Source organism: Gordionus sp. m RMFG-2023, chromosome 5, assembly GCF_954871325.1.
Source record: "Gordionus sp. m RMFG-2023 chromosome 5, tfGorSpeb1-WG-v2, whole genome shotgun sequence".
NCBI classification, from domain to species: Eukaryota; Metazoa; Nematomorpha; class Gordioida; order Chordodea; family Parachordodidae; genus Gordionus; species Gordionus sp. m RMFG-2023.
The window spans coordinates 21,439,275-21,501,851 of record NC_088779.1 but is presented as its reverse complement, the minus strand read 5'-3'; the positions used below and the strand labels follow the sequence as shown (position 1 = coordinate 21,501,851).

The 62,577-nt window shown below is 25.7% G+C and overlaps 3 protein-coding genes and 2 long non-coding RNA genes across 7 annotated transcripts in view; 4 read left to right on the top strand and 1 right to left on the bottom strand.

The window, feature by feature from the left end:
- Positions 1 to 1,911: 1,911 nt before the first annotated feature.
- Positions 1,912 to 33,545, bottom strand: LOC135930241 (uncharacterized). The gene is made up of 17 exons (XM_065467024.1): positions 33,462 to 33,545; positions 31,423 to 31,492; positions 31,103 to 31,169; positions 13,334 to 13,692; positions 13,049 to 13,125; positions 12,746 to 12,862; positions 11,522 to 11,610; positions 10,860 to 10,986; positions 8,237 to 8,315; positions 7,925 to 8,130; positions 7,540 to 7,763; positions 6,502 to 6,564; positions 6,336 to 6,383; positions 5,487 to 5,632; positions 4,852 to 5,010; positions 4,014 to 4,311; positions 1,912 to 3,585 (listed from the first exon to the last, which is right to left on the bottom strand). Exons 1-17 carry the CDS (start codon positions 33,543 to 33,545, stop codon positions 2,811 to 2,813), a joined length of 2,988 nt encoding a protein of 995 aa, XP_065323096.1. The 3' UTR covers positions 1,912 to 2,810.
- Positions 33,546 to 33,715: 170 nt separating this feature from the next.
- LOC135930468 (uncharacterized) lies at positions 33,716 to 34,111 on the top strand. Its single transcript, XR_010572774.1, has 3 exons — positions 33,716 to 33,833; positions 33,886 to 33,954; positions 33,995 to 34,111. It is a non-coding gene; the product is annotated as an uncharacterized LOC135930468 (long non-coding RNA).
- A 4,666-nt stretch (positions 34,112 to 38,777) lies between these two features.
- Positions 38,778 to 44,991, top strand: LOC135929868 (G patch domain-containing protein 11-like). The gene is made up of 6 exons (XM_065466601.1): positions 38,778 to 38,886; positions 38,932 to 39,149; positions 39,193 to 39,437; positions 44,353 to 44,517; positions 44,711 to 44,789; positions 44,836 to 44,991. Exons 1-6 carry the CDS (start codon positions 38,840 to 38,842, stop codon positions 44,886 to 44,888), a joined length of 807 nt encoding a protein of 268 aa, XP_065322673.1. The 5' UTR covers positions 38,778 to 38,839; the 3' UTR covers positions 44,889 to 44,991.
- A 6,374-nt stretch (positions 44,992 to 51,365) lies between these two features.
- On the top strand, positions 51,366 to 51,955 carry LOC135929499 (uncharacterized). The gene is made up of 3 exons (XR_010572602.1): positions 51,366 to 51,486; positions 51,526 to 51,777; positions 51,820 to 51,955. It is a non-coding gene; the product is annotated as an uncharacterized LOC135929499 (long non-coding RNA).
- A 4,765-nt stretch (positions 51,956 to 56,720) lies between these two features.
- Positions 56,721 to 62,577, top strand: part of LOC135929498 (leucine-rich repeat-containing protein 70-like) — a 10,937-nt gene continuing 5,080 nt past the window's right edge. For 2 of the 3 annotated variants that reach the window (XM_065466106.1, XM_065466104.1), the window contains exons 1-4: positions 56,721 to 56,971; positions 61,225 to 61,428; positions 61,541 to 61,712; positions 61,845 to 62,092. In XM_065466106.1, the coding sequence (XP_065322178.1) occupies positions 56,758 to 56,971; positions 61,225 to 61,428; positions 61,541 to 61,712; positions 61,845 to 62,092 (838 nt within the window). In that variant the 5' untranslated portion in view covers positions 56,721 to 56,757. The remainder of the gene's footprint in view (positions 56,972 to 61,224; positions 61,429 to 61,540; positions 61,713 to 61,844; positions 62,093 to 62,577) is intronic. The other variant, XM_065466105.1, reaches the window with a different exon arrangement.

Sequence of the window (62,577 nt, the reverse complement as noted above, 5' to 3'; positions counted from 1 at the left end):
AAGCTGCTCGAAGGGACTTTTTACACATAGCCCTTTAAGGGAAGTAACAAATATCTTATTAATCCTTACAATTATCAACTTATTCTTCAGAAAGAAATTGGTTCGTATGAGGTAATTTTCATACAAAGAACCGAAATTGATTAAAAACGTTGACTTTAGTGTTAATAATAATTTATGATTAATATAAAACATAAAATAAAATGATCATTAAATTGAACCAGAAAACATTAGAGAAAGTGGAAACTAAATAATATTTCAAGAATGAATCAAATTAACAGATATAATATAAAGTGAATACTGTCATAAAAATTTTTTTAATTGAATTTGACCGATCAAATAACCAACCCTGTATTAAATACAAGTATTAGCTATTCTATCCAACCCTTGTTTCAAGCCACATTTGCTATTTTCAAGTTGGCGGTATGTAATTTATATTTAAAAACACAATGGCTTTACCGATACATTTTTATTGTTTACATGAAAAATTAATCACCATGGTTTTAGAAAGAAATAAACAATTCCAGTTTTGCACATTAATGCAACAATGATTTACCTAATTAATGATGAAGAAGCCATTATTTCACTAAATTTTATTCTCAATGTATAATAGAGGTTAGCGCGATTCAGTTCGGTATGTTGGGCAGAAAGGTTTTTGGGGTTCACTGAAGTTAAAAGCTGATAATTAGGCAAATTTATGTTGTTTTCCTTCATAAAAAATTACGAACCGGTAAAACTTGGTAGAAATTATTTTAGAGGCCAGAAAACCAAAATAATTGTACATTCTAATTCAAATATCAAGATAAAGGATTGAGAAAGGAAACCTAATTAAATTATACTTAAATATCTCGACAAAATTTCAAAATATGCATTTTATAATTAAGAAATTATTTGGTATTTAAACACTAAATTATGGTTTTTTAAAAAAATACCCTGATAGATCAATGACAATTCTTATAAAATATATATGGCAAAATAGGCATATATATAAGGAGTTGATGAATACACCAAGGCTTCTTCTAAATTGGCGAAAAATTATATTTTTACAAAGACATTCTTTTTTTATTATATAATCGTGCCATTAATCCATTTACAAAATACCTTTAATTTTATAAATGTTAGACTTTGAATAAACCAATACAGGTCGATTCTCCCTTCTCTCTAAGATTTCTAAAAAAAATTCTATTTTAAATGTCATAATTTTTGTCCTTGAACCCTTAGGAAGGCATTCTCTAACTTTTGATTTTTAAAATGGCGTTACCTTTCCAGTTATCTAAAATCTGGCACTTTACGGTGTTTCAGAAGTATATGTGAGAGGAGTAGATGTATGCATTAAAAATTAAAACGATTAGTATACTAATATAAAATCAGATCGACCTCCGAAAAGTGGTATCGATACTTGAATGCAATAGACGAGTATAGCTCGCCTAGGGTTTTTTTTAAATAAGGCCCGTGGCGGGCGGTTTAAAAATATTTTTAAAATAATGGGTGGGCGTGTGCGCTTTCAGGAAAAATGAGCAGAACAGACTTCAATTTAATAAAAATAATTATTTCATAATATTGTATATTATATATGTTTAATTAAAAATATATTTAAAGAGCCAAACTTGGTATTAAAACATTACACGGGCGGGTTAAACAAAATTTATAGATTATTGGGCGGGCAGGTAAATTTTTATAAAAAATCATCTAAAAAAAAATTCAAAAATGAGTGGGCGGAATTTTTGACCTCTAATCGATACACTCCTAATAACTAGGAAAAAATATGCATAGAAAGTTGGGGATAACATTTTAAATTAGATTAAAAATAAACGAGTGGTGCATTTTAAACTTTCATTTTTTTTTATTAAATATATATACTAATAATAAATATAATATATTATTGATATTGTGACATTATAAGCCGATAATTAGATATAATCATTTTTATTAAAAAAGGTATATTTTTAAATTCCAAACAATTTTTAAAAAAAAAATTCATAAATAGAATTTACACAATTTTAATAGCGAAAATATAAAACTGCCTCTTTTATTATGCTAAATTATATATTATTAATTATTATGTTATAAAACTATATATTATTTATAATATTTATATTTTAGGTTTCGGTATTAAAGGACTCCAATCATTAGATACCACTTTTTTTTATAAAAAAATATATTTTTAATGGGTAATATCCAAAATGATTCCTTGATATCAGCAGATTCTAAGCATCTGCTAAATCATTAAATTAGTATGCAAACAAAAATGGGTGCAAAAAACATAGTTTTTGTTATTTAAAAAATGGGAATTATACATTATAAATGTAAAACTATTTGTACGCGATTTCAGTTTTTAAAATTAACGAAATGTTTATAGAAATCTGACTAAAATTATTTTTACCTTTTTTTTTAAATATATATATTTATTTGTAATATATTATTATATAAAAAATTTTAGTCACCGTAGTTTTAAATAATATTATATTATTAATTATTTCTTAAAAAAGAAATAAATCGTGTTAGTCTAATTTTACCGGATAACACGCCGTTTATAAAGCTTCTCAAGAGACCAGATATAAAAAACGATAAAAGCGAAAAAGATTAAAAAATATTTTTTGAATTCAAAACTTTTTGATTTTTTGGATAAAAAAATTTTCTATGAATAGAAGGAAACATCAAATGCGGGGAAAAACCCCCAGACCTAAAAAAAATGTAAATGAAAATTGAAATTTATAAAAAAAAATCTGATAAAACAAATATTTTTTTAAAGAATTGATCCCTATCATACATTTAGTATAAAATTATATCGGAAAAATCCTTTTTAGCCCTAATTATTCGATAACGCAACTAGAATTATATCTGTTGATGTAAGAAAAACAGGAAGGAGGGTTAGTCATAAATTTCGAAAAATCATTAGAGTTCGATTTCTTAAGATCTACTTTGACAGAAGCGGCAGGTTTAAATGTATTAAGGCCGTTGTTAGATCTTTGTAACCTTCGTAGCCTATGCATATTGGCGTAAAATGCGTCTATATTTAGCACCCGAGGTTTCCCGTTGTTAGTTTGCCTTCCAGGGGTGTAATAATTTTTATAACCATTGGTGAGAACTTTCGAAGTGTCTCTACAAATTTTATTTGTCGCGTTATGATTGCCATCGCCTTTGCCATGGTTATGATGCGTTATAAAATCTAAGGACCGCATTGTATCCTTAAGTCTGTCTATTGTTAGGTTCGATTTTCGCCCCCTAAAATAATTATTTTGCGCAGCGAGAGAGGGAATATAGTATAAATTATCGAAATTTCGGTTAAGATGATCGAATTGATGTTCTTCCAGAGTGCTGAGTGAATCCAAAGAGCTAGTCGATTTAGATACATGTTTATCGAGGTTGTCACTTTGGGAGGTAAACAGAATAGAGGCCAGGCCCATAGAATGGTAATTAGCTTTGTAGTTTTTAGAAGGAGGAGCGAGACACATTGATGTTATGGCGGAATGTGAATCGATGGCATCATTGTCGGTGTATTTGTAACTTTTATCATTCTTGAGCGTTAGCAGCGAAGAATTTAAAAATGATTTGCGTGGTCTGGCTAGAGCCTGGAAATTCTTAGAGCTAAAATATTGTTAACAATTTTTATATAAGGTTATTATTAGTGTTGTTAAACTGCTGGATTAGAGCCGATTTTAAAAACGCTGAGCTCAATAAATTTAGAAAAATATAAAGATTTTGCTGATAGATAACACAAAGATTTGGACATCTGTCAGCGATATTTCAAGGCATCGGGATAAAATATTGAGTTAGCCATTTTATAAAATCAGCTCAAAAAGAGCCGTTTAACAACATGTCAAATACTTTAAAAAAACGTAATAAACAACTAAAACATTAAATTCAAAACACTTTTTAAAATGAAATAATCTTTCCCTTCTTTTTTCCCTCTTTCCATCAACAAATTATAAAATTTTATTCCGTTTATATACATATTCGGCCTTTTGTTTTAAATACCCATTTTTATTTAAAAAATTATCATTAAAAAAATTAACTCAAATGTTTGCTTGAGAAAGGCTTCCCTTTCTTCCTTAATATGAGTATTGAGCCAAATATGGGTATAATGTTTTTGTTCAGTCAGGTCGGTGAGGGAAAACGAAGAGTTCAAGGGCAAAGAAACGCGATTCAAAATGCCTTTCTTTAAAGAATCGTCGTGGAAATGGTCATTATTCATGATTTGAAGTTGATTATCTATCCTATTCTTATGCGGTTTATTGTCTTTATGGCCTGGTGGAGTGAGCGGAGTCAAGGAATTGGAGGCCAAGGTTTTCCATTTGGAAAGTGTGATGGATCCTATAACAAAAAATTATGATGTGATCTATATAATAAAGATGGAGGATAAGGTAAATTTATTCAAGCACTCAAATACTTTTTAGAAAAGAGGGAGTTTGTTTTTGTCATTTAGAACGATATATAAATTTTAGAAATAAATGTGTTTCAATTGCCTCAAATATTTTCCTATCAGATAATGTACAATAATAATAAAAATCGATCTGTATATACGCATCACATTTTTTGGGGGAGGGCCTCCTTTGATAGTGAGATTTGATCGTATTTTAGCCCACTTTACGTCAAAATGGACGATATCATTATTCATAAAAATTTATTAATATGAATTTATATGCAAGTATATTATTCAATTTTTGTATTTATTTAATATAACAAATAATTCCAAGTAACTATTTAACAATATTTAAGATATAATCTTAATTTATGGCTATTAAATAAGTCAATCTGAAAATTGGGCGAATTTACGATCAAGGTTAGGCAAATTATTTTTTTAATTAGTATTTTTTTTTTCAAAAAAGGAGTAAAAATACACATACTGTTTACCTTCCAAAGATTTAACTAATTTCAGTTTGCGCAGGTAACTCATTTTTTTTGAGTTTCCAACTAGCTTTTCAACGGGTTTAAGGTGAGCAAATTTATTGTCGTATTCCGAAGCTGATTTTTTGACCATTTTATTGTGCGTGATATAATTATTATCTGCGGCTAATAATTTTTGAATTATGTTATATAAATAAATAGGAAGCTAAAATGTAAAAAAATAAATAAAAATAATGGATATTATAAGTATAGTTTTTAAACATGCTTAAATTTCAAAGACAGCCGCTCATAAATAAATACCAACCAATTTCAGCACACCCTCATATATACTGAATGGGATCATGCCACCTAGTTAAAATTGTAACAATCATATTTTATCACAAATGTATACTTTTGAAGGGAGTTTTTTAAAAATTGTAATAAGGGTTAAAAAACTAAGAATTTGACCAAGGTTGACTTTAATAATCAGGCGATAAACTGAAAAACATCTAGAAATGCAATATTTATAATTATATGGGCTGTCATTAAATGAAATTTGAATTGTTAATACTTAAACATTTTCGAACAAAAATTCCTTGTAAATAAATTTTTATCGATTGTTATAAATAATATATTATAATAAGAGGTAGTAGTTATAAAACATTTATGGTCACAAAAATCTTCAGATGCGTTTGATAAAGCTTGACAAGATATAGAAGAGGAAGACTGTGACAATGTGCTGTCATAAGTAAAATCAAGATACCTAGGGATCACCGGTTGATTGAAATTGTCGGAGTTTGGTAAGAGACTTTGGACATTTCGTTTTGGGAGGCAAAGTGTTTTTTAAAAAACAATTAAGAATTTATAAATATGGAGGTGAATTTTATATATTCAGACCTGCAAGTCCAGAACAAAGTCAACTGGGTATTATAAGAACCAGGCTATAAATATTATAAAAATTATAAGCCCGGGCTTTTACAAAATCCAGGCCAGGACAATTTAAAATTTTTTTATCTCAATTAATCAGTTAGAAAAATATATAAAATGGAATATTTAATAATCATTTACTACTCATACTTACAATTTCCCTTTGAAATAAGTTACAAGATATAGCCAAAATCTTAAAAATTCCAGCATATTAAAAATACTGGGCCGTGTTTGAAACTATTTTTTTTCAAATCCAGCGCTAGGTCTAAATTACTAACCTAGACAAGGATCTCTGGTATTTTATCATATGCCTCATATGTTAAATATATTTGAAAGGATATGAATAGTATTAATATAATTGGCTAGTAGTGTTGTTAAAAACCTCGATGAAATCGGCTAAAGATTTCCGCCAAATAATAAATAAATATCTAAGCTTCATGATTTGGCCAGAATAGAATCAACCCTTCCTCATTAAATTTTAAGGGCTATAGTTAATACCATTTCGGCTAATATCTTGATTTAACCGCTTTTAAAAAAAATAAGCGAAATAGACGTTTTAAACAAAATAATAGTAATTTTTTTACTTATTAAATTTGTAACTTTGACGCAGTGGAATTCTGTTGATGGAAGACCTATCAGAGTTTATTTTTTTAGAGTAATAAGCATGTTAACAATATTACTTTAAATGGAAGACTTTAACAAAAATTTGCAACATTTAAAATATATGTTATATATATATTATAAATTTACTCATATCCACTTTCTGCTATAAAATTGAGCGTTTCTTGATTGGGTGATGATGACTCGAAAGGCCTAAGAACAAATTAAATAAAAAATATACTAGTATATACCTAGACCTGCAGGCCTAGCCCTAAGCCAGGCCTAAAAAATTTTTTAAAAAAAATACCCGAGCCAGGTCGTGTATTTTAAAACCAAATATTTTAAATTTTATTATTAGCTATAAAAATTAAATACATTTTTAAAAAACCGGGCAGGGCCTAAAAATATAAAACCCGAAATTTTAATTTAAAAAAAAATCCGGGTCGGGCTGTGCAAATGGTACCTCTGCAGGTCTCCGATATATATATATATTATATAGGAAACTAATTGATCTAAGTGCAGTAGTTGGAAATGTTAAAATAAAGAAAAGTTACATTTATAAGATTTCAGACTGCTAAAATGCGAGGGGGGGGGGGGGTTAACGAGATTGTTCAAGGCAGTTTATATTCAAAAATTTAAATCTACATGTTATTCATAAATTTTGCTTGGTGCTTCTTTGACCATGAAAAGAGACAGAAAAACAAAGGTTTCAGTTGTCAAGACGCCGTACTTGCCTTGCGCATATCTTAGTTCGAATCACAATCACGCCAATGTTTTTAAAAAAGAAATTGATATTGGATGTGAAGTTCACCATAAACAAAATAAGCTGATAACTGGTCAATTACTTTTTAAAGACGCAGATTTCTGTTTGATTACACCAAAATACAGATATGGGATAGGTTTAGATTTAAATTATAAATAAATGGCTGTTATATTACCGACCTTTTTATATTGACCAAATTAAAATAAAAAACATTTTGACCACTCAAATTTTGGACGTTGTTTAACAAATTGTATTTTTTTCTAAAATCTACCAGATATTTGAGCCTTTACCGGTAAATCTTAAGTATTGGGGTCTCGCCGGTTCTATAAAAAAGACTATAAATTGCGCTCTTTTAATTCTGCTTCAAAGGGTATCCAAGTCATTACCCGAAGTTTCCATTATTTATATAACAATTATTATCGTACATGTTACAATCTACGTGAGTGGATGATGCGTTTCTATCGGCATCGTTGCCAAACATTTCAACTTCATTTTTCGAGGAATTTATCAGTGAGCAATAAAAGCAGCAGGCTTTCGATTGGTCGTTCAATGTATTGGGATCGGTATGTAATGTTTCGTTCCTGGCGTTTTCCTGAATAATGTGTAGCATGGAAGCGGCTTCCTTGTATCGAATCTGCATGTCCAATAACTTTGAATTGTTTTTCAATGAATATTATTATAAAACTATTTAAAATGAAAGCTAAATATATGGTATCACCTTATTTGCAAGTAATTAAAAATAACCATTTTCCTCCACTTTTATGCCTCTCAATTCTCATAAATAAAATAATTTTTTAAAAAAATCTAAACCTGTTTGTTGAGATCTATTTGGTAGTTTTCCGATAATATAAGTTTACACTTGAGTTCTTCCATATTTTTGCTCATAACTTTCTTTTCGTGCTTGGAAATTTCTAAATCTTTGATCAAGGAATCCAATTCTTCCCTTTGCTCTGCCGCGAAATTGTCTTTTGTTTCTAGATCAGCTAATAGCGTTTGAACTTTGGCATTCCATTCGTCTTTTTTTTTTTTAAAAAACTGGTTAAATAAAAAGATATAAATGGAAACACATAATATTTAAAGTAATATATTTTTACAAGAATCTATTTTTAAAAAATGCTTTACTGAATTGCTGGACGAAATCATCGACCAATTCCAACTCTCTATTTTCAAAATCGTTTACCGTACCGCCTAACTTGCGAGTCTGATGGTTAAAAAATAATATGTATACCCCGTAAAATTCATATTTTAACTAGAGTGATGAAACCTGTAAAGTATTCGAGTAACGTTTCTTCAATAGAATTTCAAACCTTTCTGCCATCGGTGGTCAAAATTTACTTTTAGCTAAGATTGAGTCAGCCATTTTTAAAAATAGGCTAAATCGGGCCGTTTAAAAACAAAACTTAAAATAAAGTTATATTTTCTGAGGATATAGATCAATAATCGTATTTTATTAAATAAAATTAAATTTGCTTATTTAGGGTTCATTAAGAGAAAAAAAATGAAATTGTAAGAAATGTGTTCTTTTAAGGTTAATAAATGTTTTAAAAAAAATTTTGAGGGGGGTGGGGAGGGGGTGATAGTTGTTGCAGTGAACTATATCTTGATAACGTGATCATCGTTAAAAAAACTGATGATTAACACACTGATTGGAAAGAAAGTTCTGGCTAAAGGCACGAAGTAACATTATTTTTGAGGGGAATCCTAACTACCATGGAGCCTACCGCCTCCTCATGTATGTACACTTTTAAACGCTTTTTTATGAATGGAAAAACCGACCACATTCATTTAAATAAGACTATATGACATCCAAAAAGATCTAACTAAAGTGCATTGATCAACCAAAGATTAGTATGATGGGCGTATAAACCATAGATATTACTGTTTAGCAAAGAGAGAACACCGAAGCGAATGCCTTATCTCGAAACTTTGGATATAATACTACATAACAAATTGATAATGATTATATAGCACCATAAATTATATAGGGTTACCAAATTTAGAAAGAAAGAAACCCACAGACAAGGCAGAAAAAGATATCATATTACGTAAAGTGAAAATATTAAAAAAATAATGATAAACGTAACCAAGATAGCAAGCAAAATCGAGGAGTTACAAAGATAAAATTGAACAGGTGATAGTATTTTATTTTGGAACGAGAGTATAATCCCTTAAGATATCCAGATATCACGGCTTTTAAATCAATTCGAGACATTATGTATTGGTTTAAAATGAATAATATTGAAAATTTGATTAAGGGGGTCGGATGTCAAACATACCGAAATACCAGTATACTCTATTAAATTTCCGTCATAAATGTTAAGGAGTAGATTTGCTTTTATAAATTTGCCGATGGATTAAAAATGATCGACTAAAAAAGATAACAACAGACACTCCTGTAAAAAAATTAGAACGTTAATTTAACACGTATGAAATCCCACTAGTAATGGACAACGAACTGCAAATTAATCTCAAACAATTTTGCTCTCCTCTGCAGAAACTCAATCATTCAGCCCAAAAATACACCCTCTATCAGAAACAAATTTTTCGAAGAAAAGAGTAGAGATCAGCATGGGCAGACCTAACCCGGGCCGTGAACAATTTTTAAAGTTTTCGGCCAGAGTCGTATTTTTTTTGCTCGGAGAGTAAAATAATTTTGTACAATTTACCCAGCCTTCGGGTCAAAAAAATCAGTATTTCGCAAATGGCTAACAAGATAAAGATGACAGCAGCAACGGGTCGAATATCTAAAAATTATTTTGTCGGCGACTGATAATTTTTTTTTAAAAAAACAATAAATACCAAGCCTTTCATAACTCATACACGTTGTTACAAGCAAAAGTCGGGTATTCACAGATAAATCCACATCGAAAGGATGATACAAAGAAATAGTTGTAAAATAATGGAAAAACAATTGAAAACAGGCTGACCAAGAGAATGAGATAAACACTCCGAAATAGAAGAAGCAATGTTAACTGGAAAGGCTAGGAAATAATTAAACAAGTAACTCTTGGACTAAGTCCAATGTTTAGCAAGCTCTACGCCCGAACGAAGATACACCTATAAGAAGGTGAAATAAGCCCGAGGAAAATAATGAGATGTCGCATAAAATATATTATTATTCTTCTAGTGCATAGTGTTTAGAATGAACAATCGAGTCTGTTATATTATTATTCTTTTAAGTTAACTAATAATCTTGGATTACTATAAAAGTACTATGGCTTCAAATTTTTAAATATAAATATAATTGCAGTTCCTCGTTTTGGGAAAACAATTAACTATTGTATAATTATTTTTCTTTTATAATTTAAAATATTATGTATAAATTTTTGTAAATTTTTTTAATTAGAGATATTTTTATAAAAAATATTTCGTTAGATAATTTCCAAATTTTTTTTTTAAATTTGAAAAGTTTCAAAATTTGCAAATTTTTATGAAATCGTGTGTCAAATTTTTGAAATTTATAAAATTTTCTAGAATTATGTTTTGATGTTAGCTTTATTTATTTTCTAAAATTTCGAAAGTTTGTGAATTTATTTTTTAATATTTTTGACACAGGCTTAATAAAAAAATCATTCTTGTCAATAGTAATCCAGACATAGGAAAAAAAACTTTATTAGTAAAAATGGAACAAAAATTTGACGCTAAAGTAAATAAAGATGATTCATTATAAATTTTTGTCGGTCTATGAGAATGAGATAGTGCCAAGGCCCTACATTATTGACAAAAAATACCAAAAATAATTTACCTCGATTTGTAAATGTTCATTTTCCTTCTCCAATCTAGAGGTTTTTTCCTCCAAGAGTTTTAATGATTTATTGTAACATGGAGAAGCGTAGAGGCTATAATTCCTATCCATATTATTGTCAATCGGACTTTAAAAAATATAAATAGATTATTAGGATTAGGAAATTCATACAATTTTTCTAAAATCGAATATTACAACATATTAGAGGTAGGTGTGCCTCATAACTTGTGCTAAATATTTGAAATGACCGGGCCGGAATTTCGCAAAATTTATTTTAACACTTATAATTAAAGCATATTTGTGTCTTTTACTTTCATAAAAAAAATATTACTAGCAGGACTGGAATTTCGAAACTAGCACCCCCATAATATTTATATTCTTAATATAAATAATTCCGATGGGTTTTTTTAAATCCCTATACAAATAGAAGTGATGACATTGGCTTATTATCATCGGCATTGCCAAAATTTGCTCGCGTTGATTCTCGAAGAATTTTAAGTTTCGTATAACGTCTAACCATTATTTTTACTTTTTTTACAACCATTTAGAATAGTTAGGAGTTCAAAAAGAAGCAAACTATGATATTATTTTATCTACCCTGAAGTCGTCATTTTTAACTAGTGTCAAATCGTAATTTATGAATAAAATATTTGCCAAATTACCTATAAGTGGGTGATTGATCATTGTCGTCGGAAATGTATATCTGTAGCATCTTGTCCTTGCATTTTAGCTCGTATCTCAATTGTGATATCTGTATTATAAAAAGAATTTTTTCAGTATATAAATTTTTTTTTTCTATTATAAGAATTAGTTTATTTTGACGTAGTTATAAATAATATAGTAATTTTGCCTGAGATTTTTGAGTCACCTGTGATCTCATATAAAGAATGGTACTCTTTGACAAACTCAAGCTTATCAAAATTTGGGGAAAGTTTTTGAATTCCGAATAAAAAATTTCTTAATGCTAAAAAATTTAAATAGTTTCCGTTATAATGGTGAAACCTATATCTCCCAAAAATAAAATTACGGCGATGGTGCAGTCGTAAAAGTTAGTATAAAGATACTCATTATTAAAAAATTATCTATTATTATAGAATATATTCTATTAAATAATTTTCTACTAGGTGATAATATTTAAAGTTTTGGTATAATTAAATGCAAGCAAACATGTTTATATTTACAAATTAACAGTTTTAATCTTTCATTTAAAATTTTATATTTATATTTATGTTTAAAATTAAAATATAATATTTTTTTTAAAACAGGTAAGCGTTATCTATGTCAACTTTAACTATAGAATAAATATAATTGTGGTTAATTTTTCAACCCACTAACAAAACATGATTAAAAATGAAGGTATAACTATAAACATAATAATTAAACAATCAATTTTCTTTTGTTTTATACAAATGTGGTTTTTTAAAAAAAAAGAAATTAGTTTTATTTTTGTGCCCATACCCATATAGGGAACAATTTTTTGATTGCATAGGGTATTCCATCTTCCTTAGCAAATAGCCCCGTTTTCGCAAATATAATTTATTAAAAAAAGTATCTATTACCCTACATTCCCCACTCTGTCCATCCACGAAAATAAAAATATCATTAAAAGTAATAATCTTTAGTAAAATAAGGATGAATTAATATTTTTTTATAAAAAATAATGACTAAAATAAATATCTTTATAGAAAAAGGTCTACCGTGGAGTAAAAGTTAAAAAAATATTCATAACCCTTCACTAGGAAAAATTGTAGCAACATCTATGTGCCTTTACCTTAGATTCCAAATATAATGATCACTTGGTCCCTGTAGATCCTTTAAGATGGCATTATTGGACGCTTCAAAATATATATATTTCTAATTTTTGAATATAAAACGCGAAATCAAACCGTTTCATTTGCAATAATCAATTGCTCTTCTAATGTATCGTTTTGATTTTGCAGTTGCCTGATCCGAGCAATTAAAGTTTTGCCAATCTTAGCGGCCAGCTCCAAATCTCGTTCTTTCTGTAAATTTATGATAAATTATGACAAAAAATTATTCGGACAGTTTTCTTTCTTCCTTCCCTTCTTTCTTTATTTCTTTCATTTGAAGAAAATAGGCATTAACATTAATTTCTTTATGGGATGCATTTAATTTAAAAAGGGCGGATTAAAAACTCATTAAAAATATTATCCAAAAAATTAAAAAACTTCTTCGAGCAAATGCGCGACCGCTTCAAAATCGTTGTAAGTTGTCGTCATGCGTACACTTCTTTCGCCACTTAAACCTTACAATTAATTGTTAGGGTATGAAAATTAGCATAGTGATAATTGAATAAAAAATTAACATAAAAGGGTAATTAAAATTCAATTTTATCTTCTTTTTTTAAAAATGATAAATTTATGTTTTGGCCTGCAGGACAAAAAAATATATATTTTCTTTAAAAATAAAATTTAGATCTTATATAATAAATTAGATATTTTGTTTATTTTTACCGAATAAATTGAATGTTTCTTCCAAAAGGGTTGTATCGGAGAGGCCGAATAGTTGTATGTCAGATTCCTCAAAATTTTCCAAAATTTCGCAGTTCCCTTCTAAACTTTCGCAGCGTTGGAAATTCCTTTTTTCTATTCTTCCTCTTCTTCTTCCGCTTCCCGTCCTTTCCCTCGCTCTGAAAGACGAAGGAACGGGTGAGCTATCACGGGTAGAATCGTGAAATTTTTTACCCCTGTTGATGGCAGATGGGTTATTAGTATTGCTATTCGAAAAATCGCGGGTATCAAAGATGGAGTCGAAAGATTTTGTCTCCGAATCGATATCTGTCTCGGACGAATTGCTAAATCTTAGTTTGTATCTGAAATGGGAAAAAATTTGTTTCAAGTGAAAGAAAATCGTTTGAGAATGAATAAAAACAGTATTTTTCAATGAGAATTTAACTATTAATCCTTACAGATGTTAATAAAATATAAATACAAAATAGATATTATTAAGGGTAAGATGGAATATTTTGGTAAGGGCGATGGGTTCTCATGAATGAACTTGGATCAACATTCGAACTGGTAACAAATAAAAAAAATAATGATTATCGATAGTTATTGATTCAATCAATCTTTATAGGTTTTTTTTCCAAATTAAAAACATCTGACAAAATAAATTTTAGAAAAAAAATATATATCAGATATTAGATTTTCGAAATCGAAAATAATAAAATACGATAAAATGTCACATGAATCATATGATATTAATTTAAAGTTCTAACCTTACTGTGAAATAATTAGAAAATTGTACTATTGAATACCTAAAAATTCGAGATTTCAAAAAAAAATTATATATCACGAATTTACAATAAATTTACAATATGCGACATAATGTTATTACCCTTGAATCACGGAGATAAAGTACTTACTCTTTCAAAAAAAATATCAAGATTTGTATTTTTTTAATATAAAAATTTCAATCTACTTACATCAATTATTGTCAAATAGATGAATGTATAATAAAATCAAATATCATAATACTATGCGTATAATGAGGATTAAATTGAAAATTAATTAATTAATTTTTACAAATTTTTTTTTAAAAATATTATAAATTTAAATATTTTAAAATAATTATAATATAAAAAAAACTTATTTATTTATTATTTTCAAATTTTTTTTTTTAGAAATAATTTTCATTTATGACAATTATATTCTTTTTACCTTTTTATACTTATTATCTGTTAGGTAGGTGTCAGAGATAAGGTAATTTATTATGTAAATAAGAATATTTTGTTTATAATAAAAAAAGACATAAAAAAGATAAATTATAACGTTTCTAGGAACGTTTAAAAACGTAAAAAACATTTTTTTAATAAAAAGTAAAAAAAGATTGAAACATGTGGTTATAATATATTTTGTCTGCCAACAAAATAAGAATTATTTTATAGCCTTTTTAGGGATCAGCCAGAGTTTTAAAAAAAAAATCATAAGAAAACATGAAATATTTTTTTAGGAAAAAATCGCAAAAGAATGATGATATAACCGAGTAATGAAAAATGTGGCTTACACAGATAATTATAAAAGATATCTTTTTTATACAAAGAATGATTCGGAATTTTAAGTTAAAATTTGATCAAAGATAAATTGTTTGTGCTAGTGTTGTTAAACGGCGAGATGCCTATTTTAAATTAAGATTTAAGCCAAAATAATATTACGTAAGCCACGAGATTTCGTTAATAGATGTCCAAACTTTTCTGCCACCTATGAGCAAAATCTCCAGATCTGCATAATATTGGATTAACAATTTTAAATGAAGCCGTTTAACAACACCTGTTTGACGAGCCTCCTCAACAAAATGTATGAAGAAGAAAATTTAAAATTCTGGATCCACAGATGTATCCATGTTCAGCAGGTCCAGGGTTTGTAAAAAAAAAATTTCCTGGCCCGGATTTTTAAAATTGATCATAAAAAAGAATAATATTGTTAGCATTTTGTTGAATGGTTTCAAAGGGAAGTAGAAAATAAAATAATGATTAGTGATCTGCATCGGGCCTAATTTTTCAAGCCCGGCACGAAATTTTTTTAAATAGAGAAATTAATTTTTATAATTACTCAAAATAAAAGACATATGTTATATGTCGTTTAGTTTCAATAAATAAAATCAAATATTTTTATTTTACATAGAAAATTCAATATAAAATTGATAAATTTTAAAAAATTTCCAAGGTCCGACCCGACCCGGCCCGAATTTTTTTAAAAAATATTAGGCCCGGCCAGGCCCAAACCTGATTATTTAAAAAAAATAAGGCCCGCCGGACTCGGGCTGGGCCTAACTTTGCAAATCTCTAATAATGATATCATAGCATCGTTGAACTTATTGATTTTTTTTTAAAAAAATCTATTTAAAATATTAGATTGCGTCTAATCCTGAGCCCGCCAGGTTTTGCAGAAACCATATCTTGAATGCGCTGATGAAGTTATAGATTTAATTCTAAATTTTTTTTGGATGGAAACATAAATTTGTATTGATAGGTTACAAAATTTTATGGTCCTCTAGAAAAACCAAAATTTAAAATAAAATAATTTATATGAAGGAAATATAATTATTCTACCTAAATTTTTTTTAAAAATAATATAATAAATAGAAGAAAAAAAGATAGTTTGAGTTGACGAAATAAGTCATTTTAATTGAACAAAACACGAAACAAATTTCACATAAATAAATTTTTTTTTATATAATAAAAAAAACACATTATATATCATATTCGAGCAACGTCAAATTAACGACTTATTAGCAGAACCTACATTGAAAAATAATAATAAAATAAGTTTATTAACCGTTAAAAAACACTGAACAAAAGAGACATTTTTTCCCCCAATGTAATTAGATATTATTATATCAAATAAAGCTAATGATTAACCTTTCCGTTGTTTCAATCAATACATAACACTCTATAATAATTTATTAATATAATAAGTTTTTTTAAAAAAAATTCCACTAGTTTTAAAGGGTAAATGATTAAGTTTCATACAGTGTATATATTACTCACTATAAAGAATTTTATAGAATGCGGAGTAGATGTCGATGGGAATAAATTTTAGCATGAAAAGAATTGGTAAATATAAAATATATTATATTTTATAAATTTTTAGGATTTATAAATATAATTATTTATTTATTATTATATAAAAATCAAAAAAAAATTGAATTTAAAACTATTATAAAAATATCAGCTTCACCTTCCAAAATGTTATTTTATATTATTATTCCGCTTAATTTAATAGGGTTCGAATATCAGATTAAATTCTTCTTGATAAGAAGCCAAAAAATAAATTCAAAACCTGGAAATTATTTACAATTTAATAATTAATTTTAATTTGCATTTTAGGATTATTTTAGGATAATTTTAGTATTGCTAAAAAAAGTATTTTATAAATGCGTTAAATAGAAGGTAAGCGATTCGCCATTCTGTCAAATTTTTTACACAAATTTAGATTTAAAATATTAATTGATTTAAATTACAAAAAAATTAATTGATTTAAATTACAAAAAAATTAATTTCCAATTTATAACAAAAGCAATATTTTTTTCTAATTCCTATTGATTTCGTATCAAATGTATTTTTTATGTATTCGTTTTAAATGAATGAATGTCTAAAATATTCCGAACAAATTTTGAATATCATGTTTAACCTCTTTTCCATAGTTAACACAAATTTGTGGCGAAATTTACAAACGCTGTATTTATTCTCCGCAGCGAATTCGCACTGCGTTGAAACAGGGTGTTAGCTATAAAATCGAGACGAAGTTTATAAAATATGCTGCTTTTGTGTATTTTTACATAGTTCGCCACGAATTCGCGCTAACTGTAAATGCAGGGTATGAATAAAATTATAACATGGTTTCTCATTGGTGGGCGTCACCAATCTAATTTTTCATATTTTTCAACCTTTGAAAGACATCTTTACAAATATAAATCCGTATATTCGAACTCGTTTAAATTTTTCTTATTTTTAACCTCCATATTCACGGAGAGCGCATTAAAGATGAAAAGGAGGTTTCGCTGAATAGAAAACTTTTCCTAAAGTTGAGATCTATTGTAGCGATGTTAAACGGCTAATTCAATATTTTAGCCAAAATAATATTACACAAGAAGCCTAGAGATTTTACTCGTAGATCAAAAGTTAGGACATCCATTAACAAAATTTCTAAGCCTATGTAATATTATTTTGGCTAAAATTTTAATTTAAAAAGGCTATAGAGCCATTTAACAATACTAATCTATAGGGTCTATGGAATAACTATGGTTGGGCTTAATATACAGGCACGAGCCCTAGAAAATTTGCCAGGCATCGAGGCGCGTAATTTATCTATGCTGTTCCAAAGTTGGGCTATATTTAAGAATGACCGTTTTTGCTTAAAAACTAAATTTATCCGTTTTTTAGCCAACTAAGACATCGTGTTAAGCTTCGTTTAAGACTCGTAATTTTCATAATACTTAAACACGCTATGGTTTAGTGATAAATTAAACATCGCTTGAATGGTGTCATAAGGTATTTCGCGGTTATTATAAATGAGACCTTATCAGCATTGAATAGTCAAGTTTTTTTCCCCAGGGATATCCAGGCCAGATATAGAGCTTTAATTTGTAAATTAAAGATAAATTCAGATATCGTTTTTTTAAGGAATTCCTGTGAAATAAAGGAAATAAAGTAAAGATTATTGAATTGGGATTTTTAAAACAAAATATTCTTAAATAGGAATCAATGAAACGATTACTTTTTAAAGTATTATATTATACAAAGGCGTTTCAACATTGTTATAGTTACAATAATAATAATTTTAAAATATTAAGTGATAATTATCGTATTAAAATTAATATTTTTATTATTAACATTAAGACGCAAACTTCAATATAGAAACTTTCAAATGACTGAGAATTCGTATCTCGATTGTTTATAATCATTACTTATGGAAGCGTGATTTAAATTTAATGAAATAGTTGTGATCGATAAAAAAAAATATTTGATTTTTATACTATAATATGGTAGCTTAAGGAATATTTGGTTAAGTTTGTTTTTTTTCTCTATTCAAAAGTTTGAATGGTAAAACTAACATAAAATATAAAAAGGATATAAAAAAAATTTATCGATTTGATTCATGCGAATGTAAATATTAATGATAGTCAATATTCAGGAAGAGTATAAAGTATACTTAGGCATAATAATATGATAAAGAAATTCTCTTGTGTAATAATCGTGATAATCATATCGACGCAACGATACGATTAGTGGTATTAAAGTTACTTTTGAAAAGTAACTTGTAGTTATATTTTAAAATTGCATCAAAAGATAACTTACCGTTACATTTTTTTTCATATTAACTAGTTAAGTCACATTTTTCGTAACTGTCCTTCTCCGTAATTTTATTTTTCACTGAAAGTCTCTTTTTCATATCTTTATATACTAAAAAAATTTTATTAATTGTCATTCAATACTCTCGGTAATATATTAACAATTACAACAATAAATTATAGTATATAAATGTCATATTATTTAAGATAATTTAACGATTATTCCTAAACTGTTTTAAAGGGAACCATGATTGAGCTTGAACATAAATAAAAACAAAGGCATTAGTCGCATTTTGCATTTAAAAATTTATTAAATTATTTCTTTTTTGTATAATCATAACAGTACTATCGATAGTAATTGATTAATTACTTATTGGGGGAAAAACGATTAACCAGATGTGTTATTATATTGGAAAAGAAAGGCTTTATAGCAGCACTTAAACGAATATAAATAATCATTTTTAAATTCAGAAACCGATTAAAAGGGTAAGTAATCTGTATATAAATTTGAAAATGTTTTATGATTTATATTAGAAGGTTAAATTATTGTGTTTTTTAAAAGTTAAATCAATATTTAGAACTGAAACCTCTTTAAAGCAGGGATGTGAACCCGAACCCTGACCCTCGTATTTTGGCTGAACCCGAATCTGAACCCTTTTTAAAAGTGGAGGGTCCAAGGGTTCTAGGTGTCATAAAAATTTCTAAAAATAAAAATATTTTTTTAAAAAATAATATAAATATTTTAAAATTTTATTAACTTTTTTTGTGGAATCATTTATTTTATTTCGCGTTTTTCTTTCAATTTCCTTCCTGGACTTCCATTTTATTTAGAGATTGATATCATTAGTGTAGGTAATAATATTTCATTATGTAAATTTTTTAATAGGCTATGTTATAAAAATACGTTGATTATTTTTAAAGTGAATTGTGTAATAATATTTTAATTTAAATGATAATGCACAACACGTTGGTCCTCAATTTGTATGATGCTAGAACGATTATTAAGTTTGAAAGATTTCTATAATGATTTTATTATAGGAGCATGTGAAGTCATTTTGTCGGAAAATGATTGGTGCCAAATAAATGACCTTAGTAGTGTATTAGTTCCTTTAAAAATAACAAGATTACAATCAGAACAATTATGTTTATTTGATTTTTATGGCAAGATGCCGATTAGATTTACAAAAATTTACAGTCCATTTTATACGAAATATTAGAAAACATGAAAATTCGAGAGCAATAAAATTTGCAAAATAGTGTTGTATACGCTTCTATATATGTAGGCCCTCGATTAGTGATCTGCATCGGGCCTAATTTTTCAAGCCCGGCCCGAAATTTTTTAAAAAAACCGACCCGGCCCGGCCCGAATTTATTTAAATATAGAAATTAATTTTTATAATTAATCAAAATAAAAGGCATATGTTATATGTCGTTTAGTTGCATATTTTTATTTTACATAAAAAATTCAAAATAAATGATAAATTTAGATTTATTTTAAAAAATTTCCAAGGTCCGACCCGACCCGGCTCGATATTTTTAAAAAATATTAGGCCCGGCCCGAACTTGATTATTTTAAATAGAATTAGGTCCGAGCCCGGCCCAAGCCCGTTCGGGCCGGGCCTGACTTTACAGATCTCTACCCTCGATATCAAGTTTTATTGAGTATTGAGCAAAAACAAATGGCTAAAGACCATCTTAAGGATTTATGGCATACGCAAAACTCCATTATTTACAATATATTGGAGGTTACGACATTATCTACTGGTTGTAGTGATAATAATAATAATGTTAGCAACATTGATGGTCTTAAAATTTTACTTTTGAAAAAAATATCAAATTATCAACAGATAGAAAGGAGTATCAAAAAATAGTAAAGTTCTCAGAAGTTAAGAGAATAAATATGATATAAATATTTTAAAATTCTGGGAAGAAAATTCTTCAATATATCCAGAATTATATATCTTATCTAGAATTTTCATGAATGTACTGGCGACATAAATACAATAATTTTATAAAGATAACTATCTATTTAGTAAGAGTAGAACGTGTATTTTCATCTTTGAAAGATATATTGTCTACTTTACGTGGAAATCTCAAGAATGATATTTTAGAAGATATTATGATTGTGCGATTGAATAAAACATTTAAAATACAAATTATTTCATTTTTAAATTTTCCATTTGTAAATTATGAATATGTATATATTGAAGTATTATAATAATAAATGAAAGAAAAAAAATCTTATTTTGAGTCATTATTTTTATGTTCCCCGAACCCTGGACCCGGATCCTTTTCAAATTTATTCCTTACCCGAACCCGGACCCTTTTTTTGTCGAAGGGTTCACATCCCTGCTTTAAAGCCTAGATTTCAAACTCTGCCTAAAACTTATCATATATGTCCATACATTTATCTTCCATTGAGAAATCTCCTCCCAATTAAAGGTTCACTATAATCAGCTGAATTACCATATATAATTTGAATTAAAGCATTCATTTTACCTTTTTACCTTGGGTAAAGGTAATCTGGAATTTTATTTAACTATTTTTTATTTTATTGTGGTATATATATATATATATTAAGCCTAAGATCTGGCGGCTCTTTTAACCCTAATTTAATTCAAAAATTATAAAAAAATTTTTAATAAAATAAGCCCTCTTGCGAGATAAATATTATCGATTTCCTATTATAATTTTTTTTTCTAAATGTTATTATATTAACTGTTATAATAACTTGTTTTTTTTGTATTTAAATAATTATTTTTATAAGTTATAAATTTGAATAAGATTTTATTAGTATACAGTTAAATAATTTGAATATTTATTTTTGTCGAAATCTTGGATTATTATGGTATAGTAATTTAATATTAGTATGTATTTGAATATTTAATTAAATTATTAACTATTAACTTCGAATGTTTTAATTTTTGAATATTGATGCTTTTAAAATTTTTAATAATGTTTTAATTTTTTTTAGAATATGAAAAAAGAAAATATTTTATCATGGTAGATGCTGATTAGAAATGGATAGATTGTCAACAGGTTTCAGGTTTAACGACAAAAGAAGCTTTGACGAAAATAAAAGATTTTGCAGGTAAATATGGATTAATGGAAACTTAGGTATCGGATGGAGGTCCTGCGTTTAAAGGTAAAGTTTTTGACAAATTTTGTGATAGATGGAAGGTTAAACATATATTATCGCCATCACATTACTCGAGGAGTAATGGGCAAGCCGAGAGAATGGTAGCTATTGTTAAAAGCCGGCTAAAGAAAGAAAAATATGGAGGAAAATGGTGGTTATTGTTATTAACTTACAACAACTCTAAGACAGCCAAAGGAAAGTCATCTGCTGATATATTTTTAGGTAGGAAAACAAGAACTGAATTAGATTTTTTGAAGGAAAAAATAAAGAAGCAAGAAAGTCCATATAATAATAAATTTAAAATTGGAAGCTTAGTGTGGTACTTATTTTTGATGGTCCAATAAAATGGGGAAAGGGTGTGGTAAAGAAAAATTTAGGAAGAAATGGAGTAGAGGTAGAAATTGAAGGACAAAGAGGAACCTGGATAAGGCACCTTAAACAAGTAAGACCTAGAAGCATAGGGCTATAAATGGATATTAGATATAATTATATTAGAATTATCAGAAGGAATAAATTGATGATAGACCTAATTATGAGAATCATAATTTCTGATGAAATTAAATTGATGATAGACATAATTATGACATAATTTATAAAGGAATAAATTGATGATAGACCTAATTATGAGAATCATAATTTATAAAGGAATAAATTGATGATAGACATAATTATGAGAATCATAATTGATAAAGGAATATTTTGATGATAGACCTAATTATGAGAATCATAATTTCTGATGGAATGAAATTGATGATAGACATAATTATGAGAATCATAATTTATAAAGGAATAAATTTATGAGAATCATAATTTCTGATGGAATGAAATTGATGATAAACATAATTATGAGAAACATAATTTATAAAGGAATAAAATGATTACGTGAATTATAATTTTGATAGAATAAAATGGATTATAAAAGGTCATAAAGATTCACTAGAAGATTGAGGAATATAAATATATTTACATAGTAATTTTTTTTTATATGGCTTCCTATTTCAAAATAGGAAATAAAATTATAAAGATTGAGATTAGAGAAGTAGATGGGTCGATGGAATCAAACAAATGGGTAGAAACCGCAAGAATAGAAGCACAACAACGATATGGTGAATTGCTCCAGGAAATGCCAGAGACAACGTTATGAACGAAGAACTGATCAGTTTTGTATCAAGAAGGGCAGGTTAGAATGCTGGTCTTGTGGAATGCACAAGCGTCCCACGGCAATTATAATATCTGATAATAATGCAATGTTATCGGTGCAGGAAGAGGGGGAACCAGCTAAAAACGCGGTAGAAAATAAAATTTAAGGGGGATGATGTTGTAATAACTTGTTTTTTTTGTATTTAAATAATTATTTTTATAAGTTATAAATTTGAATAAAATTTTATTTGTACAGTTAAATAATTTGAATATTTATTTTTGTCGAAATCTTGGATTATTATGGTATAGCAATTTAATATTAGTATGTATTTGAATATTTAATTAAATTATTATACTACGAACTTCGAATGTTTTAATTTTTGAATATTGATGCTTTTAAAATTTGTCAGATTAAATAAATTATGAACTTAGAATGTTTTAATTTTTTTTTGAATATTAATCCTTATAATTTTAGAAATTATATAAAGACGAAAAATTTTATAAAAAGATGATCATTTTGTTTTCCCATTTTTTTTGAAATATATACCAATAAAGAAGAAAAATATTAAGGGTAAATTATTATTTTAATTTGTATCTTTATTTTTAGATATTACACTGCAATAACCTCTACAATCTCTCTACTAATTATTATTTTTAATTGTAATTATTATTTAATTGTAACATTAACATTATTAGATTAAATTAAATATAATGATTAATTAATTTGTAATACCTTTTAAATATAACCAGAAATTTATGACTTGTTTATATATAAGAAAAGTAATCATAACGTAATATATAGAAGTATATAAATAATGTATACATTGCAGAAATAAAGTTACACTATATTAGAAACTTGCAGCCTAGGTTAACCTAGGTATTTGATGATAAAATCATATTTCCCTAAAGTCAATTCAAAGCTTAGAAATTAATTAATAACTTACAAAAAATTTTAAAACACAACAAAATATTTTTAAATTGATCATTTTTTAAAAAATATACTCGTAATAAAAAATTTGCTATAAATTATAAATGCAAAAGATAATAATTAAAAAATAAATAATGCCATCTTGCGAAATAAATATTATCGAATTTTCATTATAACTACTTTAAATATAATAACAATCTAATTACATAAAACTATCTATTTACTAGATTAAATGAAACAATTTATTTTCTTTCATTTCTTCACTCTTTTTATTTATTTATTTTAAATTCCTTTTTTTCTGTGACTTTTCCTAATTCTTTCATTTATATATAAAAAAAATTTTAGGCTATTATTTTGTATATTTTTTCCATTTACATTTACGAAATGAATTAGTGAGGGCTATGTTGCACTTATAGGTATTGAGTTATTTTCAAGCATTGCGTTATTTAACTCAGCGTTATTACAGCTAATTCAGTTTTAAAAACTAATTTAAGATAAAACTAAAATAGTATAATTTTTTTTAAATAATATTTAAGAAAAATAAAATATCTTTTTATCGAATTGGCTATTATTTTTATAAATCGTATCGCATATTTTTTATCAACTATTCCAACATATGTTTTACAAATTTTATCATAGCGTTATCATCATAACACTCCATATTTATAAATTTGTATCAATTTATTGGCTTTTTTTTGTAATAACGCTTCGTTAAATAAATAAATGCGGCCTTACGTTTAATAAATCGTTATTATTATTGATAAAATGTTATTATAAATTATATGCAGTGTTGTTAAAGTAGTGCGCTACTTTTTTCAGTAGCGGTACATTTAGCGCCCTATTTTATAAAAAAAATAGCGATAGCGGTAGCTAGATACTAATATATACACATAAAATTTAAAAAAAAATTTCAATTTTATAATTAATTTTAAAATCATAATCTTTTTATTTAATTTAATTTTGAAATTTATATTTAAAAATATGAAATAAATCTAGTTTTCTGAATAATTAAAATTTCGACAATTGAGATTGATATTGTTGAAGATAATACTGCTACAAATCATACCGACAGCATAATTTCTTTGAAAATATGGATAATATAAATTTTCCTTTCCCTAAATTTAGAAAATACTTTAATATTGATAAAAAATAATTAGTACTGCCATTGCTGCAAGATTTGTCATAAGATTTTTGAGAAAACATTTAAATAAAGGTAATCATCCCAATCCTTAATTTCTAAAATAAAATATCAATCAAAGCTGTAACATGGTTAAAATTAACCACTATTTATTTATATGTTCATAAATGTTATCTAAATCACTAAAAACATGCTAAAATACTCATTCCTATATTTTATTTATGTACTATTATTATTCTAACGATTACGTTATAATTTTAGACTATTCACACCTCAAATTTTAGAGAGATTGAAAAATATCTCAAAAGATTTGGGGTAATGGAAGAAGATACATCCACTTCTAAATCAAATTTAATTCAAACAAAATTGATCAATTTGAATTTATCAACACCAGGTGTATTCAAAAATTGGCTGACAAAGTCATAATGAATTTTATAATCGATACTATTCAACCATTATCCTTAATGGATAATGTTTTTTTATCAAAATGATAAACATTTTTTCTCTACGTACCAAGATATTTTGCCGGCAGACATTAATGGCAAGAATTTTGGATAATTTTTTTAAATAAATTTATTTTTAAAATCTTTATTTACCTAAATTAAATTTTGAAATTTAATATTTTATTAAATATTAAATGAATCTAAATCTCGGATAAATCTATTTTACTTCAAAAACGAATTATTTATCAAATTTTGATAAATTTAAAAGGATATTCTTCTTTTCTTATAATTAATATAATCATTTTATATAAATTAGATTTCCAGATCTATATGATGATGATAACGTATTAGTTGCTATAGTTCACCCTAGTTTTAAGTTAAATTGGCTATATATTAATTTGACAAGGGTAACTTGATAGGCTGATGGTAACGTTAAAAAATGTGATACCTATCCGGGATACCATAACAAGATGAAAAACGATTCCTTCTATAAATGATTGTTTTGAAATAAATAATAATAATATTATTGAACTTCTAAATGCGTTTAAATCTAAAAATACTCATACAAATATTTTTGATGATTTTTTTATATAAAAAATGTGTTTATTAAATTTAATACTGCATTGCTCTCAAGTGCTAGTGATGAACGATTATTTAGTATTGGGAATGACGGTATCGAAATGTTATTATTATTAAAGTATAAATAAATTTATGTTTAAAAGAAATTATAGTCATATTTGTATACTAATATTTTTTTTATGGAAATAAAGTTACCTAAAAAATATTTAAACAAAAATTCAAGATTAGCTTAAAAAGTTGTAACTACCTTTTTTTAAAGTAGCTAATAGCGGGCTACTCATTTAAACGGTAGCAGTAGTGATAGCGCTACTTTTAAAAGCAGCTTTTAACAACACTGGTTACTTGTATATTTTATTTTTATATAGTATAATAAATAAATATCTTATACTTTATCGTTTGGCATCAAATTTATATATAATATAAACAAAAAATTGTACATCATTAACATTACCAAACGATTAATCTCTCTCTACATTACCAAACGATTAATTAATTTCTCTCATAAACGTAAGCAAAATAAGATTTCTTAATTTATATAAAAAAATAATAATATTATAAATTAAGCTTTTTTTTAAATTAATAAATAATGTTAAAAATAAAGCTATTTATCTTTTTTAAATGCGAATTTCACTTTTTGATGGACTCATTATTTTCCTTTTCGATCGAACTTTTTCTTAAGCCTTTGATATTTCTCCTATTTTATCGGACCTTTACATTTTCAGATTTTCTTTTTTCGGTAAGGACTCATTTATATAGTAAAGGCGTTATGTTCAGGCGGTGATGGTGAGTTATATATAAAATTAATTCAATAGATGGGTATCATTTATAAATATGAAGCATTCTCATCGTTTCGCTCATTATTTATAAATTATACCTATTTATTGGCTTAATTTTGCAAATAACGGAGCGTTAAATACCACACCGTTTAAACAAAACGCGTCTACTATAAATGAGGCGTAAGAAATTATTTTCTTGTGTCTTTTTTGAAATAGTAAACTATTTAAATTATTTGATTCGTATATTTGGGTAATAAAGTAATTATCATTATCTAAAAGTAGATTTTGAACTTGAGCGCGGGTGGCCTTTCGTTCATTTGGCCAATGTGGCTAGTTTAATACAAATCCTAACTATAAGCTCAATTGTCTCGTCTCTTTTAGTCGAGTGAATGTGAAATGTGTTTTCGATGCCCAAGTTTTTATACCTCCATTATAACGTACAATTTATAAGGAAGATCATGAAGATATTTAATATATTTAGATGTAATCATTATTTAATAATGATATTGATAAAATGTGTTAGTATAAAAAATAACGTTCACAACTGCGAACGGATCAGGAAAAGAACATTAAAATTTTTTTGGTCAGAACAAGAAAGAAAAAGTTTATCAAAATCGGACGTCCTCCCGAGTAGAATCCAAAAGATTTACGTTACATATAAATTAATACATATTGTAATTTAAAATAAATATAATAGTTTAGTAATTAGTGTAGATATCTTTTCTGAGCTATAGAGCTAATCTATACACATTACTGTTTATTATTTTAAACTCCAATTATTCTATCATTTACATTATTTTTCTAAAAAAAATTTTTTACCTCACGAATCATAAATTAAATGAAATTATCTATATTTTTTCTTTTACCTCTTCTGTTATCTTCTTCACATTTATTTAAACTTTAATCTTTATTTTCAACTTTTTTAAGAATTATTTAACCTAAAATACAACTTAATTGTTTAATATATAATATAATAAAAATTAATTATTATTCTCTTATTATTCTTGCACAACTCATTTAAAATTAAATTTGTTAAAATTGTAATAAATTAAAAAATTATTACACACCATATTACAATAGAAGTTCTCACTTTTTCTATTATTTATCTAACCTTATCTATAACACAACTTAAAAATACCCTTTTTTCACCTTTATTTAAAATTAGATACCTTTTACAAATTTCACCTTTATACTTTAAGTTTTGAAAAAAATAACTTTCTCTCTTATTACAATTATTTATTTTAATTTTGTTTTCTCTCTCATAATACTTTCTAAATTATTCGTTTTCCTTTTCCAGTGATCTTGTTTCTTTCTAATATTCAACCTTCTAAAAATAATCACATTTCATAAATATAACTGGTAATGATGCATAGCGTTGTACGTTATTTTATTTTATCTGTTTTTTTTAAATATTAGATAGTGTCGTAATTTTATCCTTATATACAAAAAAAATTGTTGTTTTAGAATAGAGCCTTTAGCCTAGTGGGTGAATTTGGTAGGTGCGTGTATCACTATTTCGATAGTTTTGGGTTCAAATTCAGCAAGGACAAGATTTTCTGAAACTATATAGAATATCGGAGGCGAATGCATGATCAAGAAAAAATCCTGAATCGCGAGGTTATTGACGAAAGAAATCGCAACGCGAATTAGATTTAACCATTTTAATTCCAGAATTCGAAATGCTCTTCAAAATTATAAAATCTTAAAAAATGTTTGATCTCAAGATTTTTTTGAGAATGCTCAAACAGGACTTTTAATTAAATTTTACCTTAAAATTCCACTATTTTTTTGTAAAAAAAACTTGTGATTATAATTCATGATTTGAAAATCACAAAAAAATATTTTTGCTCAAAATCTTGGTTAAAAAAAATCCACAAAAAAAATGTTTGAAAATATTTATCAAACTTTAAAAAATATTTATTGATTCAAATTTGGGGAAGGGGGCAATCAACATTTTGCAGTTGTACCCTCTTCCATGTCATCAGGCGTCCATCAATAGCCACAGAATAAAATCATTTAAACATTATGAGTGTAACATTTAGTAAATACATCTCTATTTTCATAAACTTATTTAGATATAATTCAAAAAATATTAGTTCATCCAAAGAGGGTGATGAGACTAATTCCTATAATTTTGAAATCTAATAAATATAACATGCCTAAGGGAATAATAATTAACATTTCAAGCAACAAAATGATAATAATTCGATAATGTTACTTTTATCAAATTTAATCTCTTTTTATTATTAAAAAATAACGAGTAACCATTATTTGACCCTCTTCCCCTTCAATAAAAAAAAATATCACCTATTTCCTAAAATCTGTTATCAAATAAATCCAAAATCTTTGAAAATTTTATTGAAAAACTAAAAATAAGCTTCTATTAAAAAAAAAATTTAAGAAAACAGGGCCAAATATTTTTTTAAATTATGTAAATTTTTTAAAAGAACGAAAACTTTTAAAAGTTTTGCAACTTTCAAGCAGGGCCTAAAAATTATCCAACCATTATTCTGATCAAATTATACCATAAAAAAATATTTATCTTAAATTTCTTTCACGATATTCCTCTATTGAATTTGATTACCCAAATTATAAGTGCCAGGCGAGTGTTAACGTGCTCTAACATTCTGGGAAAAGAGTATACTGTGTATCACTCTATAAGACTATACTTGCCTCATTTAAATTGTTAATGGACTGAACAATTACTTGAAATTCCAACTAATATTTTCCCATCTAAGTGTAGGTATATGACTTAGCATATTTAAAATAAAATTATTGATATCTGTGATAAAGAGTAACAAGTCTATCATTTTAAGTAAACCAGTAACTAAATATTCAATATATTTTTTAAAAAATGAAATATTAAAAGCCAATTTTTTAATAGAGAGAATAAAAATTAATTAATGGAATAAAAATATCGTATGTAATGGTTGATTAGTATTATCATAAATGATATAAGTACTGCTGTTGGTTAAACAAATATAGAAATGCCATGCTCTTTAAATGGCATAGCATAACAACTTTAAAAAAAACTGTACACTCCTAAATTTGGCAATATAAGGGCAAAAAAATTAGGGTCCAACCAAAAATTAAAGAAAGTTAAAGCTCTCTGGACAGGCCTAAAAAATTCTGTTAAAAACTTTGAGTAATTATATTTTTGTTTAAAAATTTACAATTTTATCAATTAAAACCAGTTGTAAAATCATAAAATGGATCATCTCATTTAAGATCTGTACACTTCCCACGTCTTTAATTTCCTATAAGCCATGCCATTTTACAAAAAAATAAAATCATAATTATTTAAAATAACTAAATTTTAAAAACTTGAGGTAGGTTGTAAAATAGTCAATTATGGATAAAATAAATAGGTCTAAAAATACTCTAAAAAAATGGCCAAAACAAATTATTCTTAAAAATACATTTTTCTTTAATAAATCTATAAGCAATATATATTTATTCCATATGGGTGTGGGCTGTCTTTTTAGGCCTTTCCCTCTTAATTAGCCCACAGACATTTAAATGATAGTCCTCGGACTATTGTGCATACAAGTATGTGCCGCTTGCCCATAAACGTATAAAGGGCTTCTCATATTTTCTTCCCCGATAACTTTAATAATCGAGTTAGATGGAAATGAGAAAAACCTAGCATAGCTCTGTTGTTCCCACAACGTTGAGAGGGCAAATGCACTTTATCATGTATCGGATAATTATTCCATTTCTTATAAACTAAAAAAAACTATTTGATACTAATTTTCAATATAAGATTGACCCTCTCCCCCTATTATTTATAGAAAATAAACCTGTTTGCAAGTTAATTTAAAAATAATAGTTGCAAGAAATACTATTATATTATTAATTATAATCTCATATTCACCAATTTTTTACTCTTATCTAATCTAAATATGTTTAATTTCTAGGATTAAAATTAAATTAGAGACATATAGATAGATTTGAGTTGAACTAAATTTAAATAATTGTAATATAATGTTTAAAATATAAAAATGTACAGAAATATTTATAACTAAGACATATTTTTTTTTATTAAAACATGTTTCATAAACCCAATCAGAATATTTTTATTATGGGAAATAGGGAATGAAAGATAAGGGAAAATTTAAAAAAAACAAATGTAAATCTAGGTTAAATATTAAAAAAAAATAAACAAAATTTTTTCACTTTATTAAAAATAAAAGTTCTTTTTTTAATATAATCATAATTTTTTTGTTAATTTTATTAATTAAATTGAAAATTATATAATACTTAATCATGACATAAATATATATTTTACCTGATAGGAGATTCATTTAACAGTATAATTAAATCTTTGTTAGGCAAATAGGTCCCACTGCATAAATCTAAGGTATAAAGGTAATTTTTTTAGACATAAATTAATACAGATGATTTCAAGATTTCTCTAAAATATGTACTAAAAATAAAGTAGCCTAAAGGGTATTTTTTAAAAAAAAAAATTATAATATCACATATTTTGACACAAATATGGTTTTAATACTTAATACAGATTTTAAATATGACAAGCATTTGTATATAATATTTACAACTCAAATATTTTCATAAAATCAATAAAAAATAGCATGTAAAATAATTAACTTGTAATAGTCGATTTATCTGAAGTTTTTATATGAGAATTAGGTATATTAAGAGTGTCCAGTTTGAAGGGCTCAAATGTATCTCATTTTATAGCCTTCATACAATTCTTCTCCTAAATTTTTTTTTAAAGAACATATGAAGGATAAGTGAAAACTGTAAAAACACATATAAATCTTAAACCTTTGAATATGATAAATATTCAATCATAATTTCTGTAATATTTCACACTTATAAAATAATTTATCTTCATATTAGTATGATTTTTATTAAATATAATATAAGTTTGTTGTATCTTACAACAAGCATTCTAGTTAAATTTTACGCCTAGAGAGTATATTGAGATCATTTGTTGATAAATAAAATATTCAAAATATTTCAAAGGATTTTGAAATATATATGATACAACCAAAGTCTAAAATAGACAGTTTCCCTCATTTACTTGTCGAGGTTAAATTCGCAAAATTGTAACAATATATTCTAAAATTAATTCCAAAGGTTTTTTTTCATATAAATATACTATAGAAGAATCAATATTATTATTATTCAAAACTAACATGATAGAAAAATTACATGAAGGATTTTTGCTACTAACTTATTTGATAAAATCAAGATGTAAGTATCATTAAACAAAGCTATGTATTCATCTTCGTACTAAATTATCCATTTCTTTTTGTGAGAATCATTAAATAAATACAAAATTATGCTAAAAATTAATATGAATCATCAAATTATATGAGAAAGTTACAAATTAATTAATGTTTTTACATACATTTTTATTGTAATTTTTTTTAAAAATTTAAAATACGTGCAGAACAGATCGTTAATGAAATAGCCCAAAATTGACTTTCTAAGGTCCCTAAAAAATAATACTATTTAATTTAGCTTTTATTTATGTTTTTAAAAATTAATCCATTAATTAAACACTACTAACTCAAAAATTTTAAAAAAGTCAAATGAGCAGGGGTTTCACTAGCCTTTACAATTTAAGGGGGCTCAAAAAATATTTAAATTAACTTTTTTTAGCTAACATTATCCAATTTTTAGGTAGCTTTTCTAAATAAAATTTTGAATGGGCTCTTCAAATATTTAGGGGGCTCAAGTTCCTCCCCCTCCTCCTCCGAGTAAAGCTATTACGAATGGGCATTTCACTTCTAGATAATGGCTTCGTAGCTGTGTATCATACTCACGATATAGAAAACAAAACCACCAAGATTATAGAAATATTTGTCACATTGAGGATCGAACCTAGGTTGAAGCATATATGGATATCCTGAATCGCATGCTATATCCATTTCTTTTTATGAGAATCATTAAATAAATACAAAATTATCCTAAAAATTAATATGAATCATCAAATTATGCTAAAAATTAATATGAATCATTAAATTATGCTAAAAATTAATATGAATCATCAAATTATATAAGAAAGTTACAAATTAATTAATGTTTTTACATATATTCTTATCGTAATGTTTTTAAAAAATTTAAAATACTTGCAGAACAGGTCGTTAATGAAATAGCCCAAAATTGACTTTCTAAGGTCCCTAAAAATTAATACTTTTTAATTTAACTTTTATTTATATATTTTTTGAAAATTAATCCATTAAACACTCCTAACTCAAAAATTTTAAAAAGGTCAAATGAGCATGGGTTTCACTAGCCTTTACAATTTATGGGGGTAAAAACATTATCAAAATTAACTTTTTTTAGCTAACATCATCCAATTTTAGCTAACATTTCTAAAATAATTACACTTGGTATATAAAAAATTTAAAATTTTGAATGGGCTCTTCAAATATTTAGGGGGCTCAAGTCCCCCCCCCTCCTAGTAAAGCTATTACAAATGGGCATTTCACTTCTAGATAATAGCTTCATAGTTGTGTATCATACTCACGATATAGAAAACAAAATCACTAAGATTATAGAAAAATTTGTCACATTGAGAATCGAACCTAAGTTGAAGTACATATGGATATCCTGAATCACATGCTAAACCATACATGCTATTCTAAATACCCGATTTTTTATTCTACTAAAACTTTCTTTGGCAGTGGTGATCCAAATTCTAAAGTACAGTTTGTTAAGTCATACCTTTGTCCGGCCTTGGCACAATCTAAAGTCATTTCTAAGCAGAACGTTTCATAACCATTTTTGGGCTAACATTTTTTATTAGCAATTAAATGGCATTTAAAACCAGGAACCGTTTAAAAAATTATGGAGTGAGGGCAAAAGAGAATCTCCCTATATTTAAAAATTTTATATTACAAAATTTTTTCCCAATATAAATTTATATCATAAATATAAGCTCCATCTATTTTAGGTATATAATTTTCAAAAATATGGTGTACGTTCTGACATGGGATCAGTTTGAAAAAAAAGTGGAGGAAATCTTCAATAAGAATCCTAGCAAAGTAATCTATCAATCTTATATATATATCTTATTAAAATATGTTGAAAATAAAGACAAGGTTTACAATAAAGTACATTCATAAGCTTGGTAAAGTTTGGTTTAAAGTTACAGATGATCTTGAAGTATTTTATATTATAATATATTGCATAATATAAATTTTAGTGTTGGCAATATAAGACACGTTACCTACAAGATTTTAAAAAATATGAAAAATTAAACAATAATTTGCTCAGATTAATGTCAAAAGATACAAAATAAATCCTCGTTTTTATATAGATGTAAAATACTTATTTATATCGTTATAAATAAAATTAACATTTTGTTATAGAGTCTAGAATATGACAATTTAAAGTAGGTAAGTAATATATTATTTTATATGATTTTCTTCTTTATACCTACATGTCAAATGAACACAGAGTTTTTAAAACACTAATCTTAAGAAGTTTGTGTTGTATAAATCATTTATATATATAATAAGCATAATATTTTGTTTGAAACTATTTGGTTACATGCTAAAATTGAAGAAGGGTTATAAAAGTTGACAATGAAGAGCTTACAGCATAAATATTTAAATAAAGGCTATGAATTTTTTGGCAGTAAATTATTCAAAATGGGCAATATTTTTATTATCTAAAAGTTAATCTATTTGTCAGTAACTTTATCAAAATAAGCAGTATTTTTATTATCAAAAAAATTAATAATTTGGTTAGTATTTTTAAAATATGGATCAATAAAAAAAAATGTAAAAAAATTTGTTTATTATTTATTTGAAATTTGTTTATGTTCATACAAACAACTTTTTATTGTAAACTATCAAGTAAATCATATTAAAATTATCAAATATAAAAGAAATTAGGGAATTATTAACATATAAAATATCAAATGAGAAACATTATGGAATTGCAGTGTGTCATTGATCAAATCTAATAAATAGAAAATTGAAATAATTGTTATATTCAAAAATATTTACATGTTACTATATAACATTCATTTTAAATATTTATGCTAATATCCTTTTTCTTATAAGTTTTCAAGTATTTTATGGAAATTATCTCGTATGACTAAAATACATTCCATATTATAGAATCACAAATTTAATGATATTAATCAAAGACCTGTAAAGGTACTACCATTTGTTTGGTTCAGCCCAGATTTTTTTAAAAATTTTTCTGGCCTGACCCCAGTATATTTTAAAAAATTAAAATACAGGCCAGACCTGCAGGTCTCGATATTAATGTAGAACCATGTTAAGCTTAGCTAGTTGATTTAGAAAATGTTTTTTAATTTTAAAAAAACTGATAAGTTAATGAAATTTAAAAAAAAATTTATTGCATGACTAAAATATAGATCCTTGTTAATTATTTGCTAACAGAATTATGTTTAGCTCTTTTAAAAAATTTAATTAAAATTTTTATAATAGTGGGCTTTTGTACAAACACTTTTTTTCAATGAAACTTGCACCCCCTATATTATGAAGACCAATATAAAAAATAATAGAATCATATTTAACTCTTAGAGGGGATTCAGAAAATATTAAAAATAATTTTAAAAAATTTTTTAACTATAAACTACACATCCCCTATTTTCAAATTTAAAAAAAGTGTAGTATAAAATCGTGTTTAGCTTATTGGGATAATATAGAAAATGTTATTTTTAGTATTTTAAAAAACTGTTAAATTAGTATAGTATAAATGCACTATTTTTTAAAAAAATTAATATAGAGTTGTATTAAGTTTATTGAGATGAATATAGAAAATGTTATTTTTAATTTTTTGGTGAATTAGTAAAATATAAAAAAAAACACTTCTTGGGTGAATAAAATAGGCATCCCCCAAAAAAGCCATACACATCCTCGATAATTATAAAAATAAATGCAGAATCATATTTAAATGCTTGAGAGGATTCAGAAAATGGTAATCTTCATTTTTTTAATAAAAATTTTAATTATTGAAATTTTTGGGACCAAACTACATATCCCCTATTGAAATGGCTCAAATTTTTAAAAATTAATTCAGAATCGTGTTTGGCTTATTAGGAAGATATAAAAAATGTTATTTTTTAAAAATAAATTATCAAAAAAAAAAACTTTCTGGTGACTAAAATACGCATCTCAGGTAATTATGCTTCTTATTTAAAAAAAAATGAATACAGAATCATCTTTAGCTCTTCGAGGGGATTCAGAAAATGGTAATATTAATTTTAAAAACTTAAAATTATCAAATTTTTTTATGATCAAACTATGCTACCACTCCCCTATTAAAATGGCTCAAATTTATAAAAAATAATATATAATCATGTTTAACTTATTAAGACGATATAGAAAATGTTAATGCTCTTTTCTAAAACAATTTCCTATCTTAGTGGGATGAAACATGTTTTCGCTTACAGTGCGATAATCCGAAAATTTAATTAAAAAATTATTATATTCATGAGCGCATAGGTTTATGCTAGACGGGTATTTTAAATAGGTACCCTCCCTCACTTATGAAAAGTAATGTACTTTTAAAATCAGCTTGTTGATATATGGCTCTCTAAAAAACGGCAAAATTCAAAAATAAACTTCATTTTATTTTAGATTTCTCAAAAGATAATTATGCTAATATCTATTTTAAATTTATTATATAGCTCTATAATAGCCATTTAATATTACATAAAATTTAGTATAGTCAAAATAGCTAATTAAACCTAAAATAGTAAACTGAAAATGGTAATTTAAAAACATTTTTCTTCATAGATATACATTAATTCCTAATATTACCACAAAATCTTAAATTGAGATTAGTACTCGACCAAAATTAGCTCACTTTAAATATGAATCGTATAGCTTAAATCCTATATTACACCTATATAGTAGTTTATTTTTTTAAAGTGGTATGTAAAAAAATAACATTAACTTAAAAAACCAGACTATTTTGCATTTTCAATATTACAAACGCAAAAAAACGTTTACCAAATTCTACTATATTATTTTAAGTCTCACAAGACGTTAATTTGAAAGCACTATACAGGATAAATAATTATGATTGGTTTATAAATGTGTTTTTATGAAATAGATATATGCATAAATCCTTGTATATATACCAAAAATTTTTTATTTTCGAGTTGTATATGTGAAACAGAGCAGAGACTATTTCTCCATTTCCTTTCCAAAATAAAAATTAGCAAAAAAGGTAATTCAAATAAAAACTACCCCTCTATCCCTTTCGAATTTTGTTTAAAAGATGATAGAGCTTTCATAACTCTTTACTCCTCTTTATAAGTATAATAATTTAGAAAAGATTTTATTATAATATTTTATTAAATTTTATGTCCATTTTTATAAAAATGTAATATATATTATGTATCTTCAATAATATAAATTAAAATCGTAAAATAATTTTTATAAAAAAAAAATCTGTTTTGTATAAAATAAGGTCATTAATCAATAAAATATGAATATAAAGAATTACAAGATATTCAATATAAAGTTAATATTTTATTTGAATACTACACGACCTAAATAATTCCAGAGTTGTTAAAAGATTCTTTTTAAATGAATTTACATACATATACTTCGTCTAAAATGGATCTTGATAAAAAAAAACATTACAAATGTATCTGTAAACGAATACTATTTTTTCATACTTATGAGGGCAAAAAATATATAAACAATATTTTTATATTTTGTTCTCATTCAAATCGAACACCATATAAAATAATAATAAAATGTAAATACCCCTATTTTGTTTGCTTAATTGCTTTTTATAATTAAGAAGCGTCATATTTCTTTAAATGATAAAATATCTTTCGTAATCTCGAACTGATATCTATAGATTTAAATTGGGGAGAAAAAATTTATATTTAATGAATATTTATATATATATTTACATAAGATTTAATATTTTGCATATAAGTTTTAATATATAGGTTATAAAGAAATATAAATATATATTCTTCATCACATTAGTCTTATCTTTTTAACATTTATTTAAATTTTATGTCATGAAATAAAATGAATAGCATTCAAATATTTTTAATATTAAAGGCGTTAAATAAAAGTATATCAGAATATATCTATCTAAAACCCGATATAGGTACCTCTAAAATAGTATCTAAATACAGATAGCAGATTTTTATGTCTGGATACTTTAACAACTCTGAATAATACAATTCAAACTGTTGCAATGTTGGTCACTTAAATGCAATATTCCTAATTGCAATAATCCACTTTAAATATATTCTTGAAAAATATTAAATATTATTGTATAAAAGCAAATCTTTAAGTGATAATTATAGGATAAATGCGATTGAGTCACTTTTATATTCGTATAATTTTAAGTAATATCGATTAATTAAGAACCGAGAGATCTATATAATCAAAGTTTTAATTATTAAGTAACCCTATTATTAAATGAATGAACAATTATTTATAAATTAAAGAGGAAAAAAATTAGAATAAATAATAATATAGTATAAAAAAATTTCTAAAAAGGTGAAAATTATGTATAAATTAAAGAGGAAAAAAATTAGAATAAATAATAATATAGTATAAAAAAATTTCTAAAAAGGTGAAAATTATGTATGTAAAAAATATATATTACAAATTAAGCTTTATAGTAAGAACTATAAATAAATTAAAAATTTGGTGTAGATACTATATACTTTATATATGGGGAATGGCCGCGTTTCCCCAAACTTCTCATACAAAAAAATTTTGCGTACTTTCCATCATGCAGGTTTCATAAATGCTAAGACCTTAGATGAGGAAACTTAGCCAGCATGACCTGGATTCATTTCCACTTCGAACCAGGTGTTATTATAAAGCTAAAACAATGCTAGATATATTTCAGGATTAAATTTATACTAAAGATTTTTTTATTCATGAATAATATATAATAAGGAAGATCTTGCTAACTTGGGTTTATTTATAAAATTGTTATATAATGACTGATGTCTTGCATTCTCTCAAAAATAGTCAAAACCTTATAAAGGTTAGGTCGAAACTTTTTTCTAAGCTTTTGGTTTGCGATGGAGGAGGAAGATGATTATATGTCTGAGACTTTTCTTTTAAATACGTAAAATAATCTCATGATGTCTAAATAATATTTTAATTATTAAAGAGAGTCAATTAGGCCTGGTTTGTTAAATAAGCAACAGAAGCGGCAGTGTATAATTACAAAAAGAAAAAAAGAGACTGATTTGAAAATAAAAAATTTAGGAAATATGGAATCAATTAATCGAGATCATTATTTAAAAATACCATTATCCAGTGAAAATATTGGATTTAAACTACTTTCAAAAATGGGCTATAGACCAGATGATGGAATTGGGAAAAAAAGTTTATTTTTTATTATCAATACATTTATCAAATAACCTTATAGATAAATCGAATATTGAACCCATATCATTCTCTATTAAAAGTGATAGGAAAGGTATTGGGCATGCAAATGACATGTTAATAAAATATAAGGCTTTACAATCCAAAAAACTAAAATTAGATTTAATTGAAAACAAAAACCTTGTAAATGAATATATACAATCATCAAAAGAAAAACTAGCATATAAAAAATTGAAAACATTACTGGAAAAATCTAAAAGAATTTGCAATAATCTAGAAGAAGATACTGTAATATTTTAAAGAATTAATATCATTATTCTTATAAATGAATATAAGGAAGGATTCCCATTTTATTAGAGATGCACTGATACCCCCACTATCTCTTACTAATAAAATAGAATATTTATTTATTGAATGATATAATTTAATAATCTCATATTTTTTAGAATTAATTTATTATATCAAAAGAGATATATGGATTAACAGCATCTTCTTTATTATTATTTTTTATCAGCTTGAAAATATTTTATGGGGTTTTTTGCAAATTTAAAAATAAGCCAGACTTTTTATTAATTTATAAAAGTTATTTATCACATTTTAAGTATTGGCCACTGGTATAGGTTAAAATTAAAAATGTTGGCTAATCAGTATCCGTACATTTCTGCTTATTCTTGTTTTCATACTTGATTGGAGTTACCAGAACTTCTGCTATCAGAATACTAAGCTGAATATAAATCCCTATGGAAAAAAAACTTTTTTTTTTCTAGCTAGGCAGGAGGGTTAAAAAATATTAGGGGAATTTATTTCATTAGCATGTATATAACATGACTCTCACCCAGAGTTATTTTCTACATTTCAGGAATCTGAACTGAACTGTTATACTGAATCTGAACCCCTAAAAAATTTGTTGCCAAACCTAAACTAAACCTCTAAAAATGCCTTTGAACCTTTTGGTATTTTAATTCTTTGAAGATGATTAATAATCAGTTTTCATTTTTATTTGTTATTTAATGTCAGCTAGCCAACTGAGCATATAGAAATGTTTTCATCATAAAATTTATTCCTTTCCTTATATATATAATTTGACTGAAATGCATCTTCAGAACAATATTATTTGTTAGGGAATAGTGATAAAATTAAAATAACTCCAATACCCTTGTATGTGAAAAGGTTCAAACTGAAATGTTATTATATTTTATGAACCATAAATGCTGTAACCGTTGTTTTTTTCCAATATTTGTTATGATTTGAATCCATGATATAATTTAATAATTTGGTTGGGTATAGATGAGCTTATTTGGCATATTCTACAGAGTTTGCTGAAGAAAATATGTAATTGAAGACATGATTTAATTTAATTATTTCTGTTTTCTTCAAAGTTGCACTATATTTACAAAAAATACCCAGAGGCTGAGGTAATAGCCTTCTAAAAACTAGATTTCACTTTAGCTGAATAAAATATTTAAAGTTAGAGATATTGCTCACTATTAATAAAGAATAATTAGTAGTGCTATATGCTACTAAAAGAAATGTCATTACATCTGAAAAAAGGAAAGATTTACTGTTAATCGCTTTGTGAAAAAAGGAACACCCATTACTGGCTATTCAAAAAAGTAATAGGTTACTCATTACTTAAAAAATTAAATATTATATACAAAAAAAATTTCCCTATATAATATAAATAAAATTATGGAAAAATAATATATATAAGGTATCTTTTTATAAAAATTTTTTCCTATGTATAATTTATAAATAAAATAATAGACAAATAATATATATGTTTGTTATAATTTTTAAAATTTTGATCAGATAAACAAAAGTGCTTAGTGCTCAATTGAGCTTTCGCTGTGCTAAACACGCATTCAACTGGCACAGAGAATGGGAGGGTTGTATTATATTAGATAAATAAAAATTTTAATAGGGGAAATTTATAGGGTTGTGCCGATCCACATATTTTTCACCTCCTATCCGATATGTGTTCAAAACCGATCCGATATTTATATTGCTTTTCACTACCCTGATTTGAACCATATGTAATTAAGAAATCAATATTATTTATGCAAAAAATCGAATTATGCATTTAATTTTTTTATTTCTACAATAATTAAAAAAAGTTTACGGATATTAATAGTATTAAATAAAATTTTTATTATTCCTCCCCGTCAAATTAGAATTCCGCAAATAACGAATTTTGCAAAATTATCTTTGCCTTTTGTAAAATAAATTCAAATACCATATTTAAAAAAATTCTTTTTATTTAAAGTATTAATAATAAAATTGGTTGTATTATTTAAAAAGATTTAAAATAAATAAAACTTTGGGTGTTTCCTTTCTATTTTTATAAAAAAAATTAAAATACTATAAATCTATTTTAAAGAATAAATAAAATTTAAGAGGTGTTGTGCATTTGCATTTAAAAAAAAATTATTTAGAAAATATTATTAATGTAAAATAAATATACATAAAATAACAAAAAAATAAGTAAAACGATCGGATTGGTTTTTTACAGGTATCGGCTCGATCCGATATTTTTGGAAAAAGCTAAATATCGTTGCCGATCCGATATTTAATATCGGCACAGCCCTAGAAATTTATTAAAGAATTTATTTTGAAAAAAGCTTAGTTCATCGTCAAAAGAATCTTCATTCTCATTTAATTTTTTTAAATATCTTTATTAGAAATCTGTACATGTTATTTTTTAAAGGAATCAAGTTTGTCTTTTCTTTGTCATTATTTTTTCTTAAACAAGAAATAAGTTCTAGCTTCCTTCCTTCTAATATCTAATTTTACGAGGGCCAATCTGATTTGATTATTGCTGATAATATATATTCAATTGAAATTAAATATTATCAAAATATAAATTATGAACAATACTTCAACTTTATACCTTTTATCTTTGTCTTGCAGAATTGCATTAATGAGTGGCTTAAAAAATTAAATTAGTTAAAGCCATTTTTTAAATATTATAATAATTATCATGGTATTGAGATTTTCTAAATTCATTTTTTCTTCTCTCTAAAATCGAAAGAACCGTAAAAATAGGTTCCATAACCTATAAAATCATAATATTCATCAATGAACTACTAGTCATCTTAAAATCTCTGTAATTGTGATTTATCACAAGATTAGTTAAATTTCTGGTCATTCTCCCTAATAAGACTATATTAATTATTCGGAGTTATAGAAAGAGTTTCATCTTATAGCTAGTTAAATCAGATATTTCATTTTTTCCTTAATGGCTGCACAGTTTGGAGGAAGTCCATGTTTATTCCACAATTAAGGTTAAAATATTTGAGTTGGGACACAATTTACATTTACAAAGTGTAAACTTTTTACCCTTAGTTTACGTTATTGGTTATTGGAGTAAAGGCAGGCTTTACTCTTCATCTGAAGAAAATTTACAATTAACATAACAATCTTTATAAAAATAAATTATAATAAAGGATATAAATTTATATACATTGATTGATTCATTAATTATCTATCTCAGAGACCTGCAGGCCCGGCCCTAAGCCCCGGCCCGGGCCAGGGCCGGGCCTAAAAAAATTTTTTTTAAATATATCCGGGCCGGGCCTAAGATTGTTAAACCCGGGTCGGGCCTTAATATTTTTTATAAAAATTTTTACATTATGAGTTAATGGTTATAACATTATATTATATTATAGTTATGATTAATATAATATTGGGTAATGGTTAACACACCTAACACCCACAGATCGATCTAATTATTAATTTCCTGCAAATTTATTCAAAGTATTAATATATTTTTTTATAATTCATATCTAAATTTTTACAACATATTTTACCAAAACAATCAAATAAAGGAATATCTTAAATAAGCCCCAATATTCAAGTATTAATAATATATTTTTTATAATTCATATCTAAATTTTTAGAATATTTACCAAAACAATCAAATAAAGGAATATCATGGCACAAAATACTAATGATATAATTAATAAAATTAAAAATAATATTTATTCTTTTAGAAATACAAATAATAATTTAAAATCTGAAATATGGGCTAAATTTAACATCATCATAGATGAAAATAAAAAAAACATTGGCTACGTACAATGTAAGAATTGTTCAAGTATATTATCTTATAATTATAAACATGGTACATCACATCTAAAAAGACATAAATGTGATGGTAAATCCATGAAAATTAATAAAAAAAATTTACACCTAAAAAACCAACCTATAAATGTAATATAAAATATTTAAAAATTATAAAATAAATTATATTAATATTGTGCAATTAGATTATATTTTCAAAATACTATTTATTATACATGCATTTTTTTAAATAGCGATTTATTTTTATTTTATAAATTAAATAGTAAATTAAATACAATATATTATATTCTCAAAATATTTTCCATTTTTATAAATTAAATATTAGTTTTATTTTTTTTAAATGCAATATAAAATATAGTATATGCTCAAAATATTATTACCATTTTTATGAATATTAGTTTTATTTTTATAAATGCAAAAAATATAGTATATGCTCAAAATATCCATTTTTATAAATAGTTTTATAATTTTTATAAATTCAATATAATATTCTCAAAATATTAACTTTTTTCATGTATTTTTTAAATAATAAGCGATAATACTCGCTGAAAAATATGGTAAAATACCTCATAGGTGAATTTTTGTATATACCAGGTCGAATATAATTTTAAAAAATTCCGAGCTGGGCCTGAAATTTTTTTTTAAAAAATATCCGGGCTGGGCCGGGCCTAAAAAATTTAAAACCGGGCCGGGCCGTGCAAATGGTGCCTCTGCAGGTCTCTGATCTATCTTAACTGAAAAATAAAAATGAAACAATTTGGTGTTTGGGAATTAAAAACTCCGTTTAAATTTTTAAAAATAAATAAGTAATTTTATATTACAATAAAGTATGTTTATTCCATATTTTTTAAGAAAAATTTGAAGTAACGTTTGGCGTTCTTTTTCTTGTAAAAAAGTAACAGCATTATTAACAACTTTACTTTAAGGTAGCTCTTAATTTTTTCATATTAAATTTCTTTAGATATGAATTATATAAAATGAATTGCTGGTAGTTTTACACTGATTTTTGTTTCTTCAAGCTGTTATAGGAAAAAATTGCTTGTTTTGAGATAGTTAGATAATTTAAATTATAGTTATTTTATTTGATTTAATGTGAGCAATTATTATATCAATATAATATTAGCAATTAGATCAAGATATAACAGTACCAAATAATATTAATGGTAATCTAACACAACCTATCAAAGAATCTAATGATGATTTTGATGAATTATATGACAAAGAAAGATTTACCGATAGTGAAATTGATGACCAAGAATCAGAAGAAGAACTCACCATAGAATCTATGGTTTTAGAAATTTATATAATTTTAGCTACTATTACTCCAAAATACAAATGATTTGGAATATATGTATTCAAGTTACATAGTTAAAAAAGAATATAATATTTAAAAAAATTTTAAAAAAATCAAAATATATTTTTAAATTGAATTTAGTAATCACAATTTAAATTTTTACATACTTTAATATTTTGTTTTTTAGGAAAAAAAGTTTGAAAATATTATAGCCTACATGAGAACCACTTACAATTATTGCTTTTGGTGTGGAGTTAAATATAATCGTATGATATTTTATATGAAGTTTTTAAAAAGTGTATTTATAAATAGATTTTGATGATATGGAAAGTAATTGTCCAGGACTGACTGAAGATGAACATTAAACAAACGATTAATATTATACATATTTTTTTTGTATATTCATTTTATTTATTATTATATGTATATAAAGGAAAATTATTTATTTAGTAAAATTGTGGAAATACATTTTTAAAAAAGTTCATAAGATGATTTTTTTTCCTGCAAATGCTTAATGATTTAGCCAAGTACACATGAGAGTGATAACAATTTAACATTTACTCTAAAATTGATATTGATGTGAATAAATAAGTATTATATGTGTTCTGGTTGGACTTATAACTATTAAAAAGTAATAGAAGAACAAAAAAATGCCACAAAACATTTAAAACAAACCAATAAAAGTATCAAAATAAATCGAATCAGGACACACTCTCAGGTATGGAAATAAGACAAAAATTCCCCTGAAGACACTAATTTTATTTAAAAAATGAAGAAATGCTTTTGAAATGGTGAACTTATAATTTTTTTATATTTATTTCTTTTATATGTAGGATTCTAGTGTCTTTAGAAAGCTCGATTTTGCCAATATTAAAAAAACGACTATAGCCTAGAAGCATGGCCCTTTTGACAAAATTTTTAAGTTTGGGTAATATTTGCTTGACTATAGTTTTGTCGTAGACCTTTTTTAAAAATCGGTTAAGTTTTATTGAAATGAAAAACTAAGATTTCTATGATATTAAACTTACATACAATACATTTTTCAAATTAGACAAGTATGATTTTATTTATTATCCCCCTTAAAGATTCTGAAACCAATCTTTTGAACGAGATTAAGGTAAAAGTAAGGTTAAAAGGGAAAATATATTGGTAGGGTTAATATTATATTTATTAGGGCGATTTATGGGTAATGAATCAAAAATTTACCTTTATTTTTAGTTGATCCTGAAATTTTCCTGTTATGATTATGAAATCGTAATCCTAAAAATAGTATGATTTATAAATATGAAATATATACTTCAATAACATTATATCAAAGTATTATTGTGGGCTAGAGATGGGTCAAAATTTTGAAGAGTGCGAAAATTACAAATTTTAATTTTGCTAGGGATCCCCCCCCCACCCTCCCAATTTTCTATTTTTTTTTATCTACTAAATAATTTAATTGCTAAAAAATTTTAGAAATAATTCCATGAACTGAGTTTTAAAATAAATAAGCACATAAAATAATCAAAATTAACATGGCCTGAATATTTTTAAACTAATTTAGAAAAAAAAACAAAAACATGTTATTTTAATTTGTAAACATTTTAAATTAATAAACAATAATCTAGGAAATTCCTTTTTTAATAGCATTTAATAAAAAATCCTTTCTATTATACCGGATATTCTTTGAGTGGTAAAATTTAAAAAATATGATTTTTTTTCAATGATGTCACAACCATCTGGCAATGTATATTATTTATCGTCAAATGACAGTCACTAGTGGGAATATAATTTAGAATTTTAGTGAACCTGGTTATTACACAGTTGTGTTTGATATACTCTTGTTATCAGTTAATATGAGCAATTTATTCTCATCAGATATCCGCTGAAACCTTTTTAGCTTTTAAAAAGATTGATGACCTCGACGCGTAGTCACAACTGATACTCTTATAAGTAGCTAATATTATTATTGTTTAATATGCTTCTAATATGTCTTATAGATGCAATGAATTTATTTTACCCGCAAAGTTAAATAAAACATTGATTTGATTATTTATGGTATGAAAACCATCTATTAAGCTAGAAAAATATTGCCTAAACTCTGAGATTTCGCTAATAGATGTCCAAACCTTTATGCCATTTATGAGCAAAAAAAGGTGATAATCAGTAAAATAATATAATTCTTTTATCCTATAAATATTCTAATAGTTCAGAATATTATGATAATCATGTAATATTTGTTAAAATTAAACCGTGTTTTTTTTAAATTTTGCTAAATTTATGGAAGGAAGGAGGAAGGTCAATTTATCGGAGTAAAAAGGACACAAAATGTCCCTTTAATACAATGAATGGGAGAGAGGAGATTAAAAATTTCTAAGTTATCTTTTATCATATCAAAAAAGGTCGCACATATTATATAAGCAAAAAAAAATACTCGTAAAATATTTCGTTCTTTTGATTTAAGGAAATATGAGAGGTAAATTATCATTGAATATGTTGTTTCTTCTATTAATAAATGTATTCGTAATATATTCATTATTTTGCGGTAATTCTCTGGCTAAAATTTTGCAATAATATTTTATGATAAAATTTCGAAAAATGTTTGCGATAAAAAGTTTTTGGTATAATGTTTTCGCGCTCTAAAGTGTTGGCGATTCCGGTTTCTTGGAAATAACTTCGCGATAATAGGCTTATGATAATATTTTTGTAAAAGTTTTGCGGAAAAATTAATTTGGAAAATTACTATTCCAATATTTCACTCTAAAATTCTCACGCAATAAAAAAATTCATCCAAAGGTGCGCGATAAAATTTTCTCTGAGTTATTATGATATACTATATTGATAAAGGGGTTAGATATTGTATAGCAAAAAAATATGTTTGAAAAATATAAATACAAAAAGTATATTTGAGAGTGAAAGGGTTAATGTCCAATCAAGTTTTTTATTTTATATTAAGCATTATTTTTTTATGAAAAACTACATGTTTACAAGCTAGTTTTTAACGATTATTTTAGGAACAAATCAACTTCATACTTGTTAATTACGATCTTCCAATAAATTTAACTTTTGACCTTTGGATGACAATATATTTATTAAGAAATGGAGATTATATTTTTGTTGTAATTGTATTTTTACATTATATAACTTTATATAATATCAAATGTCAATCAAATAATGTTTAAATGTAGATTGGTAGATTATATTATATATTTAGTTTTATATAATATCTTATGAAAAATTTATATATTATACATGTCAAACATCAATATGATGTCAATCACTATGGCTTTATTGAGATGAATGTGATGTTCGAAAACCAACTCCTTTGTTCAAAATTTATTATTATGATTGTGTTATTATAGTTATTTTAATATGGATTTATATTATTGGTACTATTATTTTTCAATTATTTTAATGGGACCTGAAAGTTATTTTAATGGAGCTTGTGACGACGGAAACGTTAATTCTAGGTTAATACAGATCACATTAAATACAAACCTTTAAGGTAAAACAGTGATTTTAAATTTATTATTTAAATATATTAATAAGTTAGATAAAATATTCATATTATATAAACACAACGCAAGGTAATTACTTTTTAAACAAAATTAAATTTGTATCTTATAAATTTATATATGTTGTATTCCATATCAAATCAACTGAAGATTCAACCCGCCCTCATCGAATTTTTTAAAAATTTGTATGATGGTAGCATATACACTAACTAGTGAAAATTTATAATTTTAATTTTCAACTCAGCTTACTTTATGAGATGTGGTCATCTTTAGAAACGCGGAAATTCGAAAATACACTATATTTAATTTTAAATATCTCAAAAAGTAATTAAGCTAAAGACATAATTTAAATTTTATTAAATAGCTCTAGAATATCCCTTTAATAGGATATAAAATTTATTATATTATAAATAAATTTATTACCGAAAACCGGAAATAGCTTTTTGCAGATAGACATTATATTTTTTAATGTTTATACAAAATCCTAGATTGGGACAAGTACTGCGATGAATTGTATTATAATAATACTATAATAAAAGTATTAATTTTTACAGCAATAAATTTTGTCCTATTTCATCTCAAAATTTAATAGGTAACCCCCCAAATAATTTATCCCACCCCATTAGAGCAGCTTACCCCCTACCCTCTCAAAAAATAGGATGCAAACTGTTCCTACCCCTCCCGCTCATGTAGACGCTGCTAGCAATCCAGCCCAGCCTTACTGTTACTTAATAAAATGCTGAATGTGTTCCGGCACTTTGGAACTTAAAAAAGTCTACATTTATTATTTGAAATGCCATAGATTATATAACATTTAAACAATGGTTGGCGGCAGACCGTATCACCCTCGAAACGTTAACTAAGTACGCCAGCGAATTTGTGGAGTATTTGATTGAAAAATTAAATATTTCAATTCCTCATGCATTTATTTCTTCGGAACAGTCTTTATTTTTTTAAGTCACTAAAATCAAATTTGAAATTTCGTAGTTCAAGATCACGCTCAAGGTTTCCATTGGACTAATAATCAGGCAAACCTTCATATATTTGTGATTACCGCGAAAGCGATATTATCAAACATGTAAGTTACTTGGTTATATCAGATTGTCTAAAACACAATACTTGTTCCTTTTATTTGTTACAAATAAAATTAATCCTATTCTTGACAGAAAAATTTGATAAAATTTAAATAATTTTTTATTTTTCTGATGGAGCTGTTACTCAGTATAAAAACAAAAAAAACTTTGTAAACCTCTACAACCATTATAATGAATTTGGAATCAAGGCAGAATGGCCTATTTTGCAATTGCACATGGCAAAACTCCTTGCGATAGTTTAGGGGGAATTACTAAGAGGTTGGCGGCTAGAGCAAGTCTGCAACGTCCTTATGAAAATCATATACTAACTCCTATGGATATATATAATTATGCGGGAATTAATATCCCCGGGATTAATTACATATTTGTCAACTACGTTGAATATTTAAGAATAGAAACAACGGCCAAACGAATTCCCGGGACACAAAAATATCATTCATTTATTCCAATTGAAGGAAAAATGAAAGTCAAATTTAATTCTAATTCATTAGATTATTTAATGTATGATATTATTTAATTAATATGTTTATTACAGTACAGTGGCGTATCCAGGATTTTCTTATGGGGGGGGGAAAAATTTTTGGGGGCTTCGCCCCCAAACCCCTTTTACCTGGCCTTCGGCCAGCTTTCCCCGGCCTTCGGCCGGGTCTTATTTAGCTATTCATTAAATTATTCATAATTTAATTATATTTCTATTTTTAACTATTATTTACTAATTCGTGCTTATGGATAGGATATTACAAGCCTCTTTTTTATTATTTCAAGTTAGGTATATTATATTTAATAAAGTTTTTTTAAATGTAAAGGTTTTTTTAAATGTAAAGTTGAAATAAAGTGTAATGTCATTTTTTTTATAAAATTTGCTTTAAAAACTAGCCTCAGCTTAAATTCTCATACAATATAAGTAGAATATAATTTTTTTATTGAAAATACTAATAGTAGTTTAAAATATTGACGAGAAAATAATTAAATTAACAAGTTTTTTTAACTTCTTATCAAATACAAGATTTTTAATTATTTCGTTTGTCGTTGGAACCAAATCTCTGGGATTATTTAACAGAGCTAACCCATTTAGCCGAGATTCAGCACTTCGTAAATATGTTTTCAACCTTCTCAAGTTGGAAAAAGTCCTTTCATTCGTACATGTTGTAATAGGCAAACATGCAAGAATATAAAAAAACTTCGAAATATTAGGAAATTGAGCCAAGGTTTCTTTACACCGATTGAGCGCATCATTAGCATGCTCAGGTAAAATAGCTAAACGTATAAATATTTATACCACAATTCGAATTCACTGATTAAATTTATTTCAGTATCAATCTCATAGGAATAAAATTTTTCTAAATATTTAATTTTACCAATAGTGGCATTAGAAAATGAAGAAGGATCTTTGGGTAATAAAACTTGAAGATTGCTAAAGACTTGTTTTTTATCTAAAACCCGTACTTTTATTTGCGATAAAAAAGTATCAAAGAATGGGATGAAAATGGATATTTTATAATATTCTTCAGTTGAGCCAATATTTATTTTCATCTCAATAATGGCCTAGGTGCTAGACGAGGTTTAATTAGTATTATATCATAAAATTTAGCCTTCGATTCAACGTCTACATTCATTCTTATTGTATCTACCTGTTCATGTATATTTTCCGCCAAATCAATAACCTGAACCAAATCTAAATTTGGTTTTTGTATATCTCTACAAAGTAGTGAGCTATAGGAAAATAATTTATTGATGCAACTAGCAGCAATGATAAACTCTGATTGATCAGTTGAATACAATAATGAAATCGCTGCTAACGACACATTACTTTTTTTCATGCTCAGCCTTATTTATTAATTATCGTTTGATTTCAATCTCTTTGACTAAATATATTTCCATTTTATTAATAATTTTAAATAATATGTTGGAAAATTGATATTCAAATATTTGTAAAATTTTGATTAGTGGGGGGGGGGGGGCGGTTTCCCGATGGTTTTGTGCAGATTGATTTTTTTTACGGCAAGCGTTAAAAAAAAGGCAAACTGGTTTGATTTTTGGTTTGATTTTTTTATGCTTTTTTAATTTTGCTCTAAAATTTGAAAATGGATACAAAATTGTAAGTATAATTTATCTCATATATAAATTGATATTATATCAATTATAATATATTAATTGATATTTATATAATTTTAGAATATATTAAATTATGTTTTATATAATTTTAGAAAATATTAATTGATATTATTAACATTTTAGAAAATGGGATGATAAAATTACAAAAAAATTTTGTAGCTTATTGGAAAGTCAAGATATGGTATGCAACCAGCAGAATCCAGACCATAAAAATTCGATACTAGTATTAGATGGTTTATCAACCATTAGTTTAGGTTAAATAATAGAACAATGATAAATTATATTTTTATTAGCTTGGAGATGGGAAAAAATTTCAAAGAATTGAACAAAATAAAATTAGGCAGAGCATCTGGATCTTCTGGCTCCAAACTTTCATACAAATGGTATGAATATATCAAATTCATGGAGCCAAAGATAAAAGAAAGAAAAACTACTGAACACTTTTGGTCATAAAGAAATTACACCAAAGGCTACTGGTTCAAAAATAAATGCTCTCTTGGATGAAAGACTTTTGACTTTTTGAAAAGGGTGCCATCTGAGAGCCAGTAAAAAATATTTTTTTATCTATAAATTTAATAATATTTTAGATTGTATCTACAATCAATGACAGAAGAGATATATTTAATGAAATTATAACTTAGTGTATTTATTTTTGTAAATATATTTGTTATAAAGTAATATTGTGGCCATTTTTGAATAAATAAGCAAACTATTCAAAATTTATTTAGCATTTTTATTAAAATATATAGGTTATTATAAATATTAAGGTAGGATACAAATAAATATATATATTTACAGATGTGTGTATATTTTTTTTTATATACATATACAATCATTTATGAATTTAAAGAATCTTTGAATAAATAATTAAGATTTAATAGTATATATATATATATTATAAATTTTGAAACAATAATTAATTACAGAGATCAAAGTTTGAAGCCTTTCTAGGATTTTAATTCATTGACATAAGAATAAAGCTGTTGGAATGTATGCCCATGTTCTTTACAAGTCCCTTGCAATTTTTTTTAACCATAATTTAGCTAATATTATTATTTAGAAATTAAATTTTATGTAAAAAGGATAATAGTGTTTGATTTTTTAAGATATTGAATGTTTTATTGAGCTAACAAAATTTTGTTTTGATATCACCTTATGTGATTATAATAAAAAAAATTCAAAGACCAATTAAATAAAATGAAATTGGGCAAAGCTTCAGGCTTCAAACTCTCATACAGATGGTATGATTATATTATTTTAATAAGACATTTTATACTCTCTTACATGTTCTATTGTATATTAAAGAATGAAAAATGTAATTAAATTATTTTATTTGCGTTATTTGTAATCTATTTATTTTTATATAATAGATATCTTATTATATATAAAAAATCATATTTTTTAAAAAAAACTTCAATACTATTTTATAATTTATCTATAAATATATATACTCACGATGGCGTTATTTTTAGATTTTTTTTACAATTTATTGTAATTTTTTTTATTTTAGATGCAAAAAAGTGAATTTTAAATTATTCGGAAAATCATCATAAATTTTTTTATATTTTCTATTTGTATTTGCTAAAGATAAATATTTTTAGATAATTTTAAAAGCAAAATTTTAAAATAAGAATTTTTTTATATAAAAAGAAAATTTTATTAAAGATTTTCTAATACGATAAAAGTTTGCTAATTAATTTATTTTTTTAATAAAAATTTAGCTACCTCCTATATTATGTCAGAAAAATTTGGTTTAGAGAACCGTATAATTAATTTTTATAAAATGCTTTACTCAATTGGTTATATGCCTAATTTGAACAAGAGTTTAACAATTGCTTAAAAGAAAAAATCTTAAACGATTTGGTTGATTAAAGATTTTTTTAAAGAGTATTTTTTTTGTAAATATTCAAATAGGATATTTGATCACACCTTACCTAAAATTTCAAATATATTTTGTAAAAAAATCTTTTATGTGATTATTATGCATAAAATTCTCAGATGATTGAAATCACAAATTTTTGTAAAAATATTTTTGATCTTTTTAAAAATATTTTTGATCTTTTTAAAAATATTTTTAAAAATTAATCTTCCATTTTATTGATATTCAAAGATTTTTGCTCAAAATTTTGAGCGAAAAAAATCTTCAAATGCTCATTTAAATTTTTTTTATTATTAAATCCTGATTTAAAGAGAGTTTTTTTTTAAGAAAGTATTTTTTTAAAAAGGAAAGAGATTTTTGATCAAATTTTACATATAAGTAGACCTGTGCGCCGGTTGACCGTTGGGCGGCGTAAAACTTTTTTAAAAATAATTTTCATATTTTATACATTTAATCTAATAATTGGTCAACATCACTAAACTTTTATACCAAACAGGTTTTTGGTTAATTCTTATTTTATACTTATTCATCATAATTAGACATCATTTTAGAATTCAATCAATCAAAAATCTAAAATTACATAAGTTACAATAATTATACATATTTTTAAAATGGAGACCCAATGTTAGAAATAGAATGCGAACAACACATATGCTTGGTTTATGGTTTACCTAATCTTGTTACAGCGGACAGTGTATCGTTTGTTGAAAACCTTATCAAAAGAATAAGAGAAATTATTACTGCTTTAAGATATAAAATGCAGAATTGAATTTAAGTTCGGGGCAAATCAAAGATAATGTACAATTAACATCAGATATGCTAAATATTGATGGTACTGATCTATACCCTCATATCCTTTTTTGGGGGATTCCAATGATGATAATAACAATAATGGCACACATAGAAAACGTTAAAATTAAATGCCCCAATTAGGTGGCTTAGTATAATAATTATGCTTGAAAGCATATCTGGGAAATAAAAAAAATTTAAATAATATTTTGAAAAGAATTAGGAAACACTATCTCAACTATGAATCAGACTTATATTAGCTTTTCTTTCAATATTTAAAGTAACAGTTTAATTTTTATGTGCCCAAAAAGATTTATTTTACTTAGCATCACTTTTTAGAAGTTAAATTGAAACAAATGTAATATCAGATGATAATGCTAGCTCAGAAATAATTTCCCTAAAAGAAAATATGTTTAAAAACCTTGAGTTATGATTTCCAATTTGTTTCTGCAAATAATAATATAACATATTCATTTATTTAATTAATTTTTTATAATCTATATCTTGGCTTCTCTTCTAGACCTAAGATGTCAGAAATTGAAAATTGTGTCAAAGTATATAATAGAACAAAATTAATCACCAGAATTTTTCGCGCTAGCTAAAAAAAATACTTTTTGTTCCGGCAACTAGCACACTTAGTGCAAGAGTTTCCCCTACTGCTAGTTTGACGTTGAATTCAAGAAGATCATCATTATTTCCGTAAAATTTGAATAAAATTATTTTTATACCTGATAATTATAAAACTTACAAAATCGATTTTGAATTTATAATGAGTTTTCTCTATAATGATCAAATATTATGCCGAGATTTCTGTAGTGTTTCATAACGGTGCGCCGATTTACGCCGTGGTTGATGGCGGTTAAAAATGCCAGCCCTCGATTCGAGTTTTGAAACTCTTACTGGCCGCTGATAGTTTCGTCGGAGCAGAGATCTACCTATAACTAAATCTTTTGTAATTTTTATGCGTTAAAAATCTCTCTGTAATCAAATATTAAAAATAAAATTTGGATTTTTTTCAAATTTTGAATTTAAATTTTGTGCCCAAATTAAAAGCGAAACTTTAAAATTTTATAATTATTAAACTATAAAATCAAGATTTTTTAAACAAACGAAAGAAAAAATTTCTTTTTTTGACAAAAATGGAAACAGAAACTTTTAAATGCAATTAAGATTATGACTCCACCCTCGAAACCCAGTAAAAAAATAGTTGAGCCTTATACCAGAATTTTTACAGAATCTACCCAAAATAGATATGGACTGCGCCCCCTAGATGTTAAACGGCTTGATTTGAGCAGATTTTAAAAAATGGCTAACTCAATATTTTATTTAACAAAAATGTATACAAGCCTGACGTTGCTCTTAGATGGAACAAAGATTTGGACATCTACCTAGACAATATTTTTCTGGCTAAATTATTGAGTTATCCGTCTATAAAAATCGGCTCAAATCGAGCTGTTTGACAAAACTAGTTGTTATGGTTATAGATATCTCACTTTTTTATTGCGTTTACACTACATATTTTAAGCCTCTACTTCTGACTCGAAAATTAAATATAGATGGTTAAATAAATTCAAAATCACTTACACTTGGGTTTGGGTAAAGTTAACCATATAGCTAAGTTCCCAATTATTAAATTACTGAATGACGGAACTAAATATTTGATTTTACTCAACATTTTGAATGCTCATTTTTTTTTACATAGAAGATTTTTATATAATTATAAAATTATCCTAAATGGACTTGCTTAAATGAATGAATATCCTGTATGAAAATATAATGTGAACTTATTATATATCCCAGAGAAATGATTTACCATCAATGTTTTAGTCTCTTAAATACATCATCGTCTATGGTATAATAAAAAGTAGATTATATAAAAAGTTGCAGAAAGGGTTTATAAAAAATTAATATGGTAAAATTAATATTATTAAAGGAAATTCAAAAAAAATTTACATCTAGCCGACAATATATTTATACCCATTATGGTTTCAACAAACTGATCATTTGGGAAAGAGGCTATATCCATAATGGAACTAATAAGAGCCATAAAACAAGGCCCTTCTGATTACAAAAAATCAGTTTCGAAATATTGTTTTAAAAATTATTTAAAAATTCATGGTCATCATAAGAGGATGACTATTTTTAAAAAAAAAATTTTATTTTTCCCTAAATATGTTATCATATATGCATACAGTTTACATGTTATTCTAATTACTTTACATAATTTCGATAACATTAATAAAATGGATTAAATTACAAATAAAATAATAATGGGAATCGTAAATAGTTGCAAAGCTTGGCCCATTAAAAATGTTTGCATAAGTGGTCCAGCCGGTTAAATCTAAACGTTATCAAAGTTTTTCTTCTCATTTTCAATAATAAATTACTGGGAAAATAACATTACCTCTCCAAAAAAATATAATTTGTTTAAAAAACGCAAAGAAAAATATGTTGTTTATAAAAAAAAATATTATAATAAATAATTATGAGAATGAGATATATAAAAGTATCAGATGAAAAGTTTACATTTTTTTTATTTTATATGAGGCTTTTGCATTGCAGTTGCAAGGATAGAAAGAAAAATAATGTTTTTGTTTTTTTTGTAAATAATAATGTAATTTCAAAAATAATTCGAAAAAATATAATAAATATTTATAATTATATTAAAATTTTAAATATAAAAAAGGCCTTTTTTTTCTGTTTTCTCTTCAAAAATTTCGGTGATCTTTTTTTTATTTACGAAAATATAAAGCTATGAAATTTAAAAAAAGAATAATCTATACGCATGATAGATGAGTTGAACCTATGTGATTTTGGAAATCATAATTATTTTTTTTAAATAAATGAATTTTATAATATGCCAAAAATACGAGAAAATATTTTGATGAAATCGTTATCAAAAAATAGCACCACTTTTCATATTGAATTATTTATCCTAATCGTACTATTATATCTAGATGGCTTCATCTTAACGGCCGGTCCATATTGCCCCAAAAATTGTACCTGCTCTTATATTCAAGGCTTCGTGAAATGCGTCGGAGACCCTTCTTATTCTAAGCAAATACCATCAGGTTTAAAAAAATAAAATTTATTATATGATGAATAGTGATAGTTGATACAAGAAATAAGACTATAAATTGTAAATAGTATTATAGGTATACAAGCCAAAAGCCTTCCCTCTCCAAAGGTACATTACACGGGCCCAATTTGAAAAGTATTTTATTTTTGAACCATTGATGCCGAGTTCATAGGGCAGCGGGGCTTTGGCCTATACAAAATTTTTTTACCCATTAACAAATTTTCTTATAAAAAATACGCATACCCCATATAAATTTTTATAAGGTACCGCTTCTACTTCAACCCCAGTCTGGGATTTCTTTATTAGTTGATTCGTCCCGAAATTTTTGGAGTTTTGCTATAAGGGGGAATTGAGAATATGAGCAGTACAATAATGAATATCCAACGCACCATTCTTAAATTTCCCAGCTAAATAATATATATAAATTATTTAATTTTTTTTAAAAATCGGGCAGGCCTTGCCTAAAATAATACCATTTTTTGCCCGTTCTGAGTCAGGCCTGCTGGTCTGGTTCATTTAATGACTATTTCCACTGCCCATTAATGTTCATTTTAGTCTGTATTGGGCCAGGGTCGGACAATTGTGCAAAAAAAATTTAACGCAAGTTTAAAATTAAAAAAATAAATATGTTTTTTAAACTAAAATCGTATTTTTTGGCTGACTTTTCAAAATTTATATTTAAAAAAATTGTTGATTTTTTTCTTACGAAAATATGATTTTTTAGGTTAGGGGAGTCAGTAGTGTCCTTAGGGGAAGATGCAAACGGGTTCAAGCCCCTTAAATACTTTTGAGTTTTGCTAGCCCCCGTCCCTCAGTTAAAAGCTAGTCACGCCACTTGGAGTCGGGCAAAATAGTTAAACGGATTTTAAACCCCCTTCTATTCCTGTTTTTAGTTGCAAAGGATGAAAATTTTAAAAATGAGCAAGGCAGTCAGGCAAATTTTTTTTTAAAAAATTGGCTGGAGGGCTTAAAATATTTTACTAGCTAAATTATTTTTAAAAATAATTGCATATTTTATAATTTAAACTAACAATGAAGAATGACGGATTGGCTGATTAAAAAAAAACAACGGGAGAGGGGAGGGTTGTGTAATCATAGAATAAGAGTTTTAGGATCTTAATTTCATTTGACGCTCTCCTCGCTCATTGTAAATAAAAAGAAAAGAAAAATATAAAGGATAAATAGTTTACAATATTGCTTTTAGAAAGGCCTTAAATGATAAGAGCTAACACTAAACTATATTTAATCAGTTAAAATTGTTTATTTATTTATTTTTTATTACATTACACATTCTAAATATGATCAATTTTTAAATGCTAAAATGACCAATAAATCAATGTAAATAATCAAAACCAATTTAAAAAATAAAAAAAATCTGTTCAATTTTGTGATAGTTTCTACGTGATCATCGTCTGCCACTTTATTTTTGTCTAAATGTCTTAAGATGTTTTTACTTCAATAGGATTGTTGAAGCACTTAGACTGCATCCTTTTAAAATCCTGAAACTTATCTTTAGGCTAGAAAAATAGGAAATAAGTAGACCTTTGATTTGATATTTTTTATTCAAATAAGGGTGCCCATGCTGATTTCCTGAATTGAATATAAAACACATTAAGACGAATTAAAACACAGGCCTTTATTATACAACAGGCCAACGTTTAGACGGATATTTAGTTTTGACGAAACAGCCTAAAAAGAAAATTAAAAAAAAGAGAAAAGAAAATACGAAAAATAATAAAGCCACAAAACACTTAAAACAAGCCTAAACATGGTGTCTTAGTTTAAAAGCTGTTTATCCTACTAGGTTAAACCACATTAAGTATCAAAAATTAATTCAAACCAGGACACAACCTAAATGCGGTGCTAAAAAAATCAAAAATAAATAAATCATTTGGGCTTATAATCCAAGAAAAATTTACTCGATTCATTTTCTTATTTCTTTCATACTTTATTATTGCCTACTCCTACTGGCGAACTGGAGTTAATTAAAATAATAATCTTATTGTGATTTTGATTAACATGAATAATATAAGGGAAAAAAAATAGGCTCCATTTTAAATTTTTTAAAATTAATTTTGTAAAAGTAATAGTATATTTGCTTTGCTTACATTTTTAAATCTTTTACAATTTATTTTTACAAAAGGGGCGCCTACATTTTTTTGGAGACGTCTATTTTTTGATCTGGAATAAAATAATAAACAACTCAATAAATATTAATTTAAATTAAATTGAATCGAATAGTAATTATTTTTTAGAAAGTAATAATTTTTTTTGTCTATGGAAAAAATTTTGTAAAAATAAAATAAATATTTCAAATCTATATCTCCATGAGTATAGTCTGGTACTAATGGCTCAATTTACAGTAATACGTTTCAATTTAGATTTGTTTTTTTACAAATTTGAGCTGCTAATTTCTTAAGTGCGTTCCAGGGAAAATCCGTTAATACGTTTTAATTTATAATTTGTTTTTTTTACAAATTTGAGCTGCTAATTTCTTAAGCAATTTCTCTAGGCCAGAGTGATAGTTTTTGGATAAGGAATCGTTTTAGCCGATTTTTTAGCAACTGCAATAGTTGGGGTAAGGCTAAAAATTCGCAATATTCGGCGTAATATACAGGTCCATGCCAAAGTATTGAGATAAGTAGTGGCCTTGTTTATATTAAAGCAAGAAATACTGCGCGATTAATGATATTCATTGGGCTCTATTTTTCAAGTTAGGCTTGGCCCGAAATTTTGTTCAAAAAATTTGCCCAACCCGATCCCTTCCGAAAAGTTCCATTTTAAATATAAATTATTTGTCCACCAGCCCCGGCCCGAATGTAATTAAATATAGAAATTATTTTTTTTAATACAATTTTGCAACTAAATATAATCGAGTTTTTGATCATTCTTCAAACAAAAAAAAATATTGGCGCCTTGTATCTTGAAAAAAATATTTAAAATATATTCACTTTGCTCAAACCGAATTTATTTTTAAAAATAGGCCCGGTTTCTGGCCGGGTTTACTATTGCAGATCTCTAACCACCGCGATTCACGAAAACGACTATACGATAGCATAGCTGTGTAATTTTACATTATGTATTTTATAAATTATGCATCGATTGAGCAACAACACGTAAAGTAAAGGTGATAAGTTATCATTTATCAAGCCTCCTAAAAATAGAGCTATTACTCTACTCTTTAAATTAAAAAAAATCATTGCGTTATGTTTTTATCCAAAATACCAATACGAAAATTGAAAATATAAACCAGGCCCCAGGAATGGCCAGAGCCATCCTTAACATCATATCAGCCGAACATTGGCGTAGCTCAAACTTCGAAATAAATTATAAGCTAATAAGCAGAAAAGGTAATGTTTAGACTGGGGAAGAAATCGTGAAAACAAATTATCAAACTTGAGCAAAAAAATTATAAAATTATTTTAAAAAATTGTAAATCGGGAATGACCCGTTATAAATTTTGCAAACTGTTACAAAAAAAATTTCAAACGGAGAAAACGTTTTATATGCGTTTGAACCAAGTTCATATCGGTTAAATTTAATTATTAATTTTTTAAAAATAGTTAACATTAATTTTTGAAATGTGTTTATATATATTTTTAAATGATTTATATTTGTATTTTTCTTTGTAGAATATTAGCATAACATTTTAAAATTTAATTTTCTAGTTAAAATCATTTTTAATAATTTATATCAATATTTTAAAAATTTTTATGTTAAACTAATAAAAATAAAAATTTAATTTTCTAGTTAAAATCATTTTTAATAATTTATATTTGATTACTATTAATACCAATATTTTAAAATTTTTTATGAATAAAATTTTTTTTAGGATATATAGAGTTGAACGTTATTGATTTTTATGTGTTTTTATTAAAATACTAGATAGCGTCGTATTTTATCCTTATATAAAAAAAATTGTTGTTTTCGAGTAGCGGCTATAGACTAGTCGTTGATTACATATCTCACCTATCGTCTATATCTGTGATGGAATCCAATAAGGATCATCCACTGTAATACATTCACGATAATATTTTCACGCTGATACATTCGCTGTAATGTATTGGGTTTGTATATTCATACCACTCTGGGCCTATCTAGGATTTTGATTCGGAGGGAGAGAGGGTTGAGCAGTTCAAGATGGTCAATAATTTCCCGAAAAGACTAAGAATAATATTATATGGACTAGGACTTGACGAACAATTAAATAATATTAATTTATAAAATCATTTTCTTTTAATACAGGTATCAAATTTACGATTACCCGATTATCCGTCGAAAACTATTCAATACCCGTATTCAATAACCAGAAAATATCTAATTTGAAAAAGTTACGAGATTTGAAATTGAAAAATAACAATATCATTTACATCTCAAGCACTAGCTTCTTTGGCCTAACCAATCTCAATTCGTTAGATTTAAGTTCGAATAAAATAACCGAAATTGACGGTTTGTAAAATAGTTTTATTAGTATAAATGATAATTTGCAATTTATTTATCAATTTATTATCTTTTATATTCCCTTTATTATTTTTGACATTAAAAATATTATTACGGTTAGATATCGTATTCCTGTCGTTATACAAGCTCAAATATATAAGCCTATCCGATAACTTGATTCACACAATAGGAAATTCGTTAAGCAAACTGCCTAAAGTTTTCCATATCAATTTATCCAAAAATCAATTATCCCTTGTCAGCAATGACACATTTGCTGGGTGCAAAGAATTAAGGTATATAAAAATAAATAAAAAAGTATGTTTAATAATATATTAAATTATGAGCGATAGATAGCTATATTAACATTTCATGTTTGTTTGAATTATGAATATTATATAATGTATCTATATTTTTTAAAAAAATAGATACTTATTTTTGGATACCAACAATATCTCCAAAATCGAATCCTTCGCTTTCGTAAAATTGACCAAATTAATCAGATTGAAATTGGGATCGAATAAATTAGGTTCCTCTGACTTAGAATTCGGGAACCATATAAACGACACTTTGCAATATTTGGATATATCCGAGAATGGGTTACAAATATTTCCTTCGTTCTTCCCTTCGGGCTTAAAAGAAATCAGAGTTGCCTATAATAATATAACTAGTTTAGGTAATTTATTTAATAGTAATTCGATTCATCCGAGAAGCCTAACAATGCTCTTGCTTGAAGACCTCTGGCCAAAAAATATATCTTTTATAAGGATTTTACTTAAAACGTTTTGAGGCCCCTTTAATCCTCAAACTCTGATTAAATATTAGTCATACTTAGAACTTTAAAAAAATGAATTGAATATTTTGATATATGAATCATTTTTTAAAAGAATATTTACATTCATATTTGTTGTCGAATATGAATTAGCAATATCGTATTCAATTTTCCAATTATTAGATTATAACGAATATTATAAATCAAAGCTATAAAAAGAAGTTAAATGTTTCTTCGATAATTATGAACTAAACATTTTTTAGGCTGTGTCCTAGCTATAGTTGGGTAATTACTATATTTTGAGTCATTTAAGTCAATTAAACCAAGTTTTCTCCGAAAATTATCACTTTGGCCTCGAGGTCTTTCTTAAAAAGATAACTCAAATTATA

Coding starts and splice junctions, on each gene's coding strand:
- LOC135930241 (XM_065467024.1), bottom strand. CDS start 33,545: ATGACTTTAGATTGTGCCAAGGCCGGACAAAGGTATGACTTAACAAAC. Junction 6,565..7,539: donor ACTCACGTAGATTGTAACAT/GTACGATAATAA, acceptor ATTTGTTCTTAG/GCCTTTCGAGTCATCATCAC. Junction 3,586..4,013: donor TTTCTCAAGCAAACATTTGA/GTTAATTTTTTT, acceptor ACAATATTTTAG/CTCTAAGAATTTCCAGGCTC.
- LOC135929868 (XM_065466601.1), top strand. CDS start 38,840: ATGGAGGAGGAAGATGATTATATGTCTGAGACTTTTCTTTTAAATAC. Junction 38,887..38,931: donor GAGACTTTTCTTTTAAATAC/GTAAAATAATCT, acceptor TAATTATTAAAG/AGAGTCAATTAGGCCTGGTT. Junction 44,790..44,835: donor GTGTGGAGTTAAATATAATC/GTATGATATTTT, acceptor ATTTATAAATAG/ATTTTGATGATATGGAAAGT.